Genomic DNA, 72,089 nt, shown 5'->3' with positions numbered 1-72,089 from the left:
ATGATGGAAAGAGAAAAGTATGGCGAAGGCATGGTACAGCTCATGATCCAAAGCATGCCACATCATCTGTAAAACACGGCGGAGGCAGTGTGATGGCGCGGGCATGCATGGCTGCCAGTGGCACTGGGTCACTAGTGTTTATTGATGATGTGACACAGGACAGAAGCAGCCGAATGAATTCTGAGGTATTCAGAGCCGCCATACTGTGTGCTCAGATCCAGCCAAATGCAGCCAAACTGATTGGTCGTCGTTTCATACTACAGATGGACAATGACCCAAAACATAAAGCCAAAGCAACCCAGGAGTTTATTAAAGCAAAGAAGTGGAATATTCTTGAATGGCCAAGTCAGTCATCTGATCTCAACCCAATTGAGCAGCATTTCACTTGTTAAAGACTAAATTTCAGACAGAAAGGCCACAAACAAACAGCAACTGAAAACCACCGCAGTAAAGGCCTGGCAGAGCATCAAAAAGGATTAAACACAGCGTCTGGTGATGTCCATGAGTTCAAAACTTCAGGCAGTCATTGCCAACAAAGGGTTTTCAATCAAGTACTAAAAATGAACATTTTATTTAAAATTATTGAATCTGTCCAATTACTTTTGGTCCCTTTAAAAACAGGGTGGCACATGTTAAGGAGCTGAAACTCCTAAACCCTTCATCCAATTTTAATGTGGATACCCTCAAATGAAAGCTGAAGGTCTGAACTTCAACCGCATCTGAATTGTTTTGTTAAAAATTAATTGTGGTAATGTCTATAACCAAAATTAGAAAAATGTTGTCTCTGTCCAAATATATATGGACCTAACTGTAAGTCTACTCAGGATGTAACATTTTTAATCTAAAGGACTGAATGTTTTTGAGGCTTTTATTTTTGTTGATATCGTACTTTGAATATTTTCTTAATGGCCCAGATACTACTAACCTGCACATATCTATACAGGCCAAGTATATGAGCCACCACCATGGAGTGCGTGGAAATTGAGTGACCGATCACGGAGCTGAGAGGAACCTTATTTTGACACCTGTAATTTGGGATGACCCCACCAAATCCTGACAACACTTTTAAAGTTCCCTCCAGGTCTTGTTGGAGCATAGTGCAGGAGTCAAATGCTTGAAAGCCAATGGAAATGTTGGGAAGAATATTAACATTTTTATTGATCTCCTCTACGGCGAACATCAAGGCTTGAAGATGTTGATAGCTCTCAAAATGGAACCTTGAGGATGAAGAAAGAAAATTATGACTATTACCTATGATTTTTGAGACTATTGACACAGCATCATCTTACTCCACCAAAACAGGATATAAATATATTATTATTTTAATAGTTACTATTATGAGTTGTTACCACGCTCTTTATCTTGTCCTCTCGGCCCTTCATCATGCAAGAATGCATCTTAAAGGATCAAAGACTTGTCAACTTTTGGTGCTAAGCTGCTGTCTGTTTCATGTTTCTCATGTCTCGCTTTCATTTGATGCTACTTCTATTTTTACTGTTTTAGACTTTACTTCTCCTTATGTTCCCCCAAACCACCGTATGAGTATGGCGCAGGCAATATCATTATTGGGTGTCAGCTATATATATATATACAGTTGTGCTCAAAAGTTTACATACCCCGGGAAAATTTTTACTTTCTTGGCCTTTTTTCACAGAATATGAACAATAACACCAAATGTTTTTCTCCACTCATGGTTAGTGGTTGGGTGAAGCCATTTATTGTCAAACTACGATTTGATCAGGGTCATTTGGATGTTTTGGGTTGTCATTATGATTTAAAAAGAGAAAACACAGTAGTTGGACAATAAATGGCTTCACCCAACCACTAACCATGAGTGGAGAAAAACTTTTGGTGTTACCTACTACAGTTAGGGCCAGAAATATTTGGACAGTGACACAAGTTTTGTTATTTTAGCTGTTTACAAAAACATGTTCAGAAATACAATTATATATATAATATGGGCTGAAAGTGCACACTCCCAGCTGCAATATGATAGTTTCCACATCCAAATCGGAGAAAGGGTTTAGGAATCATAGCTCTGTAATGCATAGCGTCCTCTTTTTCAAGGGACCAAAAGTAATTGGATAATGGACTCTAAGGGCTGCAATTAACTCTGAAGGCATCTCCCTCGTTAACCTATAATCAATGAAGTAGTTAAAAGGTCAGGGGTGGATTCCAGGTGTGTGGTTTTGCATTTGGAAGCTGTTGTCTGCTCACAGCTGTTGCTGTGAGCAGACAACATGCGGTCAAAGGAACTCTCAATTGAGGTGAAGCAGAACATCCTGAGGCTGAAAAAAAAGAAAAAATCCATCAGAGAGATAGCAGACATGCTTGGAGTAGCAAAATCAACAGTTGGGTACATTCTGAGAAAAAAGGAATTGACTGGTGAGCTTGGGAACTCAAAAAGGCCTGGGCGTCCACGGATGACAACAGTGGTGGATGATCGCCGCATACTTTAATTTGGTGAAGAAGAACCCGTTCACAACATCAACTGAAGTCCAGAACACTCTCAGTGAAGTAGGTGTATCTGTCTCTAAGTCAACAGTAAAGAGAAAACTCCATGACAGTAAATACAAAGGGTTCACATCTAGATGCAAACCATTCATCAATACCAAAAATAGACAGGCCAGAGTTAAATTTGCAGAAAAACACCTCAAGAAGCCAGCTCAGTTCTGGAAAAGTATTCTATGGACAGATGAGACAAAGATCAACCTGTACCAGAATGATGGGAAGAAAAAAGTTTGGAGAAGAAAGGGAACGGCACATGATCCAAGGCACACCACATCCTCTGTAAAACATGGTGGAGGCAACGTGATGGCATTGGCATGCATGGCTTTCAATGGCACTGGGTCACTTGTGTTTATTGATGACATAAGAGCAGACAAGAGTAGCCGGATGAATTCTGAAGTGTACCGGGATATACTTTCAGCCCAGATTCAGCCAAATGCTGCAAAGTTGATTGGACGGCGCTTCATAGTACAGATGGACAATTACCCCAAGCATACAGCCAAAGCTACCCAGGAGTTCATGAGTGCCAAAAAGTGGAACATTCTGCAATGGCCAAGTCAATCTCCAGATCTAAACCCAATTGAGCATGCATTTCACTTGCTCAAATCCAGACTTAAGACGGAAAGACCCACAAACAAGCAAGACCTGAAGGCTGCGGCTGTAAAGGCCTGGCAAAGCATTAAGAAAGAGGAAACCCAGCGTTTGGTGATGTCCATGGGTTCCAGACTTAAGGCAGTGATTGCCTCCAAAGGATTTGCAACAAAATATTGAAAATAAAAATATTTTGTTTGGGTTATGTTTATTTGTCCAATTACTTTTGACCTCCTAAAATGTGGAGTGTTTGTAAAGAAATGTGTACAATTCCTACATTTTCTATCAGATATTTTTGTTCAACCCTTCAAATTAAACGTTACAATCTGCACTTGAATTCTGTTGTAGAGGTTTCATTTCAAATCCAATGTGGTGGCATGCAGAGCCCAGCTCGCGAAAATTGTGTCACTGTCCAAATATTTCTGGCTCTAACTGTATATAATTGTCTAAGGGTCACTTCCATCTTTCTGTCTGTCCTTCTGTCTGCCCTTCTGTCTGTCTGTCACAGATATTCATTGGTCGCGGCCTCTGTCTGTCATGGAATCCTAGTCGTTGGTGGTTGTGGCAAAAAGCCCACGACCATTGCCACGACCAATCAGCGACGGGCGCAGTCCGGCGGCAACATGGCCGCTTCTTCCTCCCCGCAGTCAGTGCCCGCTCTGTATTCCCTTCCACTCAGCGCTCACACAGGGTTAATGGCAGCGCTAATGGACCGTGTTATGCCACGGTGTAACACACTCCATTAACGCTGCTATTAACCCTGTGTGACCAACTTTTTTACTATTGATGCTGCCTATGCAGCCTCAATAGTAAAAAGATCTAGTGTTAAAAATAAGAAAAAAATTAAAAAATCATCATATACTCACCTTCTGGCGCCTTTCCCACTCCTCGCTGCGCTCTGGTGACCGCTCCATGCAAGCGGCAGGTTCCGGTGGCAAGGATGGTATGCGACAAGGACCTGCCATGACGTCACGGTCATGTGACCGTGACGTCATCACAGGTCCTGCGCCCATACCAACCTTGGGACTGGAAGCTGCCGCGTGCACCGCACACAGGGCCAGGACTTCAACGGAGGGTGAGTATATGTTTATTTTTTATTTTAAGTCTGTATACTGCATGGCTCTGTGCTGTATACTCCATCGCTGTGCAATATACTACGTGGCTGGGCAATATACTACGTGGTTCTGTGCTGTATACTACGTGGCTGGGCAATATACTACGTGGCTCTGTGCTGTATACTACGTGGCTGGGCAATATACTACGTGGCTGGGCAATATACTACGTGGCTGGGCAATATACCACGTGGCTGGGCAATATACTACGTGGCTGGGCAATATACTACGTGGACATGCATATTCTAGAATAACCGAATTGGGTGTTAGGAGTCGAGTTTCCTCTGCTGCACAGGGGGAATCTCGATCCGTGTCTGCTGCGGTCTCCCATTCGGTATCGGCCGCAGTGGGCTCTGCTCAGTGGAGATGTCGCTCCCAGCGTCTCGCTGAGGCTGATTCGGTGCATAGGGTCACTACTGCCTTTTCTGGCTTTCCTATGGTACCCTGCACTGATCTGCGGCGAGCGAGCCTCTCTGGGACTAAGTCCTTGTTTACTCACACTGAGCATGCCCAGGGCAGGGTCTCCCATTGGAGGTCGAGGGCCACATGTTCGGTCACATGCTCAGGTGCTGCAGTACATTCCATTGGTCCTTCTGGAAGGTCCTGAAAGGGCAAAACATGCTAAGGTACTGCAGCACTTTCCATTGGTCCTTCTGGAAGGTCCTGAAAGGGCAAAAACTTCAGTAGCAGCTTCCTGTGCTGCAACTATATAAACTGCGCATGACTGCACGGCCATGCGCTAGTATCGTCTTATATATGTGTGTGTTGTGAGTGAAAGTCGCTCTTTAAATAACCCTCCCTATTGAATGTCTGTTCGCGGAAGGTGTATGTTTGCTATCTAGCGCCCGACTTATCCAACAGCACGTAACACACATCTCAGCGTCTAGTTGCTGTGTCCGCCAGTACGGCGCCGTGCGCTTCCTCTGCGCTTTCCTTACCCAAGCCTGGGTGGTTAGTGGCGTCCGTCAGTGCGGCACCGCACGCACTCTCGTGCCTTATTTACTATTTCAATAGTTTCCTTACACACCCAGTTGCGGTGTTGTGCCAGCAGTGGTCTAATCGGACTTCAATCCTAGTTGGGGTTGTGTTCGCTGACTTATTGCTCGCGCTCTATGTGCGGTACCGCGGTCCTGTGACGCAACAGGATCGCTTCCTTCACGCAGGGTGAAGTTAACCCTTGTATGTATACTTATAGTACCACCATATAGTCCGTCTTACTTAGCAGGAGGTACTTTCCTGCACGGTGGATTCCGGGTTGCGAACGCACCAATTCCATCTAATAAACTATATATTTGGTGCGTTCCGCCAACCCTAACAGATTACTAGCACCAGGATCTGGCTAAGTAATGGCGGATGAACAGCGATGGCAGGGGTACATCCAGCTGCTGGAGGGCTGGTTGGCGTCTCTTGAGCGTGCAACCTCGGCGGTGGATGTTACCGCAATAGCTGTTCAGGCTGCTAGCATGGCTGCAGCAGCTTTACCCACTGCCACCTCTGTTCCGACCCTATCTCACCTTCCTTTGCCTGAGAGATACTCTGGGGACAGTAAGTCCTGTAGGGGTTTCGTGAGCCAATGTGGTATACACCTCGAGCTCCTGGCTGCACTTTTCCCTACTGAGCGGGCAAAGGTGGGATTCATAATCTCCCTCTTGTCGGACAGAGCGTTGGAGTGGGCTACGCCGCTGTGGGAGCGCAACGATCATGTGGTGCGGAGTGTTCCTCGGTTTCTGGACTCTCTGAAACAGGTCTTTTTAGGACCTCAAGTCACCCATGATACAGCGCTCCAGCTGCTGGCTTTGACTCAGGGTTCAACCATGGTCAGCCATTTTGCTGTTCTCTTCCGGACATTAGCGTTCTGAGTTGGAATGGTCAGATAAAACCCTCATTCCCGTATTTTGGAGGGGGCTGGCTGACCATGTGAAAGACGCTTTGGCCACTAGGGAGATTCCCGCCACACTGGAGGAGCTCATAGCCATATCTACTCGCATAGACCTTCGTTTTCACGAGCGAAGGTTGGAGCGAGCCCAGTGTAGGCAGAGGTTTCGGCTGGCTCCCACCTTCGCCAAACCTTTGGAATCTCCAGTCCAGGCGTCCGAGTCACATGAGGCCTTAGAGGTGACATGAGCGGGATCCAAGTATCAGTCCGCCTGTGCACATAAGGTCCGTCATGTTCAACGGCAGTCAGGATATCTTGCCTCCAAGGGTCCTCAGCGGTCGGGGAAACGTCAGCGTTTAGTGGCAGTTGGAGGAGGTACACTAGACATGGCGACGTTTGCCTCAAAGTTGTCCTTCAAGGGGACAATTACCATAGGCCCATCCACTCTTATGGTCGAGCTATGCGTGGATTCTGGGGCAGAGGGTAATTTTATGTCTTCCTCTTTTGCCCAGCGTCACGCAATACCCTTGGTGATACTCGCCAAGCCTGTGACCGTTCGAGTGGTAAATGGGTCAACACTACCCTCACAGATTACCCACCAAACCATTCCTTTCACGCTTTCTGTGTCTCCATCACATCAGGAGATAATCTCCCTATTAGTCATTCCTGAGGGAATTGATGAGGTCCTGTTGGGGATACCATGGCTTCGCTACCATTCTCCTCATATTGAGTGGTCCTCTGGGAGAATTTTGGGATGGAGTAAATCCTGCGAGGGTAGATGTCAGAGGGAGTGCGTTCAGGTTGCTACTACACAGGTACCCGCAGATCTTTCCTCTCTCCCCAAGCACTATTGGCCCTATGCAGACGTGTTCTCCAAAAGAGCTGCAGAGACCCCTCCACCTCACCGCCCCTATGACTGTCCTATTGACCTCTTGCCTGGTGCTGAGCCTCCCCGGGGTCTTGTCTATCCGTTATCTCTCCCGGAGATGGAGGCAATGTCTCAGTACATCCAAGAGAATCTGGCAAGAGGATTCATTAGGAAGTCAGTGTCACCGGCAGGGGCAGGGTTCTTCTTCGTACAGAAGAAGACTGGAGACTTACGTCCATGCATAGACTACAGGGGTCTTAACGCCATCACCGTTAAGAACAAGTACCCATTACCCCTGATATCTGAGCTGTTTGATAGGCTACGGAGAGAGAGGGTATTTACGAAGTTAGATCTGTGGGGTGCCTACAACCTGATTCGCATCCGTGAGGGGGATGAATGGAAGACAGCTTTTAACACCAGGGATGGGCACTATGAATATCTGGTGATGCCCTTTGGGCTCTGTAATGCCCCAGCCGTTTTCCAAGACTTTGTGAACGACATCTTCCGGGATATGCTCACCACCTCGGTCGTAGTCTATCTGGATGATATTCTCATCTTCTCTCCAGATATTGACTCCCATCGGAGAGATGTTCGCAAAGTCTTCGACCTCTTACGGGCAAACTCCCTCTACGCCAAGTTGGAGAAGTGTTTGTTTGAGCAGGAGTCCTTGTCTTTCCTTGGTTATATCATCTCTGCCCAGGGTTTGGCTATGGATCCTGCCAAGCTACAGGCTGTAATGGACTGGCAGGAACCCCATTCTCTTAAAGCGGTGCAGCGCTTTATGGGGTTCATTAATTACTATCGCCAGTTCATTCCACACTTCTCAACTTTGGTAGCTCCCTTGGTTGCCCTCACCAAGAAGGGAGCAAATCCCAAGTTGTGGTCAGAGGAGGTCTCCAAAGCCTTTCTCTCGATCAAGTCACACTTAGCTAGCGCTCCCATCCTACATCGCCCCGATGTTGATAAGCCATTTATCTTGGAGGTGGATGCCTCATCCGTTGGTGCTGGAGCAGTCCTTTTCCAAAAGGATGCTCAAGGTCGGAAGCATCCTTGCTTCTTCTTCTCCAAGACCTTCACACCAGCGGAGAGGAATTATTCCATCGGGGACAGGGAGTTGCTGGCCATGAAGTTGGCTTTTTCGGAGTGGAGACATCTCTTGGAGGGAGCTCGCTTTCCCTTCCAAGTCTTCACTGACCACAAGAACTTGGTGTATCTGCAAATGGCCCAGCGGCTGAATTCTCGCCAGGCTAGATGGTCCCTATTCTTCTCCCGGTTCCATTTTACTCTCCATTTCCTCTCCGGGGAGAAGAACGTTCATGCTGACGCTCTCTCCCACTCCGTGGTGTCATCGGAGGAGGAGGAGCCTCGGCTTATTGTCCCTTCTGAGAGCCTGAGAACTGTAGCTCCGGTTTCGCTAGAGTCTGTGCCCCCGGGCAAGACTTTCGTACCAGCTAACTTGCGACCGGAGGTTCTCTCTTGGGCTCACTCCTCCAGAGTGGGTGGGCATTTTGGGACCAAGAGGACATCTGAGCTTCTGGCGAGAACATACTGGTGGCCACATATGGCCCGAGATGTCAAGGACTATATTCAGACGTGCGTTTCTTGTGCCCAGAATCGGTCTCCTCGGCAACGGCCTGCTGGGTTGCTTTACCCTCTACCGGTGGCAGACAGGCCCTGGGAGATGGTCGGGATGGACTTTGTGGTGGGTCTACCCAAGTCGCGTGGCTGCTCCATTATTTGGGTTGTCACCGACCATTTCTCCAAGATGGTGCATTTGGTGCCGCTTCCTCGGTTACCCTCAGCACGGGCCTTGGCGGTGTTGTTCATTAAACACGTTTTCCGATTGCATGGTATGCCTGATAAGATTGTCAGCGATCGGGGTCCCCAGTTCGCATCTCGGTTTTGGAGAGAGCTCTGCCGTTTACTCAGCATAGAGTTAAACCTCTCCTCTGCATACCATCCCGAGACAAATGGGTTGGTGGAGAGAACCAACCAGACTCTGGTGACATATTTGCGACATTTCGTCTCTGCTAGGCAGGATGTCTGGGCATCTTTGCTACCTTGGGCGGAATTTGCCCTGAACAACGCCGTAGCCGATTCCACTGGTCAAACTCCTTTTCTCCTTAATTACGGCCAGCATCCGCGTGTCCCTGTGCCCATGCCCGTGTCATCCACCGATTCTAGGGTGGCAGACTGGGCGGTGGATGCACGTGACATCTGGGACTGCACACAGGATGCCATCCGGGCCTCCAAGGAGAGAATGAGGGTTTCGGCTGATACACACCGGCGCCCCGCTCTGGTCTTTGCTCCTGGCGACTTAGTGTGGCTCTCCGCCCGTAACATCAGACTGCGAGTTGAGTCCACTAAGTTTGCTCCTCGCTACATTGGCCCGTTTAAGGTTCTGGAACAGGTCAACCCTGTGGTCTACTGTTCGGCTATTCCTCCATGCCTTGGTATCACCGATACTTTCCACGTTTCCCTCTTAAAGCCCGTTCATTTGTCCTGGTTTTCCGAGTCATCTGCTGGGACATCGGGTTCATCCACAGATGAGTTTGAGGTGAATGCTATTGTGGGGTGCAAGGTGGTACGTGGCAAGAAATTTTATCTGGTGGACTGGAAGGTGTCACGGCCCAGAGGATAGAACCTGGGAGCCTGTGGAGCACATTCGGGCTCCGCTTCTTATCGCAGCTTTTGAGCGTAGTGAGGCTCAAGGAGGGGGGGCCCTAGGAGGGGGGTAATGTTAGGAGTCGAGTTTCCTCTGCTGCACAGGGGGAATCTCGATCCGTGTCTGCTGCGGTCTCCCATTCGGTATCGGCCGCAGTGGGCTCTGCTCAGCGGAGACGTCGCTCCCATCGTCTCGCTGGGGCTGATTCGGTGCATAGGGTCACTACTGCCTTTTCTGGCTTTCCTATGGTACCCTGCACTGATCTGCGGCGAGCGAGCCTCTCTGGGACTAAGTCCTTGTTTACTTACACTGAGCATGCCCAGGGCAGGGTCTCCCATTGGAGGTCGAGGGCCACATGTTCGGTCACATGCTCAGGTGCTGCAGTACATTCCATTGGTCCTTCTGGAAGGTCCTGAAAGGGCAAAAACTTCAGTAGCAGCTTCCTGTGCTGCAACTATATAAACTGCGCATGACCGCACGGCCATGCGCTAGTATTGTCTTGTAAATATGTGTGTGTGTTGTGAGTGAAAGTCGCTCTTTAAATAACCCTCCCTATTGAATATCTGTTCGCGGAAGGTGTATGTTTGCTATCTAGCGCCCGACTTATCCAACAGCACGTAACACACATCTCAGCGTTCAGTTGCTGTGTCCGCCAGTACGGCGCCGTGCGCTTCCTCTGCGCTTTCCTTACCCAAGCCTGGGTGGTTAGTGGCGTCCGTCAGTGCGGCACCGCACGCACTCTCGTGCCTTATTTACTATTTCAATAGTTTCCTTACACACCCAGTTGCGGTGTTGTGCCAGCAGTGGTCTAATCGGACTTCAATCCTAGTTGGGGTTGTGTTCGCTGACTTATTGCTCGCGCTCTATGTGCGGTACCGCGGTCCTGTGACGCAACAGGATCGCTTCCTTCACGCAGGGTGAAGTTAACCCTTGTATGTATACTTATAGTACCGCCATATAGTCCGTCTTACTTAGCAGCAGGTACTTTCCTGCACGGTGGATCCCGGGTTGCGAACGCACCAATTCCATCTAATTAACTATATATTTGGTGTGTTCCGCCAACCCTAACGTCGGATCACCATCTAGTCTTTCATAGTCTCTAAAAAAAAGGCCAAAAAAGTAAAAATTCTGCCTGGGTATCAGACGTGGAAAAGTTGATGTCTCATCTTGGGACAAAGTATAGAAAATAAAAGAAGTGAAATAAAGTTTGTAAAAATGGGAAAAAATAACAGTGAAAGTACGAAAAAAATGGAAACTTTTTTGCAAGTAAAGCTGCAGTTTTTCACACAAAAAAAGATAAAAAAGTACATCTATTTGGTATCGTGTATCCGGAACTAGGCAACTTATAAGCCAAATAGAAACCCAATTTAACCCAATTGGTGAACACTGTAAAAAAACAACAAAAATATACCTTTTTCCTCATACTGACACAAAAAAATAATAAAACAACATAAAAAAGAAATCAATTAAATTGTCATCCAGTATCCCATACAGGCCCTTATATAGCTCCGTCTGCAAAAAAAAAACTAAATTGTTACAGCTATCAGAGTATGACAATGGAAAAATACATTATTGTTTATAAAAAATAATAACGTCGTCTTATCACGTTAAGGCTGGTTTCACACTTGCGTTTCAAAACGCATGCGTTTTTAAAAAAAAACGCATGGTGAAAAAACGCATGTAAACGCGTGCAAACGCTGCGTTTTTTTACGCGTTTTTTCATGCGTTTGCGTTTTTTAAACGCATGCTGAGAAATGTGTGACAGCTGCCAATCATCAAAATAAAGTAAAAAACCCACTATAAACAGAAATAGTTAGGGTTAGGGTTAGGGGTAGGGTTAGGGGTAGGGATCATAACCCTAACCCTAACGCTAAAGGGATCCTAACCTTAACCCTAACCCTAGCCTTAAGCCTAAAGGGATCCTAACCCTAACCCTAAAGGGATTAGGGTTAGGGTTAGGGTTAGGGGTAGGGTTAGGGTTAGGGATAGGGGTAGGATTAGGGTTAGGGATAGGGTTAGGGATAGTGTTAGGATCCCGTTAGGGTTAGGGTTAGGGTTAGGATCCCTTTAGGGTTAGGGTTAAAGGTTAGGATCCCTTTATCACCTTTATGGTGGGGGTGGCATATTAGTGTGTTTTCCGGGTTTTTTAAATAAAAACGCATGCGTTTTTAACGCAAACAAACGCATGTGCTTAAAAACGCATGCGTTTACATAGACATCAATAGGTTTTTTTGCCGCGAAAAAACGCATGCGTTTTTTTGCGGCAAAAAAAACGCCGCAAAAATTACTACATGTTGCATTTCTGCAAATGAACGCATGCAGAAAAAAACGCATGCGTTCATAAACGCGACCAAACGCAAATACAAAAAAACGCATGCGTTTTTAATGCTAAAGATAGGGAAAAAATTGCATGCTTTTTTTGCGGTAAAAACGCTGCAGATGAAAACGCAAGTGTGAAACCAGCCTTACTCCATGGTGAACAGTGTAAAATGGCATAGCAAAAAAATTAAGGACAGTTCTTTAATTGCTTTTTATTCATTCTTTCTCTTTCTCAAAAACTGGATTAAAAATTAGACAGGAAATGTTGCATACAGGCGGACACTACAGGTGTATACCAAGTGATATACGCCTCTTTACAGTGCGTCTCTATGGCAGACGGATGCTTATTGTGGACCTTACTAAGGCTAGATCCACAAGCGCAGTGTAGACCTAGCCTTAGTTTGGGCCTCTGCCGGAACAGTTTTAGCTGATTGTGGGACCCCTACCAATCTAATATTGAGATGAGTCGTCAAATTGTTAGGTCCTGTACAGATCTTTTAACAATATAAGGGGCACATGTCTCCGAAAACACAAGTCGGGCACTGTGCATTGGGCACTAAAATGGCATATTTACAATTTTCACTCTTCAACATCAATTGCACAATAATTTCTGGAGATCGCCAATGGGGTCAATATAGTCACTACACATCTAGATGATATCCCTTATTGTAATTTGCATAGTGGGGACACTTTTGGGGGATTTCTGCTCTTTTTGAAGCTTAGGAGCTCTGCAAATGAAGCTCACAAACTTCTCTGTGAAACTCTGCTCCCGAAAAGCAAAATGGCTCTTTCTCTCTTCTGAGACCTAATGTTTGCCCCCCAAAAAAGTGTATGACCACATACAGTATAGGATATTGCTGATTTCAGAAGATATTGCTTTTTAAATGTTTGGGTCCATTGCCAACTATTATTCTTTGTGAAAATTTAAATTTTGGGCTAACACATAATTTTTATTAAATGCACTTTTGCTTTTTAACTTATTTAGTTACAGCAGAGTTTACGATCATTTTGTTTCTTGTAGGTTTTGTCTGTTTAATGGCAAATGTGAGCATGTGTTTATGTCCTGCATGTATACCAACTGAAATCCAAGCTTAATTTTTTTGTGTTTTCTTTATTTTTCATTTTCACGTCCCAATGTTTTACAATTTTGTGAAGTATCCGTGGGTTCAATTTGCTCACCACACTCCTTGATGAATTTCTCAAATGGTATACTTTCCAAAACGGGATCACTTGTGGGGGTAAACTGCTCTTCTGGCACTACAACGTCTCCACAAATGTGGCATGTTGCCCACAAACCATTTGAGCAAAATCTGCTTTACAAGGCGACACTCCTTTCTTATGGAGCTCGACCATGTGCTCGAACAGTTGTTTTCCCCATCATATGGGGCATCGGCATACACAAAAAATTGGGTGGTCCATTTTCTTGCAAATTTGGAGCTGAAGCAACATTTTTAAAAAAACATACATTTTTAATTTTCATTGTCCAACATTTTAAAATTCTGTGAAGCATCTGTGGATTTGAGATGCTCACAACACCTCTAGATGAATTCCTTGAGGGGCGTAGTTTCCAAAATGTGATCACTTGTTTGGCTTTTCCACTGTTTAGGCACATCAGAGCCTCTGCAAACGCAACAAGGTGTCCGAAATCTATTCAAACCAATTTTGTTCTCCAAAAGCCAATGTTTCTCCTTCCCTTCCATGCTCTGTCGTGTGCCTAAACAGTAGTTTTCCACCACATGTTGGGTATCGGCAAAATCAGAAAAATTTCATCACAAATTTGATGGTCCATTTTCTCCTGTTGCCTTGTGAAAATTAAAAATTTGGTGCTAAAGCATCAATTTTGTGGGAAATATGAAAGTGAGAAATGTTATTTATTTTGTGTGGCATGAGTATCTGATTTAAGGACATAAAAATAAAAAAATTGAAAATTGCAAAATATATTCATAAATGTTTTCAATATATTCATAAATGAACGTAAATTACAGTATGTCAACCAAAATTTGTCACTATCATGAATTGCAATGTGTCACGAAAAAATGGTCTAAGAAACACTGGGATGAGTTGACACGTTCCAAAGTTATAACCACGAGAAGTAACTGGCTAAAATTGAAACATTTGGACTGGTCAGGAAGGTGAAAACAGGCTTTTGGGTGAAGGGGTCAAAGAAAAACTCCTTTATTTTTTGGCCACTTTTGACAAGTGCCATATTATCAGTATACTTCAAAAGAGCATCCCTATCTATGGAAGTCTACAGGTGTCATTAAAATAACCAAACAAACAAAATTAGTCTAGAGGGTCTTTATACAAGACCTAACACTTTACCTATGTAAAAAATAGATAATATTTAACTGTTGTAAATGTCACTGTTCTCCTGAATTTGGCTATGTTTTTCTTGTGTTCGTGAGCCTCTCCGTTCCTTAGAAATGCTCTCCTCTTCCCTGTATAAAAGTCTAGTCCTGATAACCAAGTCCTATTCCTCTTCTTCTCTGTGGGCATCTCCTTGAGTATCAAGCCTAGTTGGCTAAAAAAATTAAGTTTACGCTCAGACAAAAAAGGGTCCATATCTCAGGAATGGAGAGGAGCAAGAACAAAAGACAATCTTTGCCAAATTCAAGAAAACAGGGGCATTTATAGTAGGTAAAAAAATTTATGACAAGTGACATCCAGAAGAAACTCGGTGGTAGGGCTGGCGGAATGCACCGAATATATATATTTATTACAAGAAGTTGGTGCGTTCGCATCCGGGGATCCACCGTGCAGGAAAGCACCTGCAGCTAGATATGGCGGTACAATATAGTAGTATAAACAGACTCTGTTACTTCACAGAGTCTGTTAGCAAAGATAACGCTGTGCCCTGTTTGGCTCACAGAGGAACACAGCTACTTAGTAGAGCAGATGGTGGTCATGCAGTCAAATGCAAACATGAAACTCCTCCCCGGAGGTGCCAGTATTCTAGGGGCTTATTTCAGCTGGGTCCCTGAATACACACACACGAAACTCCTCACCGGAGGTGCCAGCATTCTAGGGGCTTATTTCAGCTGGGTCCCTGACTGCATACAAACATGACCACACTGGCGCTGAGCTCATACATAAATTGATACTAGCGCATGGCCGTGCGGTCATGCGCACCTCTTATAGCTGCAGCAAGTACAGGACCTTCCTAGAAGGACCAATGAGAGGTTGCCACAGACGTTGAACATCTTCAGGACCTTCCTAGAGGACCAATAGGATTTGCTGCAGTACCTGAGCATGTGACCCTTGATCTCCAATGAGAGATCTTACCCTGGGCAAGACGTCTGCTCGCTGCTGACCAGTACTGGCTACAATGGCAGAAGCAGGAAGGACAGCAGTAACCCTTCGCACAGTATCAGACTGATCATGATGCTGGGACCAACGCCTCCGCTGAGCAGGCTCCACTGTGGCAGAAGAATGGGAGACCACAGCGGAGACGGCTCAAGATTCCCCCTGTGCAGAGGCAGGAACTCGACCCCTAACACTCGGCTTCACATATCGTAAATCTACAGTGAAATATATGATTTACATTGTACATGTGGTCCTCGGTGGTCTCTCAGTAAAAGAAACATGCTGATAAACTTTATCCAAGTGAATAGGTAGCACCGTTCCAATCATAATATCTCCAGACTGAGTGATCCCTTCCAGTTCTTCTGCCTCCAATCTACAGCCTTCATTTATGGACCAAATCACAGGAAGAAGATGAAACAGGAAAAGGATGCACATTATTGGGTTTATGCTGCTCATTTTAGCGATCAACCTGGAAAACAACACCAAGTTTCCTATTAATGCATCTAGTGACCACTTTACTAGGTACATAAGTATAAACTAAGAATTAATATGGGATTTATCAATGATAATGGTGGATAATTCACATTACCAGATTCCTTCATATACACATCATTTATAAAGGGATTCCAGTATTTCCCATAAAGCCCATTAACCTGCTTCACTTGTAATACCATGTCTAACCACTTGGTGTGCACTTTTATGTTACTACAATTTATTTAACATCCTGAATGTCCACCTAGTGGGGTATGAAGGTTAGTGTCAAAGAATGTCATTATTGACACTCTTGGTACTCCAGGATTCCTCTTTACATCATCAGTACAGGAGTTTTGATGGGTCGGTGATCTTTTTAGTTTTGTCTAGGTATGTTGCTTTGTAAAAGGTCATCTCTGCTACCAAAATTCTGTCCTTCTCAAAGGAGAAGACATATCAAGCCACAATGCCGGCTGAAAAGTAACTGATGATCCTGTACATTGATGACTTCCTGGCATCGTTCTAGTGTCTGGCAAAATGAATGATTCCTGTTACTTGAGTTTCTTTGAGTTCTGAGTCTGGACCTAGTCACTTATGAGTTCCCACTCAAATGGCTCATCTCCTTTGTGCAGTTTAATGTTTTAATACAGTGCTGCCGATCCTTTACTAAATTATTATATAGATGTCTTAGAACCTAAATGCTGTACTGCTCAATGGTGACAAGGGTGCAGAAATGGCTGTTACAGTCAGACCCTGGATCAGGAAGGACAACCTTTCAACACACAAAAACGCTAGCATTATACATAGCACATGGTAGTTTGGAAGCCCATCACACATTTTGCATTGGTGCCCATGAGATTCAATTTGCCGACTTGCCTGTCTTTAATTGCTTGACTTTCATTCTGTCCTCAGATTTTGACTTCACCTAGTCCATCACTGAGAATAAAGCTGCCACTAGAGTTAATGCAAATTAATTTGCAGAACCCGTTACAGTGGCCACGTTGGTGATTTATGGTATTTCAGTGGGAGTCCTGAGAATTGAGTCCCACCTATCAGCATCTATGGTTGTTCCTTTGATTAGCTGGCCCGCTGCAATGTCATTGTTGGAGTCAGGTAGAAAACAGGTCTCAGGGCTCTCGTAAGCAACCATAGATGACCAAAGAGGCAAATGGACCTGGTCCTGCAAAGCGATTCGTACTAACCTTAGGTGTAACCATAGACCATCTGTGCTTCTAGTCAAGAGAACCACCTCAAATTAAAGTCATGAGGCCTTTTGAGTACAAAGATCTAAGTCAAGGTAAAATTGGATCACATATGTCATTTGAGCAACCTGTTTGGACTCCTTTCGCTAGATACCATGGATGGTGAAGAATCATGGAGATGAATTCTGTATTGTAATGAAATTATATTGTTGGACAGTGATCATTCACCTCCTCTTTCAGTGGTTGATTGAGCAAACCATGATATGAGCACAGTACACAAAAATATCATCACTGGTAAGAGATTATGAAAAAAACAACGCCACTCACCTTCTTGAAAAGATGTCATGAAATCAGTATTCTACTAACGCGTTTCAGGGCATCGATCCTTTCTTCCTTAAGAATCTTTTGTATAGGTTGAAGCAATGTGGCTTTGAAAGTTCCACAGACGTGTAATTTAATTAATAATATCATATAATGAACTTATCAGTATTCTAACTTCACCAGACCTAGATACTGTGAGGATATAGTCCGAGTTTATGATGTACTACTAATTGTGCCAGCAGTGATGGTAGAGACAATATCTTCCAAGAAACAAGTATAGTGTATGAAAGTGATAAGCCGAGACAGATAGATTGTAGATTGGTGACAAATAGCTGGAAATGATAATGTACAAGTATATAAATGTCAATAGCATCGTACGAAGCTGAATGGCTGAAGACGGTATAGCTCACCGGATGCCTTTCTATGGTGATCATCTAGGATGACTGAACATCTGAGCTTTATAAGTGAGCCAGTTCTCATTAGTACTAATAGGCCTACATCTCCCCAATCTACATTACGTACCATTGTGAATGCTCAACGCACTGGAGCGTTAAAATCAACCGTCTTGTTAGAAGACACTGTGGACAGTTATCCCTGGAGGTAGATGATTATAAGAGTGATGGAGATGATGTGAAATCTCCAAGGAACATGTCCACAGATTACACACATGCGATCATTTACATAGTTACATAGTTTCATAGGTTAAAAAAAGACCTCGGTCCATGAAGTTCAACCTTTCTCCACCAATTGATCATTTTTTCACTAAATTAAATATAACCCACAATGATATGTGTATCGAGGAAATCGTCCAGCCCTTGTACAACCTCTGTTATAGTGTCGGCCATTATTACCTCCTGTGGTCGGCATTCCACAGTCTGACTGCTCTAACTGTAAAGAACCTGGTCCTATTTAGCTGTCGGAATCTCCTTTCTTCCACCCATAATAAATGCCTCCTAGTCCTCAGTACGGTGCTTGGAAGGAATAAGTCATGTGCCAGTGTTTATTACTGGGCACACATATATTTATACATGTAAATGAGTTCTCCTCTGTGTCTTTTTTCTACGTTAAACAAGCCCAACTTTTCCAACTTCTCATCATAGGATAGGCATCCATCCTGTGTAATGTAGGAGAAGCCTCCATCCCTTGTATTAATCTAGTTGCCTGTCTTTGAACTGATTCTAATTTCTGAATATACTTTTTAAAATGTGGAGCCCAAAACTGGATCCCATATTCTATGTGTGGCCTCACCAGTGAGTTATAAACGGGTAATAATACGTTGGGATCATGAGATTTTATCTCTCTTTTAATACACCTTAACATCTTGTTTGCTTTTGTGGCTGCTGCCTGACATTGAGTGCTGCTTCTCAGCTTACCTGTAACCAGAATCCCTCGTCCTTCTCCTGTTCTGTAGTCCCGAGTATTTTCCCATTTAGTGTATATGCAGCAGTAGGATTACTCCGTCCTCTGTGCATTACTCTACATTTATCTACATCACATCTCATCTGCCAAGTGATTACCCATTCTGTCATCTTAGTAAGATTGTTCTGCAATATTGTAATGTCAACATCAGATTCTATATCCTGCATAGTTTGGTGTCGTCAGCGAAGAATAAGTCGGACACTTTGGTGATGTTTTGGGCCGGTCGCTGGGCAACATGGACTTTCAACTCCCTCCAAAGGTTTTCTATAGGGTTGAGATCTGGAGACTTGCTAGGCCACTCCAGGACCGTCATATACTTCTTATGAAGCCACTCTTTTGTTGCCCTGGTGGTGCAGTGTGCTTGGGATCACTATCATGCTGAAACACCCATCCACGTATCATCTTCAATGCCCTTGCTGATGGAAGGAGGTTTCCACTCAAAATCTCACGATACATGGCTCCATTTATTCTTTCATGTACCCGGATCAGTTTTCCTGGTGCCTTTGGAGAGAAACAGCCCCAGAGCATGATGTTGTCACTCCCATGCTTCACAGTAGGTATGGTGTTCCTTGGATGCATCATAGCACTCTGTCTCCTCCAAACATGACGAGTTTTGTTTCTACCAAACAGTTCTACTTTGGTTTCATCAGACCATAAGACATTCTCCCAATACTCTTTTGGATAATCCAAATGCTCTCTAACAAACTTCAGACCGGTCCGGACATGTACTGGCTTACGTAGGGGGACACGTCTGGCACTGTAGGATCTGAGTCCCTGGCAGCGTAGTGTGTTACTGATGGTAGCCTTTGTTACGATGGTCCCAGCTCTATGCATGTCATTCACTAGGCCCCCCGTGTGGTTCTAGGATTTTTGCTCATCGTTCTTGTGATCATTTTGACCCCACGGGGTGAGATCTTGCGTGGAGCCCCAGATCGAGGGAGATTATCAGTGGTCGTGTATGTCTTCCATATTCTTATTATTGCTCCCACAGTTGATTTCATCACACCAAGCCTCTTGCCTATTGCAGATTCAGTCTTCCCAGCCTGGTGCAGGGCTACAATTTTGTTTATGGTGTCCTTCGACAGCTCTTTGGTCTTCACCATAGTGGAGTTTGGAGTGTGACTGAGGTTGTGGAAAGGTGTCTTTTATATGGATAACAAGTTCATACAGGTGACATTACTACAGGTAATGAGAGGAGGACAGAGGAGCCTCTTAAAGAAGAAGTTACTGGTCTGTGAGAGACAGAAATCTTGCTGGTTTTTAAGTGACCAAATAATTATCTTTCGCAATAATTTGGAAAATTAATCTTCCAAATCAGTCAAGGTGATTTTCTGGATTTGTTTTCTCATTTTGACTCTCATAGCTTTATATGATGTCAATTACAGGCCTCTCTGATCTTTTTAAGTGGGAGAACTTGCACAATTGGTGGCTGACTAAATACTTTTTTTCCCCACTGTATATCCCATTTAGAGAATGTACCATTTATGACAACTTTTTTTTCCGGTGATTTAACCAATTCACATCCTTATAGAATCCCAACATGATATTTTGTCACAACTTATTCTTCATGAATCCATGCTGGTTGTCAGTTATTATATTATTATCTACAATATATTTCTGCAAGTCATCTCTTATAATGCCTGCAAAAACTTTGCACACTACTGATGTCAGGCTTACCGGCCGATAGTTGCCCAGATCCACCTTCTTAACTTTCTTAAATATTGGTACCACATCAGCCATCCTCCAATCTTGTGGCACCACCCCTGTTACAAGAGAGTCTAAGAATATGAGAAACAGTGGTCTGTAAATTACTGTATTTCCTTTAACATGCCCCATTTATGTTCGCTATCCCCAGTTACCATGAGATGGTCCCACTCTATACGATTAAGCTCTTCCCTTAATTTGTTGAGATCAGCTTTCCTAAAGTTTCAGATAATTTCCATTTCTGCTTTTGTATGTTTAATTGAAAATTACACTGAAACTTATCATTGTCATGACCCTGACAGGGTGGTTCTGTCTCCATTCTGGTCCAGTCAGGCTTAATTCTAGTCCTCCTCTCTTGGTTTTGGGGCAGCTATTTAATGTTGGTAGTTCCTGGTTTTGGTGTCAGTGATACATCCGTATACTCGGTTTGTGATTGCTGACCCAGGTCACTCGTCCGTAATCACTGTGCCTCTGTGTGTGTGGCTTTCTCCCTATCCCTTACCTCCCCTGAGAGAATGTCTGTTGATCAGTTCTTCGAGGCCTTGGGTCTAATTTATGATGAACCTGATTGAGCGAGATTGGCAGAAGACACAATTATGAGTCTTACCCAGGGAAAGCTCTCTGCTGAGTGCTACTATTTCGAGTACAGGAGATGGGCACCAGAAGTATCCCAGAACAACTCGGCACTCAGGGGGCTATTCCAAAGGGGTCTTTCCAAGCATTTAAAAGATGCTTTGGCCCTGCAGCCACCACCCGATTCTCTGGAGGAATGGACCGCTGGCTTAGAGAGAGAGGAGTCATGAAACGTGAAACTCCTCTTTTGCCTATGAAACCGGAGCTTTTGAGTCCATAGAGGTGGGGGCGGTCTTCATGAAGAAAAAGGAGAGGAGATGTTGTAGAGAGAAAAAAATCTGCTTCTATTGTAGAGCCCCGGGTCATTGAATAAAGGACTGTCCCTCCTGCCACCTGGATTCCAAGGTCTCGGGCACCAATTAGGTCCGGGTAACTGCCCAGGAAGTTTCCCAGACCCACAGGTACTTTTTCCTCTGTCTTCAAACTATTGTGGAACTGGAAGTTGGTGTGGACAACTATTTTTTTTTCTCTTCTGCTTTTGTGGATTGCGGGACTTAAAATTGATTGACTCGAGGTTGGTGGCCCATTGTGAGATAGGGACAGTCAGATTGGAAAAGCCCATGAGAGTGGTAGCTACTGACTCGACTCCTTTCACCAAGAACGGGATCTGTTCCGTTACCAAATAATTCATCCTTGAGGTGGGGTCTGTTCATCTGGAGCATATAGCCTGTTTTGTTCTGGACAACCTCCCTGCAGGATTGGTTTTAGGGTTTCTTTGGCTACAATTTCATAATCCAGTAATTTACTGGGAGGCCCGGAAGATTGTTAAATGGGGATCCAACTGTGAAAACAAGTGTCTGAATTATGTGGCTGTGTCGTTCGTCAGTCTGGAGGGTAATCCGGAGTACCTGAAGGACTTCGAGGACGTGATCTACGAAAGTCAGGCCGAGTGGTTACCACCGCACCGGCCTTTTGATTGTGCCATCGACCTGATTTCTGGGGCTAAATTCCCTAAGGCCGATTGTTTAATCTTTCTGGTCCCGAGCAGGCCGCCATGAAGAAGTAAATTTCTGAAAGTCTCCACATGGGGCATATCCACCCTTCTGTGTCTCCTGTTTCTGCAAGTTTCTTTTTTGTAAAAAAAAGACGGTGCTCTCCGCCCATGTCTGGATAGTAAAAATCCCCCAAAATATGCACCCAATTATTATTTGCTGCCTTTTTAATTTGTTGCAGCATTTCCTCCTCTACTTGTTCAGCTATATTAGGAGGCTTGTAGCAAAATGCAATGAGCAGCTTTCCATTATTGCCATCCCCATGTACATTTACCCCCACTGACTCTATATTAAAGCGCACCCCAGTGACGTCGTTGAGCACAGGTCTTAAGTAGGATTTAACAAGAACAAGCAGCTCTCAACCTTTTCTGTCTTTCCTGTTCTTTCTAAACGAAGAGTAACCCTCTACGTTTGAGATATATAGTAGGGTAAACCATCAGCACTCAGACAACGGATGCACGCTCCAAGGTCCAAGGATCCAATCGGACACAAACGTATAAGAAAAGAAGAAAAGCAGTATCCATACCAGGTGATGAAAATCCAAAACGTATCTTTATTCTGCCATGGTAAAATACAACGTTTCGGCCAGGTTGGCCTTTGTCAAGTATACACAGAATCAAAAATGGCCATCTTAAATAGTGTGGAGCTCACATGAGCACCAATCACCATCCAGAGGCGGCCTTTATTCAATATACATCAAACTTTGCTTAAATATCTACTGTAATACACATATATCATTGATTACATTTAAATAATGTCGCCACTATTTCCATCACATAAATATATACACACAGAAGGACACAATACTTAAAATCCCATATGTAAACAAACATGTCATACATCGTTGATCCAATGAGTGTATCTGTTGTCAGGTTGCTATGGTGGCACCTCCACCAATCACACGATGTCCATGAGTCAGTCCCCTTTATCCTCCAATCACAGGATGCTAAAGAAAGAGCGCAAAAAATAGATGCAGCCAATCAGGATGGGCAAGGATGTGTCTAATCGTCAAAGGACGCCGGCGCATGCGCGCAAGGCGCCCCGCAGACCCGGCCACATGACCGCCCCACAGCGCACCCCAGCGCGCACGCGCCAAGCGTCCCAGACGCCGAAGACCGCCCGCGCACGTGCACCCGCCGCACCGCTGAGACAACCACCCGGCCATCCCGCAATGCAGACGAACGCGCACGCGCGAAGCGCTCCCAACCAAGTCCCACCCAGAGACACAGGACACAGCGGCAAGTCATATGAACGGGCCGTGTACACAGCGAAAACACGCTGTGCCGACCAACCCGCTCACACACCGCACTGAGCCTGCGCTACAGAGGGGACGCAGACATAGCCATCTCTATGGCAACCACCCCTGCCATATAACCTGTCAGGCAACCCGCCCAGGAAAGAAACCATCTCACCATAGAAAAAAAAGGAAAAATATAATAAGATAAATATCTACCAATCTTAAAAAAGAAAAAAGGAAAAAAAGAAAAACACAAATAAAAGCAAATAAAATACACGAGCAAGAGCACGCTCACTGAGTGAGGGTGGGAAAACACAATGTCCATAAATACTTATTATTGGATTAACCATAGTTTTATCAGACTCAAATATCATTATGACAGTTATGTCATACAGATCTGAAGGTTATATTCTAAATTAAGCCCCCTGGGCTGCAATGTTCCCAATATAGAAATCCACCTTAGTTCTTTTTGTCTCAATTTGAGTTTCCTATCACCCCCTCTCCTCAGTGCCGGGACCCCATCAATTACTCTAAAACGCAGCTGGTTGATAGAATGTCTACACTCACTGAAATGCCTAGGGATCGGTAGATCGGTCAGATTAGTACGTATCGTGCTCTTGTGCTTACTTATTCGCTGTCTCACTTCCATTGTCGTTTCCCCGACATACATAAGTCCACACGGACACACTATCAAGTACACAACAAATTTCGATGAGCACGTATAACGATCCTTAATAAGAAATTTTTTTCCGGTTTGTGGATGGCAAAAACTGTCCCCCCTAAGCATATTGCCACAACAGGCACAATTGAGGCAAGGAAAGTTGCCCATCCGAGGAGGAGCCAAGGTCCTCTGGATGGCAACTCTCCCTGTCCCAATATCTGACTTGACCAAAAGATCTTTAAAGTTACGTCCCCGTCTATATGAGAGGATAGGGCGTGAGCAGAAATCCTGAATCTGGGGTAGACCCCTGTGTAAAATCCCCCAATGTTTATTGAGGATATTAGCAATACCATTACTGGCTGGACAATAGGTTGACACAAATGGCACACGTTTTTGTTTATCTCTACTCCGATGAGTTTGTAGATCATCATCGGTCAATTTCACCGCCTTCTCTCTATGTCCCATAACTTTAGCCAATGGGTACCCTCTCCGTATGAATCTATCACACATTTCGTCCAACCTTTTGTCACAAATCTCTGTGTCAGTCACAATTCTACGTACCCGAATAAGCTGGCTCCAAGGTAACGAATCCATCATTCGTCTAGGATGGTAACTATCATAGCACAAAAGGCTATTCCTATCTGTCACTTTTGTATACAGATCAGTACGCAATTTATCGTCCTGTTTATAGACCATAGTGTCCAAAAATTGCACCCTCTCAGTTGAGCAGGTCATGGTAAATTTTAGCTCAGAATGAATACTGTTGAGTTCCACTACAAAATCAAGGAGGGCCTCTCGAGTACCTTCCTATACACAAAAGATATCATCGATGTAGCGCCACCAGGCCCGTACATGACGCCAGAAGATGGATCTGTACACATGTTGGTCCTCGAGTACCGCCATGTAGATGTTAGCATAAGTAGGGGCCACATTGGACCCCCTGGCGGTACCCCGTAACTGCTGGTAGTACTCATCCCCAAAGAGAAAAAAATTTCTCCTGAGGATGAACTCCAGCAGTGTGAGGACCAACTGTGCACAATCCGGCGGCACGTCCGAGCCTGATAGCGCCACACCGACGGCATCCAAGCCTTTCTCATGCTCAATGGAAGTGTACAATGACACAATATCAAATGACACCAAAAGAGTTGAAGCATCCACAGAGACAGTGTTCAATTTCTCCCAAAAATCATTGGTATCACGAATGTAAGAACAAGCAGAGGTTGCAAAAATACGTAGAATTTTGTCCAAAAAAATAGAGACTTTGTTACACATAGACCCCCGGCCCGATACAATCGGACGACCGGGTGGAGCTGACAAATCCTTGTGTATTTTTGGCAATGTGTATAGGACTGGGGTAATGGGCGCATCAACAAATAGAAACTCAGACAGCTTCTGATCGATGAGTCCATTATTTAGGGAGTCATCGATCAGAAGCTGTAGCTCTCTCTGGAAACCGACGGTCGGATCACATTCCAGTTTTCTATAAACCGCACTATCTGATAGTTGTGTCATAATCTCCGCCTTATACTTCACGGTATCCATAATTACCACCGCACCGCCTTTGTCGGCCGGTTTCACTGTAAGCGCAGTGTTATTTGAAAGGCGATCTAAGGCCTGTCGTTCCGCCCTGGACAAGTTATTAAAACCATCATCTCGAAACCGCTCCTTCAATCTCTTAATATCCCTCTCCACCAGAGTAATATATGATTAAACAAACTGGTTCTTAACGTGGGGTTGAAATGAGCTTTTGTTGAATAAACCAGCCCCTTTAAGTGTAAAACCCCCCACTCCCACATCCGTTGGTTCGTCAAAATTTCTTATTAAGGATCGTTATACGTGCTCATCGAAATTTGTTGTGTACTTGATAGTGTGTCCGTGTGGACTTATGTATGTCGGGGAAACGACAATGGAAGTGAGACAGCGAATAAGTAAGCACAAGAGCACGATACGTACTAATCTGACCGATCTACCGATCCCTAGGCATTTCAGTGAGTGTAGACATTCTATCAACCAGCTGCGTTTTAGAGTAATTGATGGGGTCCCGGCACTGAGGAGAGGGGGTGATAGGAAACTCAAATTGAGACAAAAAGAACTAAGGTGGATTTCTATATTGGGAACATTGCAGCCCAGGGGGCTTAATTTAGAATATAACCTTCAGATCTGTATGACATAACTGTCATAATGATATTTGAGTCTGATAAAACTATGGTTAATCCAATAATAAGTATTTATGGACATTGTGTTTTCCCACCCTCACTCAGTGAGCGTGCTCTTGCTCGTGTATTTTATTTGCTTTTATTTGTGTTTTTCTTTTTTTCCTTTTTTCTTTTTTAAGATTGGTAGATATTTATCTTATTATATTTTTCCTTTTTTTTCTATGGTGAGATGGTTTCTTTCCTGGGCGGGTTGCCTGACAGGTTATATGGCAGGGGTGGTTGCCATAGAGATGGCTATGTCTGCGTCCCCTCTGTAGCGCAGGCTCAGTGCGGTGTGTGAGCGGGTTGGTCGGCACAGCGTGTTTTCGCTGTGTACACGGCCCGTTCATATGACTTGCCGCTGTGTCCTGTGTCTCTGGGTGGGACTTGGTTGGGAGCGCTTCGCGCGTGCGCGTTCGTCTGCATTGCGGGATGGCCGGGTGGTTGTCTCAGCGGTGCGGCGGGTGCACGTGCGCGGGCGGTCTTCGGCGTCTGGGACGCTTGGCGCGTGCGCGCTGGGGTGCGCTGTGGGGCGGTCATGTGGCCGGGTCTGCGGGGCGCCTTGCGCGCATGCGCCGGCGTCCTTTGACGATTAGACACATCCTTGCCCATCCTGATTGGCTGCATCTATTTTTTGCGCTCTTTCTTTAGCATCCTGTGATTGGAGGATAAAGGGGACTGACTCATGGACATCGTGTGATTGGTGGAGGTGCCACCATAGCAACCTGACAACAGATACACTCATTGGATCAACGATGTATGACATGTTTGTTTACATATGGGATTTTAAGTATTGTGTCCTTCTGTGTGTATATATTTATGTGATGGAAATAGTGGCGACATTATTTAAATGTAATCAATGATATATGTGTATTACAGTAGATATTTAAGCAAAGTTTGATGTATATTGAATAAAGGCCGCCTCTGGATGGTGATTGGTGCTCATGTGAGCTCCACACTATTTAAGATGGCCATTTTTGATTCTGTGTATACTTGACAAAGGCCAACCTGGCCGAAACGTTGTATTTTACCATGGCAGAATAAAGATACGTTTTGGATTTTCATCACCTGGTATGGATGCTGCTTTTCTTCTTTTCCTAACCCTCTACGTTTGTCACCCAGTTATGACTTTCGTCCAGCCAGGTTACAGCAATGCCCACCACATCTTATTCTGTGGCCGACATCAGAGTCTCCAATTCATTCATTTTGTTTGTGAGACTTCTTGCATTTGCCAGCAGACATTTAATTCTATTAGCACATAAATTATTCCTCCTTATCTTCCTATGTTCCTTGCATGTACCTGCCCCCCTAAATCCTCATTGACATTTATGTCTCACTCTCTCTGTCTACTCTAACTCTCACCTTTTTATTACAACTAGTTACCACTAGTTACCTCCTCCATCCGTCATCCGTCTGATCATTTTTTCCCCAAGCGCGGCTGCACCCTCTCCACTGAGGTGCAGCCTGTAACTATCATGGATCCTGTAGTCGACAGAGAAGTCGGCCCAGTTCTCCATGAACCCAAACCCTTCCTTCCTGCACCATTTTCTAAGCCACTTATTTATCTCCCTAAGCTCCCTCTGTATTTCTAGTGATACTCATGGCAGTAGCTGTATTTCTGAAAACACCACCTTGGTGTTCCCAAGAGTTCCCTAGAGTTTTTCTATTGGTTACAGTCAATTTTCCACAACTATTGAGATTGTAATCCTACGGCATTAAATAGTTTAGTTAGTAGCTTTAGGTATATCAAGCTGTGGCCATCAGTATGTTACGTCATTGTCTTCAGTTGATCAACAAGTGATCTTCAGTTGGTCAAATACATGTCTTCAGTACGTAAACCATTGTTCTTCAGGAGGCCATTTAGGGCTGTTTAGTAGCTCAAATAGGAGTAGCATTTATTTGTTGGTCAGAGGTGCTATATTTCTATAAGTCAAGTAATGGTTTTGATTAGGCAAACCAGTGCCTCTTGCAGGGACGGCACTGGTCTCTACAGCTAGATATCCTAACACTGCGCTCTGACAGTGCCCTGTCCGCTGGATTGCTCACTCACTACTACTGATCTGAGCCTACAAAACAGCACACATCGCACAGTGCACAGCGCACAGCGCGCAGGGACAGAGCAGGACGTATCCCAGTCCCTAAAATGAGCGCCACTGATGACCCTGATTGCTGAACCCTGTATAACCCCGCCAAATTCACTGATTGGCATCATTCTATATTCACTGTGGATAAGCCAAAAGATGCCAATCAGTGGAGAAAGCTGGGGTTCCATAGAGCAGTTGACTAGGAGTCACAAGACACCTGGTCCTGTAGTGATAATCTCCTGCTGATATAATGCTGATTTTATTAAAACTGCAACATACAACCTAGTAAATGACACATCACTGAAACCGGGCCTCTGCCTCTACAACATGCTGCTCTCAAATTACATAGGAAAAAACCTTTTGAAATAGGGAGTTCAAATGTTTTATAGTCTCAATAGTTGTCTGCTCTTGAGCCAGTGTATTCAGGTCAGTAGACTTATAGATTTTCTACAACATTTGCCACAGTGACTCTGGAGATGGTCTAGATCAGGGATGTACAACCTAAGACCCAGGGGCCACATGTGTCCCACTATGTGTTGAGTAACTCTCATAAACCATTTATAAGGCTGTGCTCATTGTATGGTCATCTGCACTGCTTTTTTCAGGGGTCTTAAATTGGAGAGCAGAGGACCCACTTTGTCTCCCATGGTGGAAGTTCCAGAAATGGAACCCGCACCTATTAGCTTATGGCATATATAGTGCTGTCGATATATAGGTCAATATTTTTATTTGACTTTTGAGAGTGACACAAATAGAAAATTTGTCACTTGGACCATAAAAGGTTGAACACCTTTGGTCTAGACATTTGGAACTCCAGAAATTTTCCTCCAGGCTTTGCGTCTTGTAAGATGTTCATTGCTCTACAGCACATGAATAAAGCTCATGTGTGATGCCCAACAAGACCAATATGAAAGGCCAGTTTTATAGAGCACAAATAAAAGTCCGTAAGTCTGAATCTCCAAATCCAAGCTTCATATCTACTGTGAATGAATGTGTGTTTGGGTATTGCCTTGTAAACCATGTTCTTGAGATGAGAAGTTTGATTTCCTTTGCCCTGGTCTGGCAATCAGTTTAGTCCTTGGCATCTTCGTTGCCACTGGCACTTGCTATGCCGCACGAACTACAATACATCATGGCCTCATGTGAGGCCTACTGATCCCATGAAGTCACAAAGCCTAGTAAGGGGCTATGGTTGCTAAGTGTCTTGTGGAATAGTGAAAATCGTCTGCCATGGAGTATCAAACAGGATATTAGACCAGAATAGCTTGGATCCTACTGATCATGCCTATTCCTCTAGTTTGTGGAGGTGCACAGCAGATGGTTGACCTTATCTCTACAATGTGATTTATTTGAGCCTATTTGGCATTTAAAGAACTTCAAATAAATACCTATAAGATTAAACACATCACTTTATGCTTTGTTTTGATTCATTTTATTACTTTATTTTACGTTATGTAGAATGGATATGAAGAGCCTTCACCTTCTGGTGAAAAAAAAGGAAAATTCCATGTAGAACCCATTTTGACAAAATCCACTTTTACCCCACTTTTACCGAGTTCGAACTCGGCTTCAGGAAAATGGCCGCCGCGATGTCCATCTGCGCACGCGCGGCATCCCGCGGCCATTTTCCTGAAGCACCGGGAAGCAGGAGACTCCATCTGCGCACGCGCGGCCTCAGGAAGATGGCCACGCCCACCGAGAAACCGCTGAATAGCGGCGAGCACGCTCTTTTTCTACAACTGCGCAGTGCATTCGGCACTTGCGCATGCGAGAAGCACTACGCCACCAACGGGAACATAAGCAAGATGTGGGGGAGAAACAGCGCTGTGACCACGCCCATCTGACCTGACCAGCCTGATTCACAGGCGAAAAAGGCCACTTTGGTAAGGTATTTCGGCAGCATAGGTGGGGAATCGGGGGACAAAAAATACCCTATTGTAAAGCACAGCTCAGGCCCTATTTAACGGTATTTTTATCTCCTACTGAAAAAACGGGGTGACAGGTTCCCTTTAACAGACCCCTGTATACAGGTTCACTGTTTGTGGACGACTGACTGTCAGCTCCTCGCTACCCTCCACATTAGGAGGTGACACCAGTTGAAGGCAGAGACTGCACTGAGTGTGCGACGCAGAGAGAGAGAGAGACGGCTAGGCCAGAGCCTCTCTACCAAGGACTTGTGTAGCGAAGTCTCCTTCCTGCAGTTCCCCATACTGGACTCAGTACCGTGCTAGATATGTTTTGAGTACGGGAAATCTTCCTACCTCCCAGAGACTGCAACGAGACGACCTGAGCCGCTGTTGTTGGTGCCACTGTTGGATTTCCACCTGTCAGAGACTCTGTCGAGATGACCCGCGCCGCTGCTGCAGGTGCCACTGTTGGAACCTTGAACTTCCTCACATCAGAAGTCTACAGTCCGATAAGTTTAACCTCTTTATTACTGAACTTCCGGTCGTTTCTATCTTACCCTGCCATCCTCCCAGTTCTGCCCCATTCCTTACCTTCACCCTTCATCCCCCTACTTCCCCAAGAGTTTGTTCTTTGTTAAATAAATTCCTTAACTCTTGGTCTGCCTCCAGAGGGGGGGCTGTAGGAACGGAGTTAACGAAAGCCCCCCATGACTGCGTTGCCAAGGGAACGCAGGGGAGCAATTTTTTAAATAATAATGCAGGGAAAGGGGATTGGTTTAAGGGATGGGGAGGAGTAAGGGGGTGGCCCAGGGTGATGGGGCGGGTTATGGGAAAAGTGCGGGAAAGGGGGCCATTACTTTGAGATATCCGACCTGTGAAGACGTGCAGGATGGCCTCCGTCGACTAAATCCTGGGGCAGCTGAGGGAGATGGCGAGGTCGCGGCGCGGAGGCTTGCTGGAGGACCAGCTGGCGTCATTGTTGGGCAGTCCGGGTGCCCAGGGGACCAGATCCAGGAGGACCCGTCCCCCGGAGTGCCTGTCACCGGAGCTTGGAGGGCGCGGCAACCTCCGGCCACGGAGCCCTTCTCGGGACCCTACGGAGTGTGCGGGCTGGCGGTCACCTACCCTCCCCGGCCCGTCCTCCGGCAGGAATCCACCGGTCGGCGCTGCTGGCGCTGGACGACGGACGGGAGCAGCGGCGGCGCAGGCCCAGAGAGACGCACAGGCCGCACCGGAAGTGCCTGGTGGAGTTCCGGGTCGCGGCTCCAACATGGCGGCGGTGAGCAGGAGCGGTACACGGCGCGCAGTGGCAGTGTCTGCGGCGCCGGCGACGTCACCGGCGACGAGGAGCAGAGCGCAAGGAGCGGCGGCGGGGCAAGTGAGGAGCAGCGGAGCGGCGGCGGGTACCTCGGGGTTTGAATCACCCCGGGGGCCTGGCAGGGGCAGCGTGGCAAGAGGCAGAGCGACGGGCAGGCGTACCTCAACACCACAGCCTGGCCCCGCACGGCAGGGGAGAACGCTGGCAGCGGCTGGGGCTCGTGGCAGAGCCCAGCAAGAAGACAGGTCCGGAGTCGGGCTGGCGGCCGCCAGGTCCAGGTCACCCAGAAGGTCCAGGGAGAGTTCCAGTTCGCCTGCTCCGGTCCCCCCTGGTGACGAGGAGGCCAGGGGCGTGGGCCTGGAGCAACACAGCGGCGCAGAGGATTCCGGTTCCAGGAGCGACCCACGGGAGTTCGGTGATCGCACGGCTGGCGGGGACACAGCACCTGCGCAGCTTAGTGAGTATGAGAATAATTCTGTTGCGGGGTGGGATAGTGGTGCTCGGGCCAGGGATAGTTGGTATGGGGGGGTTGATTTGGCAGGGAGCGGGAGGCCCAGCACCGGGGGGGTCCTGGGGGTCAGGGAGCTTTTGGCTACAGTCGTTGTTGGGGCGGTTGAACTTTGCGTGCCGTATTATGCCTATGGGCAGGATATTTTGTAGGAGATTGTCAAAGGCTACGGCTGAAGTGCGTTTAGCACATCATTTTGTACGCTTGAACAAAGAGCACAGGGAGGATTTGGCGGTTTGGAGGCGTTTTCTGGACAACTATAACGGTCGGGCCTTGATCCAACAGGAGGATTTGAATGATTTTGATTGTGAAATTTTTACGGATGCGGCTGATAGTGTCGAATACGGGGCGTATTGTGCCGGAAAGTGGAATGTTGGGGGATGGCCTGATTGGTGGCGCGAAGCGGGTTTTACAAAAAATTTGGCGTTGTTGGAGCTGTTTCCAATTGTGGTTTTGGTGTTCATTTGGGGCAGTACTTTTAAGGATAGGCGGATACGTTTTCATTGCGACAATTCGAGTGTGGTGTCGGTAATCAATAGTCTGTCTTCATCATCTCCTCCGGTAATCAAATTGGTTCGGGAGTTAGTTTTGCGGTGCCTGGAGTTGAATACATGGATTTCGGCTGTACATGTTCCCGGTGTTCAAAATTCTATAGCCGATGCTCTGTCTCATTTACAGTGGGAGCGTTTCCGGGAGTTGGCCCCAGAAGCGGAAGATGCAGGAACGACATGCCCTTTTCATTTGTGGCAGATTGTTGCAGACGAGGAGGTCGGCTGATACAGTCCTCGGTGTCCGGAAGGACGTGGTCAGGTTATGAGGCGTCTTGGCATTTGTGGGAAGGGTGGTTGGAACAGTTGGGTTCAGTTGAATCGGATGGTGACAGGGTGATGGCGATTTTGCTTTTGATTGGATCGGCGGAGGAATGGGGTTGGTCTGTGGCGAAATTGAATAAATTTATAGCTGGCGTTGCTTTTGGTTTTAAGCTCCAGGGTTCCGTCGACGTCACTAAGGATTTTTTGATTCGGCAGGCGTTAAAAGGTTTTAGGAAGGGTTTTTCAACTTGCGATACTCGACGGCCCATATCTTTCGGGATGTTGGAGCGTCTGGGAGTAGCATTGGGGGAAGTTTGCAGTTCTGACTACGAGGCTGTTCTGTTTCGACTGGCGTTTTCGTTGGCCTTTTTTGGGGCGTTGAGAATAGGGGAGTTGGTTTCCCCTAGCAGGTTTACAGATGGCGGTTTGTTGGCGGAGGATATGGAATTTTGGTCAGGTGGGGTTGCCTTTTGGATTCGGCGGTCGAAGACCGATCAGTTTGGGAAAGGAAGACGTGTGGTTTTAGGAAAAGTGATTGGGGGGGGCGATGTGCCCCCATCGGTGGTTGGAAGATTATTGGGGATTGGATCCAGATAGGTCTGGCCCACTTTTGCGGCACCGTCAGGGTGAATTTTTATCGCGGTTCCAGTTTACGGCAGTATTGAGACAAGCGTTGACAATTTTAGGCCTGGATCCCTTGTCATTTGGGACGCATTCATTTCGAATTGGGGCAGCATCTGAGGCGGCCGGTTTGGGGCTGGGTCCGGAGGTTATTCGTCGTATTGGCAGGTGGTCGTCGAATCGTTATTTATCTTATGTGCGTAATTGATTTTGTGGGGGTATTCATTATCGTTGTATTTTGCAGGTCGGACCCCACTTCTGGCGTGGATTTTCGGACATTCTTTTGTGCATTGGGGGGCGATTCGTGCCGATGTTAGACAAGATGGTAGGCAATTGGGATTTCAGAGAGAGGCGGTGGTGGTCCGATGGTTGGGTTTTCGGGGCATGTCGTAGCGCGAGTTTTTGACCGAGTTTTCCAGATCGGTTAGTTTGGATCGTTCCCCGGACATTGTAGTTGTATATTTGGGTGGTAACGATTTGGGGTCTAAGCCGGTGAGAGAATTAATTCGGGATATACGGTATGATTTTTTACGATTGTGGGTGTCCTTCCCAGGGATGGTTACGGTGTGGTCCGACATAGTGTCCAGAAATACGTGGAGGGCAGTACGCTCTATGAAGGGTATCAATAGGGCCCGGGTTAAGCTTAACAGGGCTGTGGCGAGTTTTGTTTCTCGTAACGGGGGGGGTGGCGGTTCGCCACTTTGAGTTGGAAGCTGGTGTTGGAAATTACTGGAGGAGTGATGGCGTTCATTTGAACGATATTGGCCTGGATTTGTGGATGTTGTCAATTCAAGAAGGGGTAGAGAGGGCCATGGCAGTGGTGGGACACTCGCGAGCCTGAGGTGTTCAGTGCTGCTCGTGGTTGGCGGGGGCGGGGTTCTTGGAGTTGGTTGCATGGGGTTGATCTGGCTATGGTTTACTGGCTCTGGACGGGGATTTTACCTCGGGAGCTTTGGGGTTGGTTTGCCCGGTAAACGGGTTACATGGTGCCCTCGAGCTGGTGGTTACGGCTAAGGGTAAAGAAGGGTTTTCATGTTGGTTTTGGGCTTTTGCCTATTAGGTGCCAGATTTATTAGCTCCAAGAACCCTCCCCTCAGGTTTTTATACAAATGTATAAATGGTTGTTTATGTTTGTTATTAATAAAATGGCCGCTGTGGCCAAATTATCCAAAAGAAATAATTGTCGTGTTTTTAATTTAGGGGTATTAACAGTTCTGGGGTATAAGGAATAAGGATTAAAGGGGTAAGAGAGGCCTGGTGTCTCGGAGGTCCCATCTTGGAATACGCAGTCAAGAGGGGGGGCTGTAGGAACGAAGTTAACGAAAGCCCCCCATGACTGCGTTGCCAAGGGAACGCAGGGGAGCAATTTTTTAAATAATAATGCAGGGAAAGGGGATTGGTTTAAGGGATGGGGAGGAGTAAGGGGGTGGCCCAGGGTGATGGGGCGGGTTATGGGAGAAGTGCGGGAAAGGGGGCCATTACTTTGAGATATCCGACCTGTGAAGCCCACCCACCCTCCCTTGTTTTTGGTCCTTGCTTCGGGCGCTTTGGAAGGGTAACGAGGGAATTGTTGGGGAATTAGGTGCTAATTTTGTACTTTGTAGGGGTTTTTTGTTATACTGTTGTCACAGTGGCTGGTTGGCGGGGGCGGGGTTCTTGGAGTTGGTTGCATGGGGCTGATCTGGCTTTGGTTTACTGGCTCTGGATGGGGATTTTACCTCGGGAGCTTTGGGGTTGGTTTGCCTGGTAAACGGGTTACATGGTGCCCTCGAGCTGGTGGTTACGGCTGAGGGTAAAGAAGGGTTTTCATGTTGGTTTTGGGCTTTTGCCTATTAGGTGCCAGATTTATTAGCTCCAAGAACCCTCCCCTCAGGTTTTTATACAAATGTATAAATGGTTGTTTATGTTTGTTATTAATAAAATGGCCGCTGTGGCCAAATTATCCAAAAGAAATAATTGTCGTGTTTTTAATTTAGGGGTATTAACAGTTCTGGGGTATAAGGAATAAGGATTAAAGGGGTAAGAGAGGCCTGGTATCTCGGAGGTCCCATCTTGGAATACGCAGTCATGTCCGTGTCCACATCCTGCGTTCCTGCGATTTCTACATATTCACATAAGATTTCAATAATGGATTTTTCTAAAACAGCAACAAGGATTTCCACAAGCAAAGTTTTCATTTATTCAGCATTACGGAACCTTTACATACTTGTCATTAGTTTGGGCTACACAATCCTGATAACAGGTTCCCTTTAAGATAATGTATTCCCCATACAGTCTTACTGTTAGTAAAGCATCCTGGTTTACACAGGAAGATGTGCTGATGGCAGCATCAGTTGCTCATTTGTTGGCTGATCGGTGGTACGTTTAATGGTCCAGTGATCATCAATTATCGGCCAACATAAGGAAGACTTTAGACTTCAAAGAAGACAGCCACATGGATTCCAGAACACCTATCTTCTCTTGTAATGACCCTGGTTTTCCCGAGAGGCAGAGTTCACCAGTGTGTCCTCTACAAATGACGACTTTAAGATCTTTCACAGCCATGACTGGCCTCTACAGGGGTTTGCAGTCTACTTTTTGTTGGCTGCTAACAAAATTATTAGGTCGTTTGTCTACTTTTGGTGCTCACAGTACAATTATATGCTGCTATACTGTCCTCAAAGCTGATAGTACCTTGTCCTCACCAATAATGACCAATATGCCAATAATAGCGACAGTCATGCTGAGTAATGTAAAATATTGTCATATGAATGTTAGTGATAAAGGCGGTGCCTTAAATGATTGCATTTTTGTGGGTGGTGAATGCCTCTTATGTATTCAAAATAAGAATCACTTTAGCGCCTATGACATCCTTAGTCTGGCATCCAGGTCCACCAGGACAGGGCGCAAGTCTCCATAATGTACAATATGATGTCATGTGAGGCCTCACATGACGTCATGATGTTGAATAATGATGGAAAAGTCTCAACTAGCTGTCAAAGAGGACCAGACTGAATGCCGGGTCCACGGAAATGTGAATCCAATTTCTTATCTCCGCCATGTTCTCAGGACTTTGGTGGTCCCCAGCAGGAGCTTGACCATATACTTGTGCTCTTGCTATAATCCATCCTTAAAACAGTAAGGCAAAGCTTCTCTCTCTCATCAACAATGGTTATCTGATTTCGTTCAGTGGTCAGAGACGCTTTGCTGATCTTCTTTAATACAGGAATAGAAGTAAGGGATCCCAGAAGTGGAATCATTTTTACTGGTCCCTTATGGCAATAAACTAAGAAATGACTGTGTTATGCTCATGTGCTTACCTAAAATAATTGTAATATAATCTGTATGTCTGACTAGATATATGCAAGTTGTCTCTTTAGAAAGGGAGAGCAGTTGCCAAACCAAACACTCCATTTGCTGACAAGTGTTTTGTGGTGTTCGCCCCTCATCAGTGGAAAGCAGGAGATCTGATTTAGATGGATGAGAGGCCTCTGATTGGGTTCCTAAAGATTAATGCTTCTCCTTGTTGAGAGTGCCAACCTGATGTAAGGAGACTTGTAGGCCATGTAAAGCTCCTCTGGGAAATTAAATATGCAAATAGCTTCTTCAGAGAAAAATGGAAATGTAACTCTAGTGCCCCCTATTCGAAGCAGCTATTTAACAAGTCTTTCCACATGCCTTAGGATAACATTTCAGTCAGAGGCCTCCCACGTAGCCAAGTCAGATTTCCTGTTTTGCACTGATGAGAAGAAAATACCTTGAAACACGTGTTTAGTTTTTCTTTTTACCCTAGTAAAGTTCAAGTCTTCTTTTTCTCTGAAGAGGTTATTTGCATATTTAACTTCCCAGATGAGCATTGCATGGTCCATAAGTCTCCTTACACTGGCTTGGCACTCTCTACAAGGAGATGTATTGCTTCTTAGATGACTAGATATAGTAGCTAGTGATGAGCGAGTATACTCGTTGCTCGGGTTTTCCTGAGCACGCTCTGGTGATCTCCGAGTATTTGTAACTGCTCGGAGATTTAGTTTTCATCACCGCAGCTGAATGATTTACAGCTACTATCCAGCTTCATTACATGTGGGGATTCCCTAGCAACCAGGCAACCCCCACATGCACTCAGCCTGGCTAGTAGCTGTAAATCATTCAGCTGGGGTGATGAAAACTAAATCTCCGAGCAGTTACAAATACTCGGAGACCACCCGAGCAACGAGTACACTTGCTGTTCACTAATAGTAACTCCAAAAATGGATGTGTGACATAATTTGATAATTTGATAAGGCCATTTTAAGACATACAGGATCTCTTCAATTTTGAGTGTAACATATAATAATTGTGATCTACTTATAGTAAAGTTTTATATTCTTAAAAAAATAGACATCTACAGAATATATCATCTTGATGTCATCCATGGGGTTGGAACCTAACTTTCCTCATAAGGTATTCCCGGGAGTTCATGTAGGGTCGAAATAAAATTATAAAACATTTAGGAAGAAACATGCAGATAACAAGAGCCCAACTTGAAGAAAGAATGGCAAATATCTCCATAGCTGCAGTGTATTTTCCTTGGGTGCTAAGGTAGGCTGGAATAAAAGACACCCAAACTCTAAGGAAGACGAACATGCTAAATGTGATAAATTTAGCTTCATTGAAGCTGTCGGGGAGTCTTCTGGCCATAAACGCAACGGCAAAGCTGGCAGATGCCAAGATACTAAGATATCCCAACATGCACCAAAAAGCAATAGTCGACCCTTCGTTACATTCAAAGCTGATGAGTGTTGGTTGTGTTTGTGTGTTGTACTGGGGAAATGGTGGAGCGAGTAACAGCCAAATTATACATAAGAGAAGTTGTAGTAAAGTACATATGGATATAAATACGAAAGAAACCCAAAGGCCTGTCCATATTTTTAGTTGACTACCTGGTTTTGTAGCCATGAAAGCGAATACTACTGTGATAGTTTTGGCCAAGATGCAAGAGACACAAAGTGCAAAAGCAATGCCAAATGCGCACTGTCGAAGGAGACACTTCTCACGGTGGGGCAGGCCAATGAAGGCCAAGGAACAAAGGAAACAAAAAGACAGAGAAATAAGAAGAAAGCAGCTCAGATGGTAGTTGTTCGCCTTCACTATGGGACTGCTCTTGTATTTTATGAACAGTCGTAATATGGAAGCAGGCACCAAAGAGGAAATCACTGTGGTTACTGCCAAGGTTGAGCCTATTGGGTCTTCATAAGAGAGAAATTCTATGGTCTTTGGGAGACATGCAGATTTTTGAAGGTTTGGCCAATGATCCCATGGACACTTGAAGCACTCAATAGCATCTAGAAGAAAACCAATAAAATAAGTGAGCAATTTTGTGTATTATATTTAATAACAACTACATTGGTGAGTCTTGCCTGTTTGGTTTGAGATTTCTCCTTGACAACATGGACTACATTGAAAACAGCAAACAGGTTGCCCTCTTTTCGCAGCCTTCCTTAAACCGGGTGGACAACTTTCACTACAGACCGACAGAGGAACCTGAGGGCACAAGAACTAGAAATGAAAAGATGGAGTAGCTTTTCCATCATTATATGTTACATTAGACCTCTACACATACAGTCCATCAGTGATGCTTGTATAACTCTAATCAAGGCTTACAAAAAGCCAACAAGGTAGATAATTAGGTCATTATTTGGGTTAATGTGTTGGGCTATACCCATAGGTATCAAGCTGACCTGAACAAAAATGTAATTGGTAGGTATGAGAGATAATGATAAATGAATAAATAGAAATTGCATTCACCATTTGTAAAACTATGGTAGTTCTGATTATTTTCTCTCACTTGAGTGGATTGAGCTGAAGTACCCGCCATTGACCCGTTCACTTAGACATCATCATGTTTGATACTACAGTGATGTGACCAAGATGCGTCAGTGAAAATATAATGGAGTAAAAACTATATGCAAAAGTAAAATCCAGCAAAAAGTATCCGTAAAAATTGTATTTATTGAAAATCCACTAAAATCCAGTTAATCACCATCTAAACCTCAGACACATTTCAGACACGTCTTGACTCATTGATGCAAAGATGTAGCAAAGACATAGTCTGAAACACGTCTACGATTTACATGATGATGGATTGTATTTCTATGGATTTTCAATAAATGCAATTACTAAGGATCCTTTTTACTGGATTTCACATTTCTTTTGCACCAGTGGACATGCCAAACTACAGGGTTTTCAGAGCAAATAGGACTTTTTTTTACATTGGGTGAGCTGAGTGTCTTCTGTCATTGACTACAGGAATGTTGGTCTTCTTATTTTGTGATATATATATATATATATATATATATATATATATATATATATATATATATATATACATATATATATATATAATGTAGATCTCACTTGCATGTATACTCATATATACTCACAGCTAATATATACATTATAATCAATGGCTTAAAATGGCTGACATAAACTGATATAAGCCAGACAGACTGTATGGGGTTTTCTAGGCAAAAGCAGAACTTAGGCCAGATGTATTAAGTGATGATCAGATGTCTCAACTTTGTCCTAGATGCAGACAGCTCACTTTAGTTGCTTAACCAGCATCCATATGTGCATTAATCACAATATTCCAAATATATTTAGATAACCAATAACAGAGGAGCTAGACAATATGGTAATTAACTAAGTAACCACCCCTAACCACCTCCTTTCTATATGCAATTATAAACCTATGTATTTACAATAAATCATCAGTATTGATGGAATGTTTTTCTGTCACAATGGTGTACAGTCCATTCTTGATGAAAATACTCAGTACTTATTGGGAACGACTGCAGCACACACAGGGATAGATTTATCCAAACCAAATTTCCATAACATTTGTCCACTACTGGAGAAGTTACAGACAGTGGAGGGCTCCCAAGAGGAGTCTTGTGTTATCAGGTTACACTGATGTATATTCAAAGTACTTTAAGTTTGGAGGTGCTCAGGACTAAAAGTTGTCATCCCAAAAAAGTAGTATGACTCGAGACAAAGTGAAAAAGAACAGGAACGTTTATAGCACCTTATGAGCTAAGAAGAATAGAGCTCTAAAGAGCTTGATCCAGGTAAAGAAGACTAAGGTCCTAGAGAACAGGGTGTGGAAAATGAGGAGTAAGGTTCAGAAGTGCTGGACCTAAGACAGGAAAGATAGGAAAAGTAGAGCTCGGGGAGTAGGCCTGGATGGAGGAGACCTCTTTTCTGATATTCCATGGAAGAGGAAATGACAGTTGAGGCCATTGTGAAGTAACACTGTCCTGGAATTGGAATTGTGTCCGTTGAAGAGACCAGGAACCTTAGAAAGTAGGTTGTCTGTTCAGTGTTATATTTCAGTCAGTAATGTAACCTTCAAGCATTTTTACCTCCTAAAGTCACAGTAAAGTTTTTATGTTGCTTCAACAGAGAAAACTAAATTTGAGGTCTAAGACTGACTTTGGTCTGCAACTGTCTTTTTTTTTTTAGAACTCCACTTGTTTTTCAAGGTTTTTACAGTTGAAAAAAGCATCATCCTATAAACATCACAGCCTGTCACCTTGCAGATCAGTGGTGGTGTCAGAAGTCTGACCCTGACCAATCACAGACAAGTGGCCATCATTGACAATGGTTTATTTTCTGTGGTAAAACAGTTGTATTTTTTTTTCTTCCTACCTCCTGGTACCCTGAAGGCCACTGAATGACACTTGTGTTTATTTGAAAAATTTGATCTGAAGATCTAGTGGTGTCATAGCTTCCAACCTTGATGTGTTTTATGGTATCCTCTGGGCCTAGCTGCCAGTTGACGATATCATAGACAGCAGGTGGGTCGCCATTATCATCGAAATACAGTTCTTGACCACTACTCAGTCTAATCCTAGCTTTCTTAATGTACTGAAGAAGCTGTAAAAGAAGTAATTAGAGACAAAAGTCAAATTAATGGCACATTTATGTGGCCTCGTTGACAGGTTTTTTGAGAAATCAAGCTTCTACTATGGACGAGCAAAAACGTCAATCCCAGCTGTCTGCCCCTTAGATGTTATGGTCAGTAGTGTTAGTGGCATTTAAGTGGTTTGACCGAGGAAAGGGCTTCCTTTGACTGTCCAGTGCATCCTGGAAATCCCAGAGGCAAGGCCTGAATGAATGTCAATCTTACAGTGAGAGGCATAATGCTCTACAAGATAACAATACATTTATAACCGCATGTTATAGAAGAGATGAAATGATCACATTATCAAATAAAATGAAATATTCACTAATCCCACATTAACGATAAACAAATGTTGTGAATCCACTGGAATTATAGAACCTACACATATGACACAATACATTTTTTAATAAAAATTATAAATTACATTTAGTGCACACACTGAAGAATATAAACACCAAGTGAATAATTATCCTCAACAAGAATAACATTTCCCGGAAGTGGGGTAGTGACATTATGTATATATATAAAATGTAGAATTTTTATAATTTATATATATCTCAATATCAAGTATGTGTACACCAATTTGACGAAGCTTTGACGAAGCTGAGGCGAAACGCGCCTTGGGCATGCTACATTCAGAGTGTGCTTTGCATTTACCTGTCAGCATTTCCCTTTGTATCCTTCCAAGGCATTTTCTACTCTGATAGTGCAGTTATCTATTTGCATTCACACTTATATATATGAATACTTATTCATAATTAGGGTTGAGCGACTTTTCTTTTTATAGGATCGGGTCGGGTTTCACGAAACCCGACTTTTTCAAAAGTCGGGTCGAGTGAAATTGGCCGATCTTATAGAAAAGTCCGGGTCGGGGTCGGCCGAAACACAAAACCCAATGCAGTGCAATGGGATACTAATGGTTCCCAGGGTCTGAAAGAGAGGAAACTCTCCTTCAGGCCCTGGGATCCATATTTAAGTGTAAAATAAAGAATCAAAATAAAAAATATTGCTATACTTACCCTCGGACGTGCCCTGGTTCTCACCGGCAGCCTTCCTTTCTAAGAATGAGCACCTGAAGGACCTTCGATGACGTCGCGGCTTGTGATTGGTCGCGTGAGCGGTCACATGGGCGTCACGCGACCAATCACAAGCCGCGACATCATCTAAGGCGCTGATTCTTAGGAAGGAAGGCTGCGGGTTAGAACCAGGGCGCGTCCGAGGGTGAGTATATACCTATTAGGAATATACTCACTCTCGGACGCGCCCTCGGACGCGCCCTCGGACGCTTCCTTCCTAAGAATTAGCGCCTGAAGAACCTTAGATGACGTCGCGGCTTGTGATTGGTCACGTGACACCCATGTGACAGCTCACGCGACCAATCACAAGCCGTGATGTCATCGAAGGCCCTTCAGGCGCTCATTGTTTGGAAGGAAGGCTGCCGGTGAGAACCAGGGCGCGTCCGAGGGTGAGTATATCAATATTTTTTTATTTTTATTCTTTATTTTACCCCTAAATATGAATTCCAATACCGATTCCCGATATCTTAAACATATCGGAACTCGGTATCGGAATTCCGATTCCAGATCATAAGATCGCCGACCTCATGGCTGACCCCACACAGGGGTCAGGTCGGGTTTCATGAAACCCGACTTTGCCAAAAGTCGGCGACTTCTGAATCTGGCCGACCCATTTCGCTCAACCCTATTCATAATGTGTTTATAACAACCATACCCTAGAGCACTTACCACTTTGACCACTTTATTCATATACAGGTCACACCACTTGGCTCTTACATATTTTCATCTGACCATTTCTGTTACTTACTATATATTTATTATACACTGTTATAATTTATATGTTTATGTCTGCTTACTATGCTCTATTATATGGAAAAATCTCTTTATGCTGATTAATCATTTTTGTGGCACTTCCAAATTGGATATAGATCTGTATGAATCAATATTGTTCTTCTCTGTACTTTAAACTGATGTAATTATTTTTGATAACAGAATATTTTAGCATGGTTGCCTGATATAATTATATTTGGACATCAGTTTAATCTCAATGATACATATGGTCCTTATATTTATATATCCCTAATTGGTGTACACAATTGCATATTTGATACTCTGATATATATATATATATATATATATATATACATATATATATATATATATATATATATATATAGTGGCTTGCAAAAGTATTCACGCCCTTGTCTTTTTACCTTTTTTGTTACATTACAACCTGTGTGTAAATATTTTTGTAAATTAATGGATCAAATAACTAAAATTTGCATGCACATACAGTACAGGCCAAAAGTTTGGACACACCTTCTCATTTAAAGATTTTTCTGTATTTTCATGACTATGAAAATTGTACATTCACACTGAAGGCATCAAAACTATGAACTAACACTTGTGGAATTATAGACTTAACAAAAAAGTGTGAAACAACTGAAAATATGTCTTATATTCTAGGTTCATCAAAGTAGCCACCTTTTGCTTTGATGACTGCTTTGCACACTCTTGGCATTCTCTTGATGAGCTTCAACAGGTAGTCACCGGGAATGATTTTCACTTCACAGGTGTGCCCTGCCAGGTTTAATAAATGGGATTTCTTGCCTTATAAATGGGGTTGGGACCATCAGTTGTGTTGTGCAGAAGTCTGGTAGATACACAGCTAATTGTCCTACTCAGCGTTGGACTGGAGCTCCTTGGGCCCACCAGAGAAAATTATTCTTCGCTAATATCAGGGTATAATATAAGGTAGCTCCCGTCTTAATTATGTAGCAAGGGTTGGGGTAGCCCCCTCATATAATATAATGCAGTCCCCTCTCATAGAATATAATGCAGCACCCCACAAAATATAATGCAACCCCCTCAGGTATAACGCAGTCCCCACCATAGAATATAATGTAGCACCCTCATAGGGTATAATGCAGCCCCCCTCATATAGTATAATGTAGCCCACCACAGAATATAATGTAGTCCCCTGAGAGAATGCAGCCCCATCGCAGAATATAATGCAGCCCCCCATAGAGTATACTGTAACCCCCTCATATAGTATGATGTAGCCCCCAATAATATAATGTAGTACCCTGAGAATAATTCAGTGCCCCCACAGAATATAATGCAGCCCCTCATAAAATATAATGCAACCCCTCTCCACCCCCATCATTGTCCTCATCAACACCTCCATCATTGCCTTCTCCCCCTCCACCCCTATCATTCTCCCCACCACCTCAATCACTGCCCATTCCACCACCTGCATCATTGCCTCCTCCCCAACCATCATTGTCCATTTCATCACCTCTTTCATCACCTCCATCATCACCTCCATCATCACCTCCATCATCGCCTCCCCCCACCACCATAATTGCCCATCCCCTCCATCATTGCCTCCCCACCATCATTGCCTATCACCTCCATTGCCTATCACCTCCATCATTGCCCATCACCTCCATCATTGCCTCCACCACCGCAATCATTGCCCATCACCTCCATCATTGCCTATCACCTCCATCATTGCCTCCCCTACCATCATTTCCTATCACCTCCATCATTGCCCATCACCTCCATCATTGCCTCCCCCACCACCATCATTGCCCATCACCTCATTCATTGTCTCCCTCCACCACCATAATTACCCAACACCTCCATCATTGTCTCCCCCCACCAATATCGTTGTCCTTCACCACCACACACACACACACACCTCACCGCAGCAGCAGCTCATCACACACGGGCACACACACACTCTCACACACACACGCAGGCAGGCACACACACACTCTCTCTCTCTCTCACACACACACACACAGGCACATACACAGGCAGGCACACACACACACGCAGGTAGGCACACACACACGTAGGCACACAGCACAGCTCACCTCCCCACAGCAGCAACTCATCCCATCAGCCAGATGATGACATCATCCAGCTGGGCTGTCTCAGGCAGGAAGCAGGACGCCAGGAGGTGAGCTGCTCTGTGTGAGTCTGTGTGCCTGCCCTGCGTGTGTGTGTATGTGTGTGGTGCTGTGTGTGTGCGGTTCTGTGTGTGTGTGGTTCTGTTTGTGTGTGTATGTGTGCGGTGCTGTGTGGTGGTGGGGCTTTACATGCGGGCAGTGTTAGCTGCAGCCTGCAGCTAACGCTGCCGGATATGAAAGAGAAATGGTACTCACACCTCTCCACGCCCATAGGGGCGTGGGGAAGCGTGAATATTCATTTTGCTTTAGCAGCGGGGACAGGATCCTGTCTCCAGCTACCTGCTACTGGCACAGGGCGAGCCCCCATGACTCAGGGGCCCCATAACCTTTGGCTGGGGGCCCCTGGAGCAGTAGGGGCCCTAGGCAGCTGCTGGCCAGTATGCCAGCAGGTGTCAGTGCCTGGGCCCACCGGAGAATCCTCCGGTTCTCCGGTGGGCCAGTCTGAGCCTGGTCCTACTGAATATACTGTTAGAATTTGTATTATGACAATAAAAAGCAGCTAAGTAAAGAAAATCGAGTGGGTATCATTACTTTAAGAAATGATGGTCAGTCAGTCTGAAAAATTGGGAAAACTGAAAGTGTCCTCAAGTGCAGTGGCAAAAACCATTAAGCACTACAAAAAAACTGGCTCACATGAGGACCACCCCAGGAAAGGAAGAACAAGAGTCACCTCTGCTTCTGAGGATAAGTTTTATCTGAGTCACTGGCCGTGATCGTTGGTAAGTCGTTGTGTGGTCGCTGGGGAGCTGTCACACAGACAGCTCTCTCCAGCGACCAACGATCAGGGGAACAACTTCGTCATTGTTGAAACTGTCTTCAACGATGCTGGTCCCCCTGCAGCACCCGGGTAACCAGGTTAAACATTGGGTTACTAAGTGCAGGGCCGCGCTTAGTAACCCGATATTTACCCTGGTTACCATTGTTAAAGTAAAAAAAAAAAACACTACATACTCACATTCTGATGTCTGTCACGTCCCCCGCTGGCGTCCACAGGGTTAAAACTACTTTCGGCAAGAGCGCTGCTAATGCACGCGCTGCTGCTGAGAGTTTCCCTGCACTGACTGTCAGCGCAGGCAGTAACAGCGGTGATGTCACCGCTGTGCTCTGCTTTACAGCCGGCGCTGACACAGTCAGTGCAGGAAAACTCTCGGCCGGAGCCAACCACCGTGTCTTTGTGCGACGCAGAAAAGGTGAACGGATGGACTCTACATGCCTGGTTCCCACCGTGAAGCAAGGAGGAAGAGGTATGATGGTGTGGAGGTGCATTGCTGTTGGGGATTTATTCAAAACTGAAGGCATACTGAACCAGCATGGCTACCACAGCATCTTGGAGAGGCATGCTATACCATCCGGTTTGCGTTTAGTTGGACCATCATTAATTTTTCAACAGGACAATGACCCCAAACACACCTTCAGGCTGTATAAGGGCTATTTGACCAAGAAGGAGAGTGATGGAGTGCTGCGCCAGATGACCTGGCCTCCACAGTCACCAGACCTGAAACCAATCGAGATGGTTTGGGGTGAGCTGGACCGCCGAGTGAAGGCAAAAGGGCCAACAAGTGCTAAGCATCTCTAGGAACTCCTTCAAGATTGCTGGAAGACCATTCCTGGTGACTACCTCTTGAAGCTCATCAAGAGAATGTCAAGAGTCTGCAAAGCAATCATCAAAGCAAAAGGTGGCTACTTTGAAGAACCTAGAATATAAGACATAATTTCAGTTGTTTCACACTTTTTTGTTAAGTCTAAAATTCCACATGTGTTAATTCATAGTTTTAATGCCTTCAGTGTGACTGTACAATTTTCATAGTCATGAAAATACAGAAAAATCTTTAAATGAGAAGGTGTGGCCAAACCTTTGGTCTGTACTGTATGTATTCACCCTTTTGCTATGAAGCTTCTAAAAAATTCTGGTACAAGTAATTACGTCATAAGTCCCATGCTTAGTGACAGGACGTCCCCCTGTATGCAATCTAAGTGTCACATGTCTCTCAGTATATGCACTTTACCTTTTCCGAAAGGCCACAGAGGCTGCAACACTATTAACAATAGCCACTACTAACTAAACACCACAATGAAGACCAAGGAGATCTCCACACACGACCATGAACACCAAGGAGATCTCCACACACCACCATGAAGACCAAGGAGATCTCCAAATGAGTCAGGGACAAAGTTGTAAAGAAGTACAAGTCAGGATTGGGTTATAAAAAAATATCCCAATCTCTGATGATCCCCCAGAGCAGCACCAAATCCATTATCATCATATGGAAAGAACATGGTACCAGAACAAATCTACCAAGAAAAGCTCGCCCACCAAAACTTTCAGCCCAGCAAGGAGGGCATTAATCAGTGAGACAGCACAGAGACCAAAGTTAACCGTGAAGGAGATGCAGAGTTCCCAGAGACTGGAGTATCTGTCTATACAGCCACAATATGCTCCCTAGAGGTGGCCTTTATAGAAAAATAGGCAGAAAAAAAAGCTTTTACTTACACACAAAAATTGTAAGCCTTATTTTAACTTTGACAAAAAGATATATTGTAGACTCCTCAAATGTATGGAAGAAGGTGCTGTGGTCAGATGAGACCAAAATTTTATCTTTTTGGCCTCCAAGGTAAATGTCATGTTTGGCGTCAAACACAGCTCATCAGCCCAAGAACCCTATGCTTTTCGGCAGCACAAACAGGGAAAGTGGTACGAGTTGAGGGGAAGATGGATGGTGCAAAATACAGGGATATTTGTTATGATCTGGTGGCCTTGGAGCAGCATGAGACGTACTCTGGAGAAGGTGGTCCCTGTACTGACCGCAAACCCTGAACCTAGCAGCACAACTAAAAGCAGCCGTGGGGGGTACCTAACACTCCCTAGACCCCTCGACACAGCCTAAGATCTAACTACCCCTAAAGACAGAAACAGGAAACCTATCTTGCCTCAGAGAAAATCCCCAAAGGATAGATAGCCCCCCACAAATATTGACTGTGAGAGGAGAGAAAAACACATACGAAGATATGAAATCAGATTTTAGCATAGGAGGCCATACTAGCTAAAAAGAAAGAATAGAACAGAGTACTATGCGGTCAGTATAAAAACACTAGAAAAATATCCACCGCAGAAAATACGGAACACCACATCTGACTAAAGACATGGGGGGTATATCTGCATCTCCAGAGAAATAGCTAGACTGCAACAAATCCTTCACAGACCCAGCTGGACAGGACAAAAACATGAAAATGCACAGAACTATAAGGTCCACTGCAGGTGGACAGCAAAAACAAAGGCAGGACTTATCTTTGTAGAAAAACACAGCAAACTGGAGAGACTTGCAGGGAAGTGAATCCTTCAAGAACAATGGACAACTGGCACTGACTAAAGGATCCTGCAAAGCTATATACCCCAGTCAGTCCTGCAATTAGTAGATACACGTGTCCACTCCTGCAATCCAGGCCCAACTGCATTACCCTCTACAACCACCGGAGGGAGCCCAAAAGCTGAATTCACAACAGTACCCCCCCTTGAGGAGGGGTCACCGAACCCTCACCAAAGCCCCCAGGCCGATCATGATGAGCCCGATGAAAGGCACGAACCAAATCAACGGCATGGACATGAGAGGCAGAAACCCAAGAATTATCCTCCTGGCCATAACCCTTCCACTTGACAAGGTACTGAAGCTTCCGCCTCGAAAAACGAGAATCCAAAATCTTCTCAACAACATATTCCAACTCCCCATCGACCAATACAGGGGCCGGAGGATCAACAGAGGGAACAACGGGCTCCACATATTTCCGCAACAAAGATTTATGGAAGACATTATGAATAGCAAATGAGGCCGGAAGCGCCAGGCAAAAGGACACCGGATTAATAATCTCAGAAATCCTATAAGGACCAATAAATCGAGGCTTAAACTTAGGGGAAGAAACCTTCATAGGAACATGACGGGAAGATAACCAAACCAGATCCCCAATCCGAAGCCGGGAACCAAGACACCGACGACGATTAGCAAAACGTTGAGCCTCCTCCTGAGACAGCACCAAATTGTCCACCACATAAGCCCAAATCTGCTGCAACCTGTTGACCACAGAATCCACACCAGGAAGGTCAGAAGGCTCAACCTGCCCAGAAGAAAAACGAGGATGAAAACCAAAATTACAAAAATAAGGCGAAACCAAAGTAGCCGAACTAGCCCGATTATTAAGGGCAAACTCGGCCAATGGCAAAAAAGCCACCCAATCATCCTGATCAGCAGACACAAAGCATCTCAAATAGGTCTCCAAGGTCTGATTAGTTCGCTCAGTCTGGCCATTTGTCTGAGGATGAAATGCAGAAGAAAAAGACAAATCAATGCCCAGCTTGGCACAAAAGGTCCGCCAAAACCTAGAAACAAATTGGGAACCTATGTCGGACACAATATTCTCCGGAATACCATGCAAATGCACCACATGCTGTAAAAATTACGGAACCAAATCAGAAAAAGAAGGCAATTTAGGCAAAGGCACCAAATGAACCATCTTAGAAAATCAGTCACAGACAACCCAGATAACCGACATTCTTTGGGAAACAGGAAGATCGGAAATAAAATCCATAGAAATATGTGTCCAGGGCCTCTCGGGGACCGGTAATGGCAAAAGCAACCCACTAGCACGGGAACAGTAAGGCTTAGCCCACAGGACTGCACAAAAGAACGCACATCCCACGACAAAGAAGGCCACCAAAAGGACCTACTAACCAAGTCTCTGGTACCAAAAATCCCAGGATGGCCAGCCAACACAGAACAATGAACCTCAGAATTCACTTTAGTAGTCCATCTATCAGGAACAAACAGTTTTCCCACAGGACAGCGGTCAGGCTTATCAGCCTGAAATTCCTGAAGAACCCGTCGCAAAACCGGTGGAGATGGCAGAAAGAATCACCCCTTCCTTCAAAATGCCGACCGGCTCAAGAACCCCAGGGGAATCAGGAAAAAAAATCCTAGAGAGGGCATCTGCCTTAACATTCTTAGTACCAGGAATGTACGAGACAACAAAATCAAAATGGGAGAAAAACAGGGACCATCGAGCCTATCTAGGATTCAGCCGTTTGGCAGACTCGAGGTAAATCAGATTCTTATGATCGTCAGGACCACAATACGGTGCTTGGCCCCCTCAAGCCAATGTCGCCACTCCTCAAATGCCCACTTCATAGCCAACAACTCCCGATTGCCGACATCATAATTGCGTTCCGCAGGCGAAAACATCCGAGAAAAGAAGGCACACGGTTTCATCAAGGAACCATCAGAACTCCTCTGAGAAAAAACGGCCCCTGCCCCAATCTCAGACGCGTCAACCTCAACCTGAAATGGAAGAGAAACATCTGGCTGACGCAACACAGGGGCAGAAGTAAATCGGCGTTTAAGCTCGTGAAAGGCAGAAACAGCCGCGGAGGACCAATTCGTCACATCAGCGCCTTTTTTGGTCAAATCGGTCTGAGGTTTAACCACACTGGAGAAGTTGGCAATGAAACGACGATAAAAATTAGCAAAGCCCATGAATTTCTGAAGGCTCTTCACAGATGTGGGCTGAATCCAATCATGAATGGCCTGAACCTTAACCGGATCCATTTCTATAGATGAGGGAGAAAAAATGAAACCCAAAAAAGAAACCTTCTGCACTCCAAAGAGGCACTTTGACCCCTTCACAAATAAAGCATTATTACGGAGGATCTGAAATACCATCCTGACCTGTTTCACATGAGACTCCCAATCATCAGAAAAAATCAAAATATCATCCAAATATACAACCATGAATTTATCAAGATAACTCCGAAAGATATCATGCATGAAGGATTGGAACACAGATGGGGCACTAGAGAGTCCGAATGGCATCACAAGGTATTCAAAATGGCCTTCAGGCGTATTAAATGCAGTTTTCCATTCGTCACCCTGCTTGATACGAATAAGATTATATGCCCCTCGAAGGTCAATCTTAGTAAACCAGTTAGCCCCCTTAATGCTAGCAAACAAATCAGTAAGCAAAGGCAAGGGGTATTGAAATTTGACCGTGATCTTATTCAAGAGGCGATAATCAATACAGGGTCTCAAGGAGCCATCCTTCTTGGCAACAAAAAAGAACCCCGCTCCCAACGGTGAAGAGGATGGCCGAATATGCCCTTTCTTCAAAGACTCCTTAATATAGCTCCGCGTGGCGGTATGTTCAGGCACAGACAGGTTGAAAAGTCGACCCTTAGGGAACTTACAACCTGGAATCAAATGAATAGCACAATCACAGTCCCTATGCGGTGGAAGGGAACTGGATTTAGGCTCATCGAATACATCCTGGAAGTCAGACAAAAAACTCAGGAACTTCAGAAGAGGGGAAAGAGGAGATTTACATCAAAGGAACCTGATCATGAACCCCCTGACAACCCCAACTAGTCACAGACATGGATTTCAAATCTAACACCGGATTATGTAGCTGCAACCATGGAAAACCCAGCACAATATCATCATGCAAATTATGCAACACCAGAAAACGACAATCTTCCTGATGGGCTGGTGCCATGCGCATGGTCAGCTGTGTCCTAAACTGAGGTTTATTTTTAGCCAACGGTGTAGCATCAATGCCCCTCAAAGGAATAGGGTTCTGCAAGGGCTGCAAGGGAAAACCACAACGTCTGGCAAATTCTAAGTCCATTAAGTTCAGAGCGGCGCCTGAATCCACAAATGCCATGACAGAAAATGATGATAATGAGCAGATCAAGGTCACAGATAACAGAAATTTAGGTTGTATAGTACTGATGGCAACAGAACTAGTGATTCTCTTAGTACGCTTAGGGCAATCAGAAATAACATGAGCAGAATCGCCGCAGTAAAAACACAACCTATTCTGACGCCTGAATGTTTGACGTTCAGCTCTAGACAAAATCCTATCACACTGCATAGGCTCAGGGCTCCGCTCAGAGGACAACGCCACAGCACGCACAATTTTGCACTCGCGCAAGCGCCGATCAATCTGAATGGCTAGAGACATTGAATCACTCAGACCAGCAGGCGTGGAGAACCCTACCATAACATCTTTAACGGATTCAGAAAGACCCTTTCTGAAAATTGCCGCCAAGGCATCCTCATTCCATTTAGTCAGTACAGACCATTTTCTAAATTTCTGGCAAAACAATTCTGCCGCTTCTTGACCTTGACACAGGGCTAACAAGATTTTCTCAGCCTGATCCACAGAATTAGGCTCATCATACAACAACCCCAATGCCTGAAAGAACGAATCAACATTAAGCAAAGCAGGATTGCCACATTCCAGGGAAAATGCCCAATCCTGTGGGTCACCACGCAGCAGAGATATGATGATTTTAACCTGCTGAATAGGATCACCAGAAGACCGGGGTCTTAATGCAAAAAACAGTTTACAGTTATTTTTGAAACTCAAAAATTTGGATCTGTCACCAAAGAACAAATCAGGAGTGGGAATCTTAGGCTCTAAGGCAGGAGTCTGAACAATGAAATCTGAAATTCCCTGTACCCTAGCAGCAAGCTGATCCACCCGAGAAACCAACTCCTGAATATTCATGTTAATACTAGAGTCCATAGCCACCCAGAGGTAAAGAGGGAGGAACAGACCCTGATCTGGTGGCCTTGGAGCAGCATGAGACATTCTCTGGAGAAGGTGGTCCCTGTACTGACCGCAAACCCTGAACCTAGAAGCACAACTAAAAGTAGCCGTGGGGGGTACCTAACACTCCCTAGACCCCTCGACACAGCCTAAGATCTAACTACCCCTAAAGACAGAAACAGGAAACCTATCTTGCCTCAGAGAAAATCCCCAAAGGATAGATAGCCCCCCACAAATATTGACTGTGAGAGGAGAGGAAAAAACATACGCAGATATGAAATCAGATTTTAGCATAGGAGGCCATACTAGCTAAAAAGAAAGAATAGAACAGAGTACTATGCGGTCAGTATATAAACACTAGAAAAATATCCACCGCAGAAAATACGGAACACCACATCTGACTAAAGACATGGGGGGTATATCTGCATCTCCAGAGAAATAGCTAGACTGCAAAAAATCCTTCACAGACCCAGCTGGACAGGACAAAAACATGAAAATGCACAGAACTATAAGGTCCACTGCAGGTGGACAGCAAAAACAAAGCCAGGACTTATCTTTGTAGAAAGACACAGCAAACTGGAGAGACCAGCAGGGAAGTGAATCCTTCAAGAACAATGGACAACTGGCACTGACTAAAGGATCCTGCAAAGCTATATACCCCAGTCAGTCCTGCAATTAGTAGATACACATGTCCACTCCTGCAATCCAGGCCCAACTGCATTACCCTCTACAACCACTGGAGGGAGCCCAAAAGCTGAATTCACAACAGATATTATTGAGCAAAACCTGTTTCAGTCTGTCAGTGATCTGAGACTGGGATGGAGGTTCACCTTCCAGCAAGACAATAACTAAACAAGGCAAAGCATACTGCTAAAGCAACACTCAAGGGGTTTAAGGGCAAATGTGTAAATGTTTTGGAGTGGCTGAGTCAAACCCAAGACCTTAAACCAATTGAGAATGTGTGGTCCGACTTGAAGATTACTGTTCACCAAGTGAGTCTAAATTGAAGGAGCTGGAGCAGTTGTGCCTTGAGGAATTGGCAAAAATTCCAGATGAAAAAGCTTATAGAGATTTATCGAAAGCGACTTGCAGCTGAAAATTGTCACACTCGAACACGGGTAAATCCAGCAAATGACACAGCAAATGAATACGATAGGATGGAAAAAGAAGAGTAAGGCCCTAAAGGTTGGGAGCGAAGGATGGGACACCTCCTGTCACCAACCTGTGCCTGTCCGTAATCTTCCCTAACGTTCTATGAGGGTCCCCTCCCGCTACCATCACGTGCCTAATCCCTGACTTTCACCTCTACTAACCCTGGCTAGTGCACTAGCCTCACTACTGCAGATGGTAACACACAGGGGAAGAGACAAACAGGGGATAGATAAAAAAGAGAATATTCAGCTCAGGCTCTGCCGCTAAGCTACACAGCAGCAGAGAAAACGGCACCAGGAATCAGAACGCAAACAGCAGCAACACCCCCGGCACAGGATAGTTCCACACACCTAGCTGGTCTGCACAGAAGAAAAGTCTATAACCAACCATCAGCTAATGGGTCATGTGACTAATTGGAGGTGGGAGTGGTTACCAACCAACATCATCTGACCAGTCTAAAAGAACTGCCACCAAGAGACTGACATGGACTCTTGCTTGAACAAAAGGAAAAACATTTACATTTCAGCAGACCGAGAGCTGCCACCAATCCCATAATGATTCGTAACATAATTGCTGCATAATGGGGCTCTACAAAGTACTGACTGTGGGGAGGTGAATACTTATGCACACTGACATTTTCAGTAATTTTGTCCTATTTGTTGTTTACCTCACATTAAAAAGAAAACCACATGTTCACAGCTGTAGGCATGTTCTTTACATAAACTGATGCAAACCCTAAAAAAACCAGTGAAATTCCAGGTTGTGAGGTAGAAAAACCTGGAAAATTCCAATGGGGTGTATATTTTCGCAAGCCACTGTATATATGATATATTGTGTCACAACCCCACGTCCTGTAAATTGTATTCTTGCTGAGGATAATATTTCTGTTGGTGTTTTTATTCTTCAGAATGTGTAATAAATAGTGTTGAGCATTCCGATACTGCAAGTATCGGGTATCGGCCGATATTTGCGGTATCGGAATTCCGATACCGAGTTCCGATATTTTTGCGATATCAGGAATCGGGATTGGGATGAATATTCATGTGTAAAATAAAGAATAAAAATAAAAAATATGGATATACTCGCCCTCGGACGCGCCCTGGTTGTAACCGCTGCAACCGGCAGCCTCCGTTCCTAAGAATGAGCGAGTGAAGGACCTGCGATAACGTCGCGGCTTGTGATTGGTTGCGTGAGCGGTCACATGAGCGGTCATGCGACCAATCACAAGCCGCGACGTCATCGAAGGTCCTTCACCCTGCATTCTTAGGAACGGAGGCTGCCGGTTACACCGCTAAGGTCCAGGGTCCGCCGGAGGGGTGAGTATATCCATATTTTTAATTTTTATTCTTTATTTTTTACATGAATATGGATCCCAGGGCCTGAAGGAGGAGTTTCCTCTCCTTCAGACCCTGGGAACCATTCCAGGATCACTTCCGATATTTGTGTCCCATTGACTTGTATTGGTATCGGGTATCGGGTATCGGTATCGGCGATATCCGATATTTTTCGGATATCGGCCGATACAATCCGATACCGATACTTTCAAATATCGGAAGGTATCGCTCAACACTAGTAATAAATAACATTTATAATTTTAATTAAAATAACGTAGTTGTGTGTCATATCTATAAGTTCTTGAACTTATAGATGTCAAATTGAAAAATTAGGAAATTTTTAATTAATTCAAGACTGAGAAACTTTCATCTGTTCATGGCCAGTAGAGATAAGCAAATTGGAAAAAAATTGAATTTGTCTATTCACATGGGTTTTTAACATCTCTTATTATGTTTTGGGGTCTATCTAGACCTCACAGCATAAAAAACAGAATTTTAAAAAAGTAATAAAAAAGATCTTTATACTTATCTTACTGCTAAACTGTCTGGACCCTCCACAATGACCTGGCACGCACATGTGCAGAACTATCTCGGGCAGCAACATACCCGGAAGTCCCGACTCAGTGGTGCCTGGAGATTTCAGCATGAGTGGCAGAAATCAAAAGATGTGTCAAGGACAGGAAAGGTGATCATGATGAGTGATGGGCCATAGAGGTGAGTGGTGAGTTGAGAATACAGTGTGTTAGGGCTGGTGGAACGCACCAAGTAAATATAGAGATAGTATAGGTGCGTTCGCAGCCCAGGGTCCACCATTCAGGAGTGGAACCTGCTGCTAGTAAATGGCAGCACTATATGGCGGTACTATGCCTGAATAGGCACGTGTACCGTCACCCGGTCTGTATAGGAGCGAACTCTGTTGCTTCACAGAGTCACCGGGATTAAAGATAATGCTGTACACTGTTAGCATTCACAGGATGCAGCAATTGGATACTAGTGGGATCCCTGCAACTCACCCCCACTATGCTGGTGATTGATCCCGCTCTGACCCTCGGTGGCTTTTGAGCCTGCGCCTGAGGATGCCCTGAGTCAGATGCTGGAATCAAACTGGAGTTCCCACCCAGCGGCGGTCACTGCAGGATAGACGCAGTATATTTTGTGCCTGGTGCTGGATGGCACTATCTGGCGCTAGACAGCTACAACACTCGTGAGCATTCAACAACTCTAGGGATGGGAATGATTCGGAGCTTTCTCCAGAACAGGCATACATCCACAAATACTGAATTATACTAGCGCATGGCCGTGCGGCCATGCAAACCTTATTTAGATGAAGGTCTCCAGGACCTTTCTAGTGGTCCAATAGGGGCAGCTATAGGACCTGAGCATGTGACCCCCGACCTCCAATGAGAGGTCGTCCCTTGGGCATGCTCAGTAGAGGAAAAGCAGGACTTAGTCCCAGGAGCGTCTGCTCGCCGCTGAACAGTGCTGGTTACAATGGCTGAGCCTGGAAGATCAGCAGTAACCAAGCGCACAGTATCTGCCTGAGCCAGACACTAGGACCGACGTCTCTGCTGAGCAGGCTCCACTGCAGTTGGAGGAGAATGGGAGACCGTAGCGGAGGTGGCTCGAGATTCCCTCTGTGCAGTGGTGGGAACTCGACATGTATCACAGTGTTTTATTTTTATTTTTAAACAATTTATTAGCTTTTTATGGTGCAGAAAATTGTTGGCCCCCAGCATTTGCTGAAACCTCAAAGAAGCTAATTACAAAAAAATCCTAATTTAACTAGACAATTTTTGTGAAATTCTGGTACAATTTAATGTTACTCAAATATAATTTGCTAACTTTTAATAGTCAAACAAATTTTCTGAGGGAGTTTTGTACATGAAAATTTAAGAGCATTCAATTTTTTTAAAGACTTGAATTTGTAAGTTTGCATAAATTTGCCAGAAAAATGTGATTTACATTGAAGTTATTTGATGCATATTGAATGTTCCTTATTATTATTATTACTTTTCTCACATCGAAGTGCATAACAAATGTGGGGTATATAAAAAAAAGATCTTTGCCACTCACCTGTCCTATTTCTTTGTTCCTATGCTCAGAGCCAAGCACACATTTCTTGTCACAATGTTATGCCGTGCATCCTTGAAAGCCTGGTAAATTCACATCAATTCAGGTCATAACACCATGATGTTACAACTAGTGATGTTATTTCGAGGCTTACTCGGCTCTGGACATTGGAAAAAAAGAGGCTGGACAGTGCGAAGAACCCGACGGTTAGGCTTCAGCGACGGGACATGTAATCAGCGTTATGAAATGTATTTATTTTTTAATTAATCCTTTTACTGTCCCTCTACAATTCAGGAAAATATCAGACATAATTATTTCATTATTTTAAATCTAGTGAATTGGCAAAAAATTAAAATTAAGGAGAATCTGAATTTTGTTTTGCAAAATTCTCGGCAAATTCAATTCACGTTGAACAAATTTTCACATCTCTAGTAATTACTACTCAACTTTTCAATTTAGTTTTTACATTCTTCACATAAAGTATTAAATACCTGCCAAGGCTTAAACTTGAAAATGTCAGCACATGTCTGGTGAAGACCCTTAATTTGATAATATTTCAGGTCTTCCAAAGCTTTGGCAATTATCTGCACTGCTATATAAGCTTTGTATGTGACTCGTAAACTGCCAACGTTGGTGTAACGGTTAGTAACGCTCTTGAGGTCTTCTGCTCCTGTGCATTGCTTTACTGAAGAAGTCATAGAACTGGTAATGTTCTCCTTTAAAAATTCACAATTAAAAGTTAGCTCCCAGAGTATTTTTGCCCATTTTCCTCCCAAGGGCATGGAGGGATGAACTTTGTTAAGGAAATTTTGAAGTCCAGGAATTGTCCCGCTGTTGAGAGCTACACCAATCATGCCCATAACAAGGCTTGCACTCATTCCTTCGAAGAATGTTGAGGTTGCCAAGACTTCACTTGCAACAAATATCAATTGGGCAACATCCTGTTTTACCATCTCCATCAATATTGGGAACAAGTCTATGTCTTTACAGAAGACAACCACAACTCTGGCTGAAGATTGTTTCAATATATTGACAATGTGTGGAGCATTGCGATCCAGACGGCTTGTGATAATAGTTTCTGCGAAGGCAACACATGCTCCAGCTTTAACAATTTCTTTTCTAACAAGTTGAATTCCTTCTTGGCCATAATCACTTTCCACAGCAAGAAGCCCTATCCAAGTCCATCCAAAATGCAAAATCAGCTGAGCAAGAGCTTTGGACTGAAAAACATCACTAGGAACAGTTCTGAAGAAAGAGGGGAACTTTTTTCGATCACTAAGAAGGGGGCTTGTGGAAAAATGACTGATCTGTGCAGAAAATAATGTTTAGAGATGAGAATGCATGTCAACGTTGTTCTACTGAAGGTGTTTATGTACACCACTCAGAATTGGCATTATGATACAACAATGTGCATCTGAAGAATAATCACAGATGCCATCAGATAAGAGGTGGTTCTCACAACTCTCACCCAGCGCACAGAGATTTCTTTCATGGCCGATGGACTGGGTCGTGTGAATAGATTTGCACCAACTCTAATGCCATCTAATTTACGAATATTTCTAATATCTTGTGGACTTCACACATTGGACATGTGACACAGATTTTGGCATGGATTCCTAACCTAAGTGATTCTTAGGTTACATTTTAAATTTGCAATATAAATAAATCAGAATCAAGTCAACAAACGATAGGTTTTCCAGCCATCAGACGTTGACCTTTTTTTTTTTGCTGGTGGGGCATTCTTTCATACTATGTGTTATCTCCTCTAAGCCTTGTGTGACACAGACAACTGTTTAGATTGTGGTTGAAACATAGTCGAGGGTCCTAAGTTGTGCTGTATGACATTAAGGGTACCGTCACACTAAGCGACGCTGCAGCGATACCGACAATGATGTCGATCGCTGCAGCGTCGCTGTTTGGTCGCTGGAGAGCTGTCACACAGACAGCTCTCCAGTGACCAACGATGCTGGTCCCCTGGTAACAAGGGTAAACATTGGGTTACTAAGCGCAGGGCCGCGCTTAGTAACCTGATGTTTACCCTGGTTACCAGCGTAAAAGTAAAAAAAAAAAATACTACATACTTACCTTCCGCTGTCTGTCCCCGGCGCTGTGCTTTCCTGCACTGACTGTGAGCACAGCGGCCGGAAAGCAGAGCGGTGACGTCACCGCTGTGCTTTCCGGCTGGCCGGCGCTCACAGCCAGTGCAGAGAAGCACAGCGCCGGGGACAGACAGCGGAAGGTAAGTATGTAGTGTTTGTTTTTTTTTACTTTTACGCTGGTAACCAGGGTAAACATCGGGTTACTAAGCGCGGCCCTGCGCTTAGTAACCCGATGTTTACCCTGGTTACCAGTGAAGACATCGCTGAATCGGCGTCACATACGCCGATTCAGCGATGTATGCAGGGAGTCCAGCGACGAAATAAAGTGCTGGACTTTCTGCAGCGACCGACGATCCTGATCGCTGCTGCGTGTCAAACTGAATGATATCGCTAGCCAGGACGCTGCAACGTCACGGATCGCTAGCGATATCGTTCAGTGTGACGGTACCTTAAGGATTTTGTTTGCATTATGCATTATTAGTTGAAGATAAGGATTGTGCAGACAGATTTTTTTTCCAGAGGGATTAAGGTGAAAAGTTCAGGAAACACTTGTTATAAAATGAAACAACATATTGATGAGCACTGACATCTAAAGTGTCATCAAAGTATAGCTTGATGTGCAAATGAAGAGCTTTATTGGAATAAAAACAACACATTTTGTTGCAGTTTTTGAACCATAACAAGGTTCATCTTTCTTAGTTATGTCTCTGCTTTAAACAACAAATTTTGGTGCCGGTTTTGCACTATCATCAGGTGTCATGGTTTACCATAATGACAGCTTCTGATTTGTCCTACTCTTGCACTGATTAGAAGCACTTCAATTTAATATTGAATGGATCAGGTTTCTTTCATCAGTGCAGGGGTTAATCTGCTCAGTGCAGAGCTCCTAGAAGCTTTCCTGCGGCTCTCAGATGTTCACTGTTAGCCACTCTCCTCTTCTGTATTATCTGGACACTGGCTAGCACTCAGTGTCAGAGCTTGCTTTTGCTAGATGGCTGGAGGTTGTTGGTGGTTGGTATTGCAGAAGGCATTTGATGAATTTATCTGTGACTGTTGATTGTTGGTTTTGGGTGTGTGATAATTTCCCTTATTCTCCTACTTTGATTTAACCCTGTCCACCACTCCCCTTTGTATTCCTCTGTTATATGTGTGTATATTTGTATGTTTAGCATTTTCAATTATCCCTGTTCGTATTACCTTGTTAGCCTGGTTGGTGTATTACCTGGTTGGTGTATCATCTCTTTAGGAAAGCCTACAGCCTGCACTAACACCGCTGCCGCCTCATCACTATCGAAGCTACCGCCTCACCAACACCGGAGCTCCTGCAACCCTCAACCTACTGTCTCCTTCCCCATAATCCTGTAGAATGTAAGCCCCAAGGGCAGGGTCCTCGCCCCTCTGCATCAGTCTGTCATTGTTAGTTTGTATGCGATATCTGTAACTTGTATGTAACCCCTTCTCATGTACAGCACCATGGAATCAATGGTGCTATATAAATAAATAATAATAATAATAATAATTACACTACACTACTACTGCAATTTTCACTTGGTGGGGGTAGAGTACTTACTGAGAAAGGATTCAGCAGCTAATGTAATATATGTGGCTCTGGCGTCTTCACCATCAGAAGTAATTGGGGGAACAGGGTGAGCTAGGACACCCCTAGCATTAGGGACAGGGAAGGAGCCCCTGGTTCCCAGACACCCAACAACAGGGTGACATCCGGTTCATTTCTTTCTAGTGGAGGCAGAATCATATGTAGAAAATAAGGACCTTATGATGGTGCAAATTTTGCACGAAAATGTGTTGCTTTTATTTCAATAATGTGGGAAGTGCAGATTCACAGCATACGGAGCATCAGTGTACACATGTGTGAATAGGTGTATAAGTCCCCAAAACATTCACTCATAGAATTTTGTCTATTCTCTGCACAATTCTTACAGGTTAGTACCACTATTTACCACATTACTACCATACTGGTTCAGAGAATATTGCACTAGTGACTGCCCCTATCTTTCTTGGGTTTTTCTTTTAGCAAAACACTTAATTCAATACTTTACACCCAATCTCTTTTACCTATAGTTTGATAGGTGATCCCTGTAGAAATAAGGTGTATATGTTGTATGATCCTGGATGGAGTGTGCGTGTCACCAAGGTACCTAGCCTCAGTGATGTAGGACCCAGAAAAGCAGGCACCAGGACAGAGAGTGCTGAGAAGTTTTTTGATGGTCCTGTATTATGGGTTCGGCTTTTAGGGACGTCCACTAAAGCATGGAGGGATTGTCTATTCTAATATGTTCAGTTCCAGGCCTTGGAATGGCCTAGTTAAGGCAGCCCAGCTGCCTCTTTCAGGGTTTTTGTGTGCAAGGTGAAAAAAGACCTTGTGTGTGCTGCTCATTAGTGATGAGCGAGTATACTCATTGCTCGAGTTTTCCCGAGCACGCTCGGTTGACCTCCGAGTATTTATGACTGCTCAGTGATTTAGTTTTCATCCGGCAGCTGAATGATTTACAGCTACTACCCAGCCTGAGCACATGTGGGTTGCTATGGGATATGAGCCTGGTTGCTATGGGATCCCCACCTGTAATCAAGCTGGCTAGTAGCTGTAAATCATTCAGCTGCCATGATGAAAACTAAATCTCCGAGTAGTCATAAATATTCGAAGGTCACCTGAGCGTGCTCGAGAAAACCCGAGTAACGAATACACTCGCTCATCACTTCAGACCTGACCAGAGTCTGGAAGAAGAACTTCACTTTAGACGGGTGAATCCACTTACTGGATGGACATCAGTTTGTTTGTTAGTACTTTTTAAGTCGAAGAAGGCTGTTTGTTTCATTTCATCTGGAAGTTTTGCAATCTCCAGTAAACATCCTGTTTTCACCAAGAGACTTGTACCTGTGTGAACGCTACCAGCGGCCTGAAAGTGAGTGAAATTCTTACAATGACATCTCTTATTACTTACTCTTCTCATGAAAGCCAAAAAATAAAAATTAGTTTGAATTTTGCTTCCCATTTCTAATCTTTATCTTATTTATTTTTTTTGCACTATTTTTGAAAATTTTGCACTTTTTTCTATTAAAAAATGGTAAAATTAGAAATGTAACTAAACAATTATGATTTCTCAGCAAATGATTAAAGATTTTTAAACAGTATTTTGCTTAAACCATAGACAGATAACTGCAGTACAATATTCATAGACTCTTAATGTCTCTGTATGGTAACATCATGCCATCGGTTGGCCAAAGATATGGTTCTCTGAATCAGTTTCTTTTTTACATTCAAGTAACTTATTGCACACACTGGCCATGGAATCAGCAAATATGAATACAAATTAGAAATAACAACTTAAAATATAATGCACTTTGACAATGGATTTGCTCTATGTAGCTGACCTTCTTTATCATTTCAGAGTCCAAGTCAACCAGAGGATCTTCTCGTCGTCTAGTTGACCTCTCCATGCCCAGTTTTACATTCCAAATACTATTTTGAATCTATCAAAATTTTGATTGATTTCTTTCTTAGACCAAGTTACTAGCAATACCTTACCTGAGGGTATCTGAGAATTCCCAGAATATGAGCCATGAGAACAGAATGTGTGGATGAAGAATGGGCAATCACAGAGCTCAAGGGAATGTCCGCAAGACACCTGTAGTTAGGGATAGCTTTACTCTGTCCTGTTATCATTTGGGACATCCCTGCTAAACTGTTCTGGACAGCAATGCAAGAATCATAGGCTTGGAAACCCAATGTAAGATTCGGGAGAAGCTCATGGTTGTTGTTAATTTCTTCAATTGCAAATATCACCGATTGGAGCTGCTGGTAGCTTTCTAAACTAAACCTTAAGATGGAAGAAAAAGTCAACATGTTCAGAAAGTGCAAAATCTTTTCAAATATTAATGCTTCATTAATTGCATTCATGCCATATAAGATGTTTCCAACTAGGTGTCACCAAAAAGGAACATTTTAGCTGAATGAGGATAGTCATCATTTATTTGCACTCTTGATGAACCCATATTTTTTATTTTGCTGACCCTTTTTCAACCTTTTAAGTTCAACCTTGGGATGTGAGTGGAGACCCACACCAACACGGGGAGGCCATACAATCTCCTTACAGATGTTATCGTTAGTAGGATTGGAAGTCTGCAAATTTAAAGTGTTAAAGGGAACCTGTCTACAGGATTGTGCACAGTAACCTACAAACACTGTCATGTCGGGGCCATTATACTGATTACAATGATACCTGGTGATGAAATCCGTCTTGTGGTTGATGTGTAATCTTTATTTTCAGTTTTGAGTTAATGATATACTTGCGCCCCGGGGCGGCCTGTGGAGGAACTTCATGTGGTGCTCTGCTTAGGTATTCGTAATGCAGACTGATGAAAGGTCACTGATTCCTCAAGACCCTGGCCCTTAGTTTACATAATGAATATTATATATATAGTTTTGTTCAAAAGTTTGCATACCCCAGCAGAATTTTTGCTTTCTTGGCCTTTTTTCAGAGAATATGATCGAGAGCACCAAAACGTTTTCTCCACTCATGGTTAGTGGTTAAGTGAAGCCATTTATTGTCAAATAAAATAACTATGTTACTATGTTACTATTTATTGTCAAATTACTGTGTTTTCTATCATAATGACAGCCCAAAACATCCAAATGACCCTTTTCTCTGAAAAAATAGACCAAGGAAGCAAAGATTCTGCAAGGGTATATAAACTTTTGAGCACATCAGTACATACTAAAAAAAACAATCTTCTGCGGGCAGGTGCCGGCTGTTGGCCCTGTGCTGCAGCATTATCGCATGTGTAATGTGCATATAATTAATATGGTTAAAAAAAAAGCGCAGTACCAGCTATCGGATCACCTCTACATACACCGAAAGCTGCTACTGCGCAGGTGTGGCGGGAGCCATTTCAAATGGATTTTTTTTATGTCAGGGTAACTGTGACTTACAAAAAAAGTCATCAATATATCATCTACTTACTTGGTGCAGACGGTATGCGGGGGTCTCTGAGTAAAGGTGTTATGATGATAAACAATGTCCAGATGAAGAGGTAATATAACTCCAATTATTACATCTCCAGCCTGACTTATTCCATCCATCTCTGGTTCTTCCAGACTGCACGGGGAGCCATTGGTGTATAAGGAAGGAATGCATTGCGAGAGGACAAGAACCAGGATAGATATGTATTTGCTGATCATTTGTCTTTATTTAGCCAAATAACCCTAGGAAATGAAAAAAAATGTAATCAGCATTTCCTGTAGAAAGAAGAAGGTTCTGTATGGGATTTGTTATTGATAGGACATGTGGGTATATACAGTATACAAAATACTGGAATGTCCATACAACTAATCCTCTTACACGTGTATATGAGTGTGATACTTTATAAGCGTCACACATGGTTTGGGCACTTTACATCAGGGGGATGATGATGACTCTGCCACTGTCCCTACCGGACCATGGTGGGATTTCAGCTGTAATAGAAAACCGCATTCTTGCCAAGACCAGTGAAAACTCTAATCTCAACCACTTCCCATTTATATCGGATTGTAACAAACAAATAATAATTATTGAGTTCCAAAATTAAAATCAAATTTATAAATTGTGTCCAAACTTGTTTTGGTGACACAGTTTAAAAATATTTTATCAGGGTGTACTATAAATTTTGTACAAAAACTTAACATTCAGAAGACCACATGAAGTCCATATGGCTTCAGAATCTGAATATACAAATAATAGACCACTCAATTCAACATTTAATGAGGCCATCGATGAAAATTTACCTGTGAAATGGCCAAAGTGTGAACGTGTTCTTGAACATTGCACATATATGAACTAAGGCTGGTTTCACACTTGCTTTTTTTGCTGCAGCGTTTGTACCGCATATAAACGCATGCGTCGTGTTTTTCTATATTTAACATTAAAAACGCATGCGTTTTTTTTGTTCGCGTTTTGCCGCGTTTGACGACGCATGCGTCTTTTTGTCGCTTGCGGCTTGGCATGGAAATGCAACATGTAGTAATTTTAGAAGCGTCTTTTTGGCCGCCAGGAAACGCATGCGTTCGATTGCGCACGGTTTGCGTAAAAAAAAGCATTGCTGTCTATGTAAACGCATGCATTTTTAAGCACATGCGTTTGGTTGCGTTTTTGAACGCATGCGTTTCAATAGAGAAAAAACAAGTCTAGACACTGATAAGCCACCCCCCACCATCAAGGTGATAAAGGGATCCAAACCCTAGCCCTAACCCTAACCCTAACCCTAACCCTAACCCTAGCCCTAACCCTAATGGGGTTTTCTAGTGGATTTTTATGATTCGCACCTGTCACACACTGAAAGACGCTTTTTATTCCAAAAAATATTTTTTGCATTACCTTATTTTGAGAGCTACAATTTTTCCATATTCTGGTCCACAGAGTCATGTGAGGTCTTGTTTTTTGCGGGACGAGTTGACATTTTTAATGGTAAAATTTTCGGGCATGTGACATTTTTGATTGCTTTTTAATCCGATTTTTGTGAAGCAGAATGAACAAAAACCAGCTTGTGAAATTTCTCATCACGCGTACGAAAAGCGCAAACGCAGGAAAAGACGCATGTAAACGCGTACAAACGTGGCGTTTTTTTAACCGCATGCGACAACGCATGCATCTAAAAAAACGCATCGTTTGTACGCGTTTACATGCGTTTTTTTCACCACTTGTGGATGCGTTTTAAACGCTGCGGATTTAAACGCAAATGTGAAACCAGCCTTATGCTCTGGCTTATTTCTATGGTTTAATTTGCATGCATAGTTCACTGCAACCAATGCAATTTTATAGCTATGAAAAATTCATAGGTCAATATTCAATGCAATAAGGTCTACAAGTCAATATTACATTCACACAGCTTAAATCAACCCTTACTATAGGCTCAGTGTGAACATATTGTACATATATATTGTAAATATTCTATAATTTTTATGAATGTCCAGTACTTACTCTGTATTCTTCAATCTCTGCTGTGATCACTGTAGAAGACTAACACCCCGTATATATATAGAGACCGGCAATAGAGATTACATCATATGTAAAATATACGTTCCTCGCTGTCTCGCTATCCACTATATAGTTAAACAAATAAGGATCCTTGGAGAGCCATTGTCACATCAAAATTGAAAGAAGAGAAAATTAGAATAATTGCTCAACAGATGGGATTTTCCCAGTTGGAAATTGCAATTTATGACTCTTATGTAAGTAATCACTACATTGTCAAAAGTCATTGCACCATACTCGATGTCTATTAAATAATGTCCACATTTGCAACCGATGTTCATGCTACTCCTTATTGGTCTTCTTTACTCCTTGAAGACATTCTGTGCATTTCATTGTGAAGGTTAGAGCATGTAATGGGGTAATGTTCCTCACTTACTTTAAATATACGTATTTGTCTTTCCATAAGTCCTTTGTTGTGCCCCATAATTGTACCTATTCACCAGTACCCTTTGTATATCTCAGTCACCTTCAAGATACATGAATAAGTCCATGGCTACCAGCTTGTAGGCCCCACTTCCAGCTACTGAAATATAGCCCCAAAGCAGAATGCTGACTCCATCATGCATAACTGTGGGTACTTTTTTTCTTTTGCCGATTAGCAAATATGAGAGATACAATTGCATGTCAATCATTTGTATCCTATCTGGCATGGGATTATAAACCCACCTTCAGCATGCTGCTGAATGAGGACACCTTGCTCAGCAGGGGGGGGGGGGGGTCAAGCCTCAAAAGGCTGTGAGTGACAGATCTCACACATTGAGCCAGCTAATTTCAGAACAATAGGCTTGCTTGCCATGTGGGTACCATGCGGTCTAACTTCTTTTTACCAACAGCTATGATTTCAAAGGAATATGGACTTATCATACATCCTGGTCACACACCAGTTACATTTTTGAGATATCTGGACTGGACCGAATGTCTTTCAGGGTTTTAATCCATTCTAACATCACAGGGTGGGGAGATACGTAGAATGGCTAATAGGAACCAGATCGCAGAAAATGTGTTTAGTCTCAACACGTAGCAGTGGCATGGTCGGATTCGATGGCACCACAACTGCCTCCCTAGAACTGTCTATCATGGAGTTATGACCCATCTTAAGTTTTGAAGTTTTTAACTTCTAAAGGTAAGGGGAGAGGACTTAGGTTCAGCCTAGAGGGCAGGAGGGCAGTGACTCAAACGGAATGCAAGCTAATGTAAGGCCATGTGGTCTCTTTCTGTCATACATGCAGTCCACTTTGGAAGAGCGGTTACATCAAGTAACCTGCTGTGAAGGACCTAAAAAACAACTGACCGTCCATGCCCCCTGCAGCTCAGCGCACACATAGTCGACCATCAACCCGATAATTGACATGATCCATCTGCTTATATCTTTTGTCCTATCCCATTTGTGTTTGCATATCTGACCGCAGTACATGTATAACCATTGTATATATAGCATTATGTCTAGTGTGTCCTAAAGGTGATTAAATATATAACTTAACCTTGGGCTGCTCTTTTATCTCGATCTACGAATCGACACATCTGTATTATCGATTTACCTTTCCATGCTACTGGGGCTGGTTTCTGGCCCCTTATAATCCTATTAACACAACATGCTTATATCTAATTAGGAACTGTTGGCAGTCCTAGTGGTCTGTCAGTTCACTGTTTCAATGGTGGTAGTGAAAGGGGTCTCTCTGCCTGTCAGAGTTGTGAGCGAGTGTGATGCCAGGTCAGTGACTGCATGGGCCACATCCTCTCACCCCCGTGATTTCTCCAATACCATCCTTCAAAGCTGCTCTGGCCAGACTAAAGGAAGGAGAGGCGGCCTTCTACAAGAACTTCATAGCAGCAGAACATTGCAAGGCAGCAGAAGCAACAGAACATTGTGAGGCACTGGCAGCAGCTATAATTGTACAGTCGCCAATTCACTGTGGGATTGGATCACAACCCCGTCAGCTGGTTACACACTGTATCCAGATCAAATAGAAGCTTGCTAATCTGAAACTTTGCGCTCCTGCATTACCAAACTTGACAGTTCCTTCAACTTCTCTTCGATTAGCCCCTTTATCCATTGATTCTTTCAAACCAATTTGCATCCATCACAGCCTAGTCTATTTACTTTTGTCTCATTGCTTCAAATCATCCGTTTCTAATCTTCTACTCTCAACTTTTCGTACTTTTTTGCAAACTCGAGCCTGCGCATCTTATGACAATATTGAAGTAGAGGCTTCTTCGAGTTTTTTGGGCAACCATTCCAGACTTGTGTAATGTAAATTGCGTGGTGCTTGCATGGATGTCTGTGATCTTACTATTACGAAGCATAAGAGCCTCCTCCACTGCCATGTTTATCGTGGCAGAACCGATAGAGCTTGGGATAAGCCGACTTGTTGACTCCAATATTTTGCCTGGACATCCACCTCTTGTCTTTTGACTGAATGGATGGACTTCATTTCGTTTTCTTCCAATTGTCATTGCACTAAAATGATGCAGTTTGGCAATTTTAATGGCCGAGAGATCGCTATCGATGAGCTGGATGATGCTGTTTCTCTTTTCTTGGGGAATCTTTTTTATGGCTGCTCGTCAAATCAAACCAGTGACCCTTTGCTTGAAAATCATCCTAAGAACAGAAACAGATGACCACCACGTAATATTTACCCTTGATTGATATTTTTGTAAAAAACATATTTTGGATGTTCTCATCTTTATTGCGGTTAATCTTCTTTAGTAAAAACACACAGTCGTTCATAACCAATATAATGTGACGTAATGTTTACTTCACTGCAGGACATAATGCTGTATTCATTCTTTTGTCAATTTTTCATGATGATGTTAATCATATTAATAATTTTATTATTTTTTGCTTAAATACCTGTTAATAGCCTTGATAAAGGCAGTGATGCCAAAACGTTGGTTGGATTTATGTTTGTATTGTCCTATCATGTCGGCTGTGAATTAAACTGAAAATTACCTTGGAATATAAGTGCTTTCTGACTTACTGAGTGCCGAAGGTCCTTGTTCTACAGTATACTTTATTTTCCTTAGGAGCACCATCATCTAATTTTGAGTGTACCACTTTTGACTGATGTGACGTGCCATCCTAAGCCATCCTGAGCTTTTAGGGAATGTTGTATTTTGTAGTAATCAGGAAGAAAAAGATTTTTCCCAGTAACAGCATTGTTGAGGGCACGGGTAATGTTGTGGGACATGTGCTGGTGTTATGCTGGTTTGGCACATCGGGAGACATAGTGGCGACTGGGGACCGAGTACCTTGGGACGACCGTTGCCATCAGGTTGCGGAAAGCTTCCGTCTCAACTAGCCTAAAAGGCAACATTTCGAGTGACTGTGGGCAACAACAGGTGCAGGGCACGAGGCATCTTCACATGCACGGTGAACTGGGGATTGGCTTTTATGCAAAACAGTGGAAGAAGCAGTGGTTTCACCTGCAGACAGTGTTCCTGGAGCCTGGGGTTCGGCCAACAAAGTCGGGTGCTATTCTGCCATGTGCCTGATCATGCTGGTGGTGGTCAGGCTGGTAGTTTTGCTACCCCTGCTGATGCGAGCATGGCAGGCACTGCAAATGGCCTGTTTGAGGTTATCAGCAGAGTATTAAAAAATAACCAGACTCGGGAAGATCTAACAGTTGGAATGGCAACTTCCCTCATGTTGGTGTTATGGGGAACGGATTCACACCTTTTGTCTGTGGCCACCACACTGTTTCTTCCTGCCTGTTGGGGTGATATGACTCCTCTATGAGTGCTGCTGTCCTCACTCTGTATGTCCTCCTGCCAGGTTGGGTCAGTCACTATGTCATCCACCACCTCGTCTTCCACATGTGCACCCTGCTCCTCCTCCTGACTTTATGGCAATTGTGTCTCATCATCGTCCACCTCTTGTGACACAGGAAGGTCAAGCAAGAAGATGTGGGTCTTTGTTGTGGCCCACTTTCAGCTTGGCCATGGCCTGCATTCAGAAGCGCTCCACCAGCTGGATGTCCGGTGACATTGCGTAACGTCATATCCGGTCCGGAGTCATGCTGATATGGCGGCAAAGGATATTTAAACAGGAAGTTGGACGGGTAGGTAACCCTTCATTGTGAGCGGTCAAGACGGGATATGGCTCATAGCAGCCGCCCGCCGAAAGCCTTTTTGTTCCCCTGATGAACCCTGGCTGACTACCCTGGGAGAAACGCGTCGGTATGGGCAACTAAATGAATGAGTACATCCTATACTATTTCTGTGACAACTACCAATTTATGGATTTATTGTCCCTGCAACATTTAACCCCTTTCTGACCTCAGACGGGATAGTACGACCGAGGTCAGATCCCCTGCTTTGATGCGGGCTCCGGCGGTGAGCCCGCATCAAAGCCGGGACATGTCAGCTGTTTTGAACAGCTGACATGTGCCCGTAATAGGCGCGAGCAGAATCGCGATCTGCCCGTGCCTATTAACTAGTTAAATGCCGCTGTCAAACGCAGACAGCGGCATTTAACTACCGCTTCCGGCCGGGCGGCCAGAAATGACGTCATCGCCGACCCCGTCACATGATCGGGGGTCGGCGATGCTTCAGAATTGTAACCATAGAGGTCCTTGAGACCTCTATGGTTACTGATCGCCGGCAGCTGTGAGCGCCACCCTGTGGTCAACGCTCACAGCACACCTGATTTTCAGCTACATAGCAGCGAACAGCAGATCGCTGCTATGTAGCAGAGCTGATCAGGCTGTGCCTGCTTCTAGCCTCCCACGGAGGATATTGAAGCATGGCAAAAGTAAAAAAAAAAAAAGTTAAAAAAAATGTGAAAAAAAAAAATATATAAAAGTTTAAATTCGCCCCAATCAAAGTAAATCAATAAAAAAAAATCAAATCTACGCATATTTGGTATCGCCGCGCTCAGAATCGCCCAATCTATCAACTAAAAAAAAGCATTAACCTGATCGCTAAACAGCGTAGCGAGAAAAAAATTTGAAACGCCAGAATTACGTTTTTTTGGTCGCCGCGACATTGCATTAAAATGCAATAACGGGCGATCAAAAGAACGTATCTGCACCAAAATGGTATCATTAAAAACGTCATCTCGGCACGCAAAAAATAAGCCCTCACCTGACCCCAGATCACGAAAAATGGAGACGCTACGGGTATCGGAAAATGGCGCAATTTTTTCACCACTTAGGTAAAAAATAACCTAGTCATGTTAGGTGTCTATGAACTCGTACTGACCTGGAGAATCATAATGGCAGGTCAGTTTTAGCATTTAGTGAACCTAGCAAAAAAGCCAAACAAAAAACAAGTGTGGGATTGCACTTTTTTTGCAATTTCACCGCACTTGGAATTTTTTTCCCATTTTCTAGTACACGACATGCTAAAACCAATGACGTCTTTCAAAAGTACAACTCGTCCCGCAAAAAATAAGCCCTCACATGGCCAAATTGACGGAAAAATAAAAAAGTTATGGCTCTGGGAAGGAGGGGAGTGAAAAACGAACACGGAAAAACGAAAAATCCCTAGGTCATGAAGGGGTTAATATACAACTAGGGAGTGTGTATTAGCTGTGGTATATTTTTGTCACTTGGCTATTGGTATGGCCGCTAATGTTTT

General features: G+C 44.2%; 2 protein-coding genes across 2 annotated transcripts in view; both read right to left on the bottom strand.

Moving 5' to 3' along the window:
• LOC138674708 (extracellular calcium-sensing receptor-like) overlaps nt 1-30,672 on the bottom strand; it is an 87,414-nt gene extending 56,742 nt beyond the window's left edge. The window contains exons 1-5 of the mRNA XM_069762524.1: nt 30,660-30,672; nt 20,333-20,433; nt 18,610-18,780; nt 16,763-16,893; nt 926-1,217 (exon numbers count right to left, since the gene is read on the bottom strand). Of these exons, the coding sequence (XP_069618625.1) occupies nt 926-1,217; nt 16,763-16,893; nt 18,610-18,780; nt 20,333-20,433; nt 30,660-30,672 (708 nt within the window). The remainder of the gene's footprint in view (nt 1-925; nt 1,218-16,762; nt 16,894-18,609; nt 18,781-20,332; nt 20,434-30,659) is intronic.
• A 7,038-nt stretch (nt 30,673-37,710) lies between these two features.
• LOC138674707 (extracellular calcium-sensing receptor-like) lies at nt 37,711-69,434 on the bottom strand. Its single transcript, XM_069762523.1, has 8 exons — nt 69,364-69,434; nt 63,032-63,323; nt 62,262-62,402; nt 62,155-62,220; nt 57,877-58,692; nt 41,077-41,217; nt 38,703-38,826; nt 37,711-38,627 (listed from the first exon to the last, which is right to left on the bottom strand). Exons 1-8 carry the CDS (start codon nt 69,432-69,434, stop codon nt 37,711-37,713), a joined length of 2,568 nt encoding a protein of 855 aa, XP_069618624.1.
• Between the last annotated feature and the right edge of the window lie 2,655 nt (nt 69,435-72,089).

This window comes from Ranitomeya imitator, chromosome 4, assembly GCF_032444005.1.
Source record: "Ranitomeya imitator isolate aRanImi1 chromosome 4, aRanImi1.pri, whole genome shotgun sequence".
NCBI classification, from domain to species: Eukaryota; Metazoa; Chordata; class Amphibia; order Anura; family Dendrobatidae; genus Ranitomeya; species Ranitomeya imitator.
The sequence above is the reverse complement of the archived record's forward strand: the minus strand, read 5'-3'. Positions and strand labels throughout refer to the sequence as shown.

Coding starts and splice junctions, on each gene's coding strand:
- LOC138674707 (XM_069762523.1), bottom strand. CDS start 69,434: ATGATAGGACAATACAAACATAAATCCAACCAACGTTTTGGCATCACT. Junction 63,324..69,363: donor TTTATCAAGGCTATTAACAG/GTATTTAAGCAA, acceptor TTCCATCTTAAG/GTTTAGTTTAGAAAGCTACC. Junction 38,628..38,702: donor AGAAATCTCAAACCAAACAG/GCAAGACTCACC, acceptor GTTTTCTTCTAG/ATGCTATTGAGTGCTTCAAG.